The sequence below is a fragment of the Pantherophis guttatus genome, chromosome 5 (assembly GCF_059756535.1).
Source record: "Pantherophis guttatus breed Tessera chromosome 5, ASM5975653v1, whole genome shotgun sequence".
In the NCBI taxonomy this organism is placed as follows: domain Eukaryota; kingdom Metazoa; phylum Chordata; class Lepidosauria; order Squamata; family Colubridae; genus Pantherophis; species Pantherophis guttatus.
In genome coordinates this window covers 17,075,310-17,147,157 of record NC_142067.1, presented here as the reverse complement: position 1 = coordinate 17,147,157, position 71,848 = coordinate 17,075,310, and the positions used below count along the sequence as shown (strand labels likewise).

Below are 71,848 nucleotides of genomic sequence, written 5' to 3'. Positions count from 1 at the left end.
TGAGATCCGGACTATCCCCATCCTATTGGCCTTCCGAAAAGCGATGAAGACATGGCTCTTCCGGCAGGCCTGGGGCCATTGATCTCGCTGCTGCGATTTGGCGAGATCCGGCCATGAATGGCGTGAATGGGTTTTAATTGTTTTTAATGGTTTAACTTTTAATGTTTTATATATGGTTTTTAAATGCATTGTAAGCCACCTTGAGTCTTCGGAGAAAGGCAGCATACAGGTTGAACAAATAAATAAATAAACAGATAAATAAATAGTGTCTCCACTACTGATTGCATTCCTAAATCACCACCAATAATAATAATAAGAAGAAGAATGTTCAAAAGTGGATTGAAGAATGACTGGATGGGCAAAGACACAAAGAGTTTGGTCACCAATACACATGCATTTATATAATTATTTAAAATGTTTATTGGTACAATAAATGTTCTAATCCCCCCCCCCCATTCTTGGTTAAAATGCAGGCTTACCTTGATCGTTTTTTCCCACAAATTGATCAAGTAATAAAGCAATCCTTAGAAGAACGGATCAAAATAATGCAGAGGTTCTTCCATCTGACTGTAAGTGGGAAGATAGATACCGAAACCATTAAAGTAATGGAACAGCCCAGGTGTGGAGTACCAGATGTCTTGGACTATAGAAAATTTCCAAGAGCACCAAAATGGAATAAAAATATATTGACTTACAGGTAAGCTATATTTCCATTTGATTTCTAAGAGAGAGAAGGAAAAAGGAAAAGTCTACTTCCTAATGATATGTATTGTGTTTTCCTCCATTACTCAAAGGATTAACAACTACACCCCTGACATGCCAAAAACCCAGGTGGACAGAGCCATAGCAAATGCTGTGAAAGTATGGAGTGATGTGACTCCCCTACAGTTTAGAAAAACCACTGGACCTGCCGATATTGAAATTCTTTTCGGAAATAGGGGTAAGATCAGCTTGCTTATTCTTATATATTAATCTTTATTTGTAGTTTATATCTCACACATCTGCCAATGCATGGGTGTTGACACATTACATTAGGCTAGTTCAAGAAACAGACCCAATGTTGAGTTATTTATTGTAGGAAGGTAGAATAACCAAATCTTGAAAGCCTATCAAAGTTTCTTTTGGTCGTATTTTATATTAAACAACATCAAGACAGGATTCTTGAGAGTTTCTTTCTCACCATTTCTTCATCTTTGGACTATATCATCTTTTTTCTGAACTTCCTTTCACAATTTGCTCATTCCTTTCCTGTCCCCAAGGTCAGCTCTAAATTCCATTTTAGCAGTACCGCATAGAGAATGTCATCTGATTGTTATTTTACTTGCTACAAAAAATATTCCCAAACTTTCCCATCTTATTCCTGTGGAAAGTTGCCGCCCCTCTGATTCTTTTACTTCTCCATAACTACATCATTGGAATAAGTGGTCTCTACCATGCTGACAATCTGATGATGACTTAATTATTACAATGATGAAACTTGGTGACAACTTCTACACAATCAGATCCATTGGGTTGGTTTAGTTATGAAAGGGGTGAAATCATTAGAAGAGACATTTTAAAAAGTGGAAACAGTTTTAAAGCTGAAGATGATTGTTTACGGAAGGTAAAATGAATTGAACAAGATTGTAACCATTATTTATTTATATATTTATTAATCAAATCTTGATTATTTTTAATCAAATCTACGTAGCCGCTCATTTCATGAGAGATTTAATTCATTTCTTCAGCTTCTCGTGTTTTGAAGGGCACTATATGTTTTAACATAAATAAATAAAACTAGGGGAAAAAAACATTTTTCTTATAAGAGGGATTAATTTGTATACCACCCAGATTTTCTTTATGAGAGAGATGGGCAGTTTCTAAATATGATATGTAAAACAAATAAAATTAATTGACTTTAGCTAAGCTTAACTGTTCAAATAACATGAAAGTGTAGTCCATTGTTTTATTTAATTAAAACTGGGTCCTGCATACACCAATTAAGCATAAACATGTACAAAAGTTGCAAAGCCAAAGACTGCTAAATATTTCAAAATTCATATGTTTTGCTCCAAATGCAAGATAAAACTGGGCCATTTCAAGTAGATTGCTTTGAACATTTCAAGAGTCTTAAATGTATTTGGCTTAGTTTTATTTTATTTTATTTTTTCAAGTTTTTTTTAATCAAGATTGATTGATTGATTGATTGATTGATTGATTGATTGATTGATTGATTGATTGATTTTTCAGTTTTTTTATGAATTAGTTCCATCATGGGTTAGCTCCATTATTGGCCAAGGCAAGATGATGGAGTAAGGATAAAAGTAGATGAGAGTTAGGGAAAAGTGAAAGCACATTTAGAAGCAGATGCTGGTTAAAACAGCAAACCTTAAATCACCAGTCATACAGATACAAATGTTTGTATGTAAATGGTCTATTCATGAGAATTATTCAGAAGTATCTGGACTACTTGCTCAATAAATGTACTTGCATATATATACATCATGGAAATTAAAATTCATGGGTTTTATGCATGTTGTATGTCAACATTAGGCAATTGCAAAGATGTGGATTGTATATTATAGACAATGCTCTTGAGATTTTCAGGCTGTAAAAGACTGATCTATTTTATGAAAAGACTTAATGAACTTAAGTGTATATACTCATCATGCTTACGTTACTATTAAACTTTAAAGCTATTATGTACAAAGACAAGCAGCATTAAGGAAGTAAGCAAATTTTCAGGCCATTAGCCAGGAAAATGTAATTGTGACTACTGTTTGTGGTATATCCATAAAGTGAATCAAGCTGTCTATTTCCTGGGTTTCCATAGCCATTTGTATAGATAATTTGGAAAATATGCTTCAATTGGCTTATCTTTTGGTACCTAACAGAACTTTTAAAATCAAATAAAAACCCAGGAACTAGGCAGAGAATTCTTAGTTCTCCAAGTGGTAATTTGGTCCATTTATGAAAATAATTGAAATTAAGAGATAAACTTGAAATGTGATGAAATAAGACAATTAATTGATGCTATAATAAGAAATCAGGAATTAAGAATGGAAAGCGATATTGCTTAAATTAAAGGCAATGGTGGGATTAACTTTCTGAGCAGTTTGGCAAACTGATTGTTGGAAGAAATCATTAGGGCAGAGAACCGGTTGTTAAATTATTTGAATCCCACCACTGGTTAAAGGGTTTCAATGCAAAAATTGAATAAGATGAAACATTGTTTATAGCTAAAAAAAGGGGGATGAGGATTTTGAGAAATATATTTTATAAATGGAGAAATAAGATAATTAATTGAAGTAAGCTTAAGAAATTAGGATGTGAAGGGCGGATGGTAATATTATTTATATATTATGTATTAAGAAGAAATTAAGATAAAATAAAAAATTAGAGAAAAAGAAGACCATGACAGAAATTGAAATATGCAAATTGTATTTGGAGAAACTAAAAAAAGTAGATTGGAACAGATTATAATATATATATAATATAATCTTTTTTAAAACTTGTTTTTTAAAAAAAGAACTTTTAAAATCAAATAAAAACCCAGGAATTGGGCAGAGAATTCTTAGTTCTCCATATAGGTTTTCATCAGTGGTGGGATTCAAATAATTTAACAACCGGTTCTCTGCTCTAATGATTTCTTCCAACAACCAGTTCACCAAACTGCTCAGAAAGTTAACAACCGGTTCTCCCGAAGTGGTGCGAACTGGCTGAATCCCACTGCTGGTTTTCAGGAAAAGAAAACACCTTTTAGCGTCCTCATAATGCAAGAGGGCCAGTTAATCAGCTGAGATAGGTGGATCCATCCATGTCAGAAACATATTGTGACTTCTCAGCCTGATAAAGGATGAGACATTCCCAAGTGATAGATCTTGCAGTTGTTCCAGCTGTCTTGATTAGGGTGAGCAACCTTTCTTCTGGTGACCCCATACCTTCCGATGTCATTATTGAGAGTAGAGATATCCAACCTACTGGCTGAGGAATTAATTCTGTGAGTTGAAGTCCACAAGTTTTAAAGTTGCCAAGCTTGGACACCCTTGATTTAGGCTAGGGGTGTCACACTCGCCATGTCACGTTGGCGTCACGTGACATTTTGTGATGTTTTTTCCCTTCGCGGAGGTGGGATGGGCATGGTCTGCATGTGACGCATCTGGACTGTGGACTATGAGTTGGACACCCCTGATTTAGGCCAATGGTGAGTGGGTGGGGGCCAGAGTTAAAAGGAGGTAGGAACAATCACAGTGGCGCAGTGGTTAGAGTGCAGTACTGCAGCCTACTTCTGCTGACTGCTGGCTGACTGCAATTTGGCAGTCCGAGTCTCACCAGGTTCAAGGTTGACTCCACCTTCCATCATTCTGAGGTGGGTAAAATGATGACCCAGATTGTTGGGGGCAATATGCTGACTGTAAAACGCTTAGAGAGGGCTGTAAAGTACTGTAAAGTGGTATATAAGTGCTATTGCTATTGCTAGTATTCTCTGATTTCTTTGTATTTGTTTGTCTTTCTGGCAATAGCTTCTCTGTCCTAGGAAGAGAGTTATATATTGGCTTAATTGCTTTTTAATTAATAACAAAAATGAAAAGGAAGAAAAGAGCAAAAGCAAAGGTAATCACGCAGAGTTAACAAGCAGTTCCTACTGGGAATTTGCACATTATTTTAAACAGCTATGAATCCCTGCTATTGCTGATGACACTTCGATTCTTTTCTCATTTAGAACATGGTGACAACATTCCTTTTGATGGAAGAGGTGGAGTCCTGGCACATGCTTTTGCTCCTGGATCAGGACTAGGGGGTGATGCTCATTTTGATGAGGATGAGACCTGGTCAAACATCAATAGAGGTTTGCTATAAAAATATGTGCACCAGATCTCTGCTATGCAATGTATATACGTACCTCACTTTCACTGCCCGCGTCAAGTGTTGCATGGAAACAAAAAAGAATATAAATTTATATAAATCCCAAATTTCAGGTGGTTTTCATTTAATTGGGACTGACAACGCTTTTGCTAAGTGACATGGTTGTTAGGCTGCCAGCATACCAGGGTACTAGTTGCTGTCATTCAGCAAGTCCTGCAAAGTTCTGTTACAACATTACAGCATCCTGCAGTCATGTGGTCAAACATTTATGAATTCCTGCTGGCTTCCCCATTGTCTTTGCATGTCAAAAGCCATTAGTGAGGATGGCAAATGGGACTTATGTATCTGCTAGCATGTGGCAATGTTCTAATTGCAAGCCAGTTGCCAAATGCCTGAATTGCAATTCAATGACCGCAATTTGGAGGAACCGCCATAAGTCTCCTACGTTCAGGACCATAACTTCAAATGGTCACCAAAATGAATAGTCATTCAACAAGGACTACCGGCATTGCATTGTTTTATCAATGACAAATTCATGGAGTTCAATGCTGCCAAATGTCAAAGCAACCAGTTGCTTTAAAAAGATAAAATCTATTCTCTTCATGTAAGGAAACTCAAGGTCTAAATGGAATGTGATTGGTTATTTTCACAACAGAAGGCCACTAGCTTTATACCGTAGTTTTAATCAGTGGTGAAATTCAATTTTTTTTACTACGGTTAGATGGGCATGGTTTGGTGGGCATGGCTTGGTGGCTAAGACGCAGAGCTTGTCAATCGAAAGGTCGGCAGTTCAGCAGTTCAAATCCCTAGTGCGGCAAAATGGGGTGAGCTCCCGTTACTTGTTCCAGCTTCTGCCAACCTAGCAGTTTGAAAGCACGTAAAAAATGCAAGTAGAAAAATATGGACCACCTTTTGTGGGAAGATAACAGCATTCCGTGCGCCTTTGGCATTTAGTCATGCTGGCCACATGACCATGGAGACGTCTTTGGACAGAGCTGGCTCTTCGGATTTGAAACGGAGATGAGTACTTCCCTCTAAAGTCAGGAACAACTAGCACATATGTGCAAGGCGAATCTTTACCTTTTACCATATTTCTTAAAGCACAACTCCTGCAACTTTACGCAGCTTTCTTGACGTATCTGATTGTATATACACATCTCTGAAAAACTAATACTTATAATTAACCTACTCATTTTCTGTGTTTTAGAAATTAATCTCTTCCTTGTTGCTGCCCATGAATTTGGGCATTCCCTGGGACTAGCTCACTCTAATGTGCCTGGAGCCTTGATGTTTCCTACCTACTCCTACATGAATCCAAACACTTTTCGTCTTCCAGACGATGATCGGCGAGGAATTCAGAGTATATATGGTAACTTCACTGAGAAAAATTTTTTTCCTGTTCAGAATTATGCTACAAAGATACATAGCTAACCGGACTCTTCTGCTTAAAAATTCAGTGTCTAGCAAAAAAAAAAAAAAAAAAAATCAAAAATCAAAAATGGTTTTAATCCACAAGCTACAAAACCAGTAATATATTTCAGAACTGGGTCACGGTTAGATTTAGCTCTTTCTTTAGAGGTATTTCCATCGGTTCAGCAATTAATCATGTCAGAAAAACTTATGGACAGGAAGAAAATCATTAGTTATATTAGGTATATTAGTCAATCGACTAATAGGTATATTAGTTATAATGTAAACCTTCATAGCACTAAAGTGGATAATTTAGTGGTGATAGCATAGTATAAATCAGTGATGGCGAACGTTTTAGACACCGAGTGCCCAAACTGCGTGCATGTGCATGCCCAAACTGAAAGGTGTGCGCATGCGTGGACATGCACGAACATGGACATGCACTGACATGCACACTGACATGCATGGACATGTGCGCATGCGCAGCAGAGACCCAAAGACCAGCTGGCTGGCAGGAGGCAGGGTATCCCAACTCCAGCAGCGCAGCACGAGGTAAGATCTTTTTCTTTCGTGAGTTTCTGTTTCGTCACTTGCAGGGAAACAGAAGCTCACGAAAGAAACGCCACAGAGATCTGACCAGCAGAGAGGGCTCTCCATGCCACTTCTGGCACGCGTGCCATAGGTTTGCCATCACGGGTATAAATCATCCTGAGACTATAGAAATACCATTGTACTGGAAATACCAAACTGAATTCTGGATTTCCTGAAAAGATATTGGCCAGAGATGAAAATTGATCTAAAGCAGGGGTGTCAAACTTGATTTCATTGAGGGCCACAATAGGGTTGTGTTTGACCTCGGGGGCAGAGGTTGGTGAGGCAAGGGAGGGTGTGGCCAGCTTGACATCACTCCTGTTGGGGGTGCCTGTGGTGGCCTGAGCACCCTCTGGTGAGTGAGGCCCACCTGAGCTCCATTTTCACTGGCAGAGGGTTGCAAGAGGCCGTAGCAGCCGAAAACAGAATTTGGGAGCCCATTTTATTTTATTTATTTTATTTCCAATTTATATACCGCCCTTCTCCCTAAGGACTCAGGGCGGTGTACAGCCAGAGTTAAAAACATGAAATATAAATATTAAAAAACAATTAAAATATATATAATTTTGGCCCAAAAATTAAAAATCACAAACCAATTTAAAACATTTAAAAATTTCTTCTTAAGCCAGCCCGGCTTGCTGGAAAAAGTGGGTTTTAAGGGCACAGCGGAAGGCACTGAGGTCTTGGATTCTCCTTATCTCTGGGGGCAACTGATTCCAGAGGGTAGGTGCCCCCATAGAGAAGGCCCTCCCCCTGGGGGTCACCAGCCTACATTGATTGGCTGATGGCACCCTGAGGAGGCCCTCTCTGTGGGAGCGCACGGGTTGATGGGAGGTCATCGGTAGCACCGCAAGCCAGTCCTTCGCTGTTTCCAGGGTGGCCCCATGGGCCAGATCTAAGTACCCCATGGACTGGATCTGACCCCCAGGCCTTGAGTTTGACACCCCTGATCTAAAGCATGATCAGTGACTTTGGATTTTATTTCATTTTAAAACTGTTGAGTCCACCAGGTATGGATTTATCTCTGACCTTTGTAGGTTCTCCATTTCTAGAGGTTTTTTAAAAAGGTCTGGTTAGCTATCTCTTACAGATGGTTTAATTGGTTTGCCTGCATATTGCAGATAGATGGATTAGATGATCCTTGTAGTCTTCCAATTCTAATACTCGTTTAATAGGCAAGAATATGTTAAATGGAGATATAGCAGTGGTGAAATGTAAAATTTGTTACTCCTGGTTCTGTGGGTGTGGCTTGGGGGGGGTAATGAGACTAGGTGGGCGTGGCCAACTTTTTTTTTAAACTTTTAAAAACATTTTTTCTACAACCTTAAGAGGTTGCAGAAAAAATGCTTTTAAAAGCCTCTGACGATCAGGCAACTCAGCTGGGATCATCAGAGGCTTTTTGTTTTTTATTTTTAAAAGCATTTTTTCGGCTGAAGAGGTTGTAGAAAAAAATGCTTTAAAAAAAAAGCCTCTGATGATTGCGTGGCTCAACTGGGCATGGGGGGGGGGGCAGGGATCTTTGCTACCAGTTCTCCAAGCCACCCGCCATCGCTACCGGATCGGGCGATCCAGTCCAAACCGGGAGCATTTCACCCCTGAGATATAGACTATTTTAAAAAAAAAAAAACATAATGTCTATTGTAACAAGATATCTTCCCTTGCCAGGCAACCTGTTAAACTGAGATTATATCAATGATAGAAGGAGAAGGGATGAAAAGCAAATAAGGAAGAACATAAGCAATTTTTTTTCAATAAACCCCTAATTTGAAAAAGGTTTACAAGGGACTAATTGAACAACTAGTCAAGGAAAATAGACAACTGATGTCCGCACTCCCACTTTTTTCAAAACCAGTGATGATTCAATTGTTGTATATTTCAAAAGAATATACTTGGAGCTGCAATCCTACACCTGTTTGACTGTAAAAGTAAAGCTCTCCTTGTAGGGGGGAAAATTGTGTAGAAAATTGTGCCCTGGCTACTATAGGATTCTGATGCCTGCCCACAGTCATATAGTTGAAACTTGGATAGCTGTTAGCAAGAGGGTAGTATGACTGGGGTAACATCAGTCTAATTAGGATTTATTTAGAATGTCCTTGTGTTGGGGGGAGCCAATTTTTGTAACACCTTCATTCCCATTTTGTTCCATTTCTGAGGTAATCTGTTTGAGTGTGTTCTTACTTCCTTTTTGTTCCTATTTCATTCATCCAGGAAGGAAGAGGAATTTGGGGAAAAAATAGAACAGCTGTATTTCGCATTGAAACCCATTTAGTTCTCCTTCAGTGGAGGTCTGAGATTGAACAGCTGTCTGTCTGTCTGAGATTCTCTACTGATCCCTGCACTGAACAGGGGGTTGAACTGGATGACCTCGAGGGTACCTTCCAACTCCGTGATTCCATGATTTTACCTATACAAACTCACAAGGATTCATGAAATTTTGAAGCAAGAATTGTGAACAACAATATTGTGAATTGTAATAATAAAGACTGAATGAATGATTCTAATTGTGTTTTCAAACCAACTTACTTTTCCATGTGATTAAAAAGCATTATTTTTTTGAAACAAATAAATACATTCAGAAGGATTGCTGAGCAAGAAAAAGTTCTGAGTTATAGAATTTCCTTCAAATTTATTTAGATACCAGTTTTCTGTGCGTTACATTGAATATTTTCAGTTTTCTGTCATTCCCAAACCTTAGGAATAGGCATATATATACTATAAGCCTATGGTTGCAGTTTATATCTAATCTGAATGTCAAAAATCTTGATTTGGCCTTAGATTTTTTTTCCATAGAAAAGTGATGGAAAGACAACTTTACAGATTTTAGTAGCAATGCCCTTGGTAAATTTTTCTCTCTTTATTTCTTCTAATATTTAGCATCAAGTATTGAAAAGGATTAGTGTTAGATTGACACTGGTAAATAAAAGCAGTGCCAACTTTGCCACTGTTTTGGGGACTTGTTGAAATATTTTGGTTTACAAAAGGATTACCAATTTCCCTGTTTCCTGATGATGAAATCATTATTCACTTTCGAAACTTTTATTGTTTTGTATCCTGACATCCTGTCTTGAAATCTTAAGTTGTCTATATCTTGAATATCGTATGAACTGAAGTTATGAGAATGATCCTGTGACATGCATTTCTATGTCTTCATTAGTGGCTGCAGAATACATACAAAGTAGAATATTTATTTATAGTAATTATTGGCAAATTTTACATAACTACATATCAGTAGAATAATAGCTATGTTTGCATTACTTTTTGCCTAGCTGTGACTGCAGCTACATATAATTTGCCCACTACAAAGAGAGAGGGAGGGAAGGAAGGAGGGAGAGCTAGAGGGAGGAAGGGGGAGAGAGAGAGAAAGGGAGGGAGGGAGGGAGGGAGAGAGAGAGAGAGAGAGAGAGAGGGAGGGATGGAGGGCTAGAGAGCTAGAGGGATGGAGAGCTAGAGGGAGGGAGGGAGGGAGAAAAGGAGGAGGAGGACAAGGGCTGATAAAAGAGTTTTCTTGGCTGCTTTTCTAAAAGCAAAACAGCCCCCAAAGGACTGAAATACCACAATCTGGAAGCCCTAGATTCTTCTCAAATCTCTTTCCTGCCATCTAGTGGGCAAAACAGTTCAGAAATAGATAAGCAGAGATTTTCTCTTGAGTTTTCAGAGGAGGCAACCAATGAGTGAAAAAAGACATTTTACAGCCATGTGCACTTCTGAGGCTACTCACTCTCATCCTACAGACTTTATTTAGTTGTTTGCATTGATTATCTTGCCACAATCCAAATCAAAAAATTTGTTTTTAATGTCTACTTTTGTAGCCAGTGGATTTCAGAAAACATGCCTGCACTTCAAATATATACAATACAAATATATAATGCATACAACAGATTAAAACTGATTCCATCCACCCACCCATCCATCCTTTTCTCCAGATGTTTCCCTTTTATTTGATACATATGAAAACAGCTCTATAAAATAGGTTGTGCTGTGAGTGAACATCACAAAGCCATCCAGTGAGAGTAGAGTAGAATAGAATAGAATAGAATAGAATAGAATAGAATAGAATAGAATAGAATAGAATAGAATAGAATAGAATAGAATAGAATAGAATAGAATAGAATAGAATATTCTTTATTGGCCAAGTGTGATTGGATACACAAGGAATTTGTCTCCAGTGCATAAGCTCCCAGTCAGTGGTGGGATGCTGCCAGTTTAACAACCAGTTCAGTGAGCCCGCGCTTCGTGTGCACACACATGCTTTCCGCATGCGAACTCCTAAGGTGCTTACGTGCAGCACCAAAAATGGAGCCTTTAGAAGCTCAGCTGCTTGCCTTCCAAGTCAGCAACGGTTAAGTAGAACATTGAGGGGGGGGAAATCAGCTGTGCCACGCGATTGAGATGAGCTACAAAGCAGGAAATAAAGGACAGGATAGAGGCGGGGCGGGGGCAGGGCTAACTGATCATCGGAGCTACCGGTTCGCCTGAACTGGTCCGAACTGGCTAAATACCACCTCTGCTCTCAGTGTATAAGCTCTGAGTTTGTTGGTTTGTTTGCTTGTTTGTTGAATGTACACCCTTCTTAATTACATGGCTTGTGGTGGCTAACAATGCTTAAAAACATAATAAAACCAAAATAACAACACTATAAATAACATCAATGGCAACTTAGGGGAAAACAACCCACACTAATTAATATAACCATATAATAGGCTCTTAAGGGCCCCAAGCTAGACAACAACTCAAGTCTTCAAGGCCTTATTGAAGGTCAGTAGGTTCAGAGCAAATCTGATCACCGGGGGACTCATGTTCCAGAGAGTAGATGCCATGACCAAAAAAAGAAAAAGCTCTCTTCTCTTCCTGGATTCAGCTAGATGACACTCCTTGATTGACAGGACTCAGAGCACGCACCTCCTGACAGATATAACAGGACAAGAGATACAACCAGAGAGAGACAGGTTCATACGTACATTTCCATGATTGAGGATGAAGCTGGATCCTCCAATCTTACTCTCAACACCAGTTAAATATGAGCCAGCAGTGTGCAGCGGCAGCCAAAAAAGCCAATGCAATCCTAAATTGCATTAACAGAGGGATACAATCCAGATCAAGTGAGGTACTAGTACCACTCTATAAAGCCTTAGTAAGGCCACACCTAGAGTACTGCATCCAGTTTTGGTCACCACACTATAAAAAAGATGTTGAGACTCTAGAAAGAGCGCAGAGAAGAGCAACCAGGATGATTAGAGGACTGGAGGCTAAAACATACAATGAATGGTTGCAGGAACTGGGCATGTCTAGAGAAGAGAAGGACCAGGGGAGACATGATAGCAGTGTTGCAATATTTGAGGGGCTGCCACAGAGAGGAAGGGGTCAAGCTATTTTCCAAGGAACCTGAAGGCCAGACAAGGAATAATGGATGGAAACTGATCAAGGAGAGATTCAACCTAGAAATAAGGAGAAATTTTCTGACAGTGAGAACAATCAATCAATGGAACAGAAGTTGCCTTCGGACGTTGTGGGAGCTTCATCACTGGAGACTTTCAAGAAGAGATTGGACTGCCATTTGTCAGAAATGGTGTATGGTCTCCTGCTTGGGCGAGGGATTAGACTAGTTGACTACAAGGTCCATTCCAACTTTGTTAATCTGTTAACACCTTCTTTTAATTCCCAACGTTTTTTCTAATAGCATGTTCCCAAGACAATGCTCACCATTTGGGGAAACTATATTTGTCCACACTTAATGATCATATAACTCACTTAATGACTGCAATAGAAATGGTTGTAAAATCGGTCCAGTCATGTGATGACTCACTTAAAATGACTACATCATTAGTGACCAAAATTCTAGGGACCAATTGTGATTGAGAACTGTACATTTTAGTTTATAGAGTATGATGGAAATCCATCCCACGTGATTTGTTTATTCTTCAGGGTATCATAAAAGTAAAACAGATGAGTCATGTCTACCTCTAGGGGGCAGTGCTCATCTTCAAGAAAGCCAGCATTATCCTAAAATACTTCCATGCAGGGGTGAAATCCAGCAGGTTCTGACAGTTCTGGAGAACCGGCAGCGGAAATTTTGGGTAGTTCAGAGAACCAGCAAATACCATCTCTGGCTGGCCCCAGAGTGGGATGGGAATGGAGATTTTGCAATATCCTTCCCCCAGGAGTAGGGAGGGAACGGGGATTTTGCAGTATCCTTCCCCTGGAGTGGGGTGAGAATTGAGATTTTGCAATATCCTTCCCCTGCCACACCCACCAATCCACACCCACAGAACCGGTAGTAAAAAAAAAATTGGATTTCACCACTGCTTCCATGGTCATGTAGCCAGCATGGCTATACACCAAAAGTGCACGGAATGCTGTTACCTTCCCACCAAAGTGGTTTCTATTTATCTACTGGCATTGTTGGCACAGTCGTTAGAGTGCAGTACTGCAGGCTACTTCTGCTGACTGTCGGCTAACTGCAATTTGGCAGTTCGAATCTCACCAGGCTCAAGGTTGACTCAGCCTTCCATCCTTCCGAGGTCGGTAAAATGAGGACCCAGATTGTTGGGAACAATATGCTGACTCTGTAAAACCGCTTAGAGAGGGCTGTAAAGCACTATAAAGTCTAAGTGCTGTTGCTACTGCTGTTTGCATGCTTTTGAACTGCTAGGTTGGCAGGAGTGGGGCAAGTAATGGAAGTCATCCCATCACATGATACTTGGATCTGTAACTGGTTGGAAAGCCCAGCAATTTAACCACTTAGGTGTCAGGCAACTTGTTGGGAATTATCAGGAAGTGTTGTGGAGGGAAGAAAAAAAGAGAGGAGTAGATATCGCAGAAGGGAGAACTTGATAACACTTTTTTCTGGTGGTACCAATGGCAAAAATACAAATTGTCCTTGATTACTTAATAAGAAATCAGACCTTTGTAAATGGATTTTATTGCTTCTCAGAAAAATGCGACTCATCAAAATTGCGCATCGTTACAATTCTGCAACAGAAGTTAAATCTGAATAAATTTGGGCTAGCAAAGTGTGTTCTCTCATACAAGAGAAGGGCACAGCAAATGATGAGAAACATGCACTTGAATGTTTAGAAAAGTCTTGTTAATTGTTCTGTAACCCAAAATTATCTACCTAATTCATAGAGTGGAAAAAAAGGGAAGGAATATTTCTTTATGGTGGAATTATCTGAAGAAGAAGAATTAAAAACTACAGCACTAGGTGGCAGCAGAGATGACATTGTCATCAACCCAGGCTTTAATGGATTTTTTAATTGCATGTGCTTTTAAAACAGATCTATCGGTTAGACGTTTGCAAAGTTGCAACATTGAGCTACTTGATCCCATTAGCTGGATCTAGTAATTAAATTTTTCTAAAATTGGTGTGTGTGTGTGTGTGTGTGTGTGTGTGTGTGTGTGTGTGTGTGTGTGTGTGTATCAGAGGTGGGATTCAGCTGGTTCTGTCCGGTTCGGGCGAACCGGTAGTGGCGACTGCGGGAGGCTCCGCCCACCCACCCAGACATAATGCGTGACCTCTGTGCATGTGCAGCAGACCATGCGCATGTGCAGAGGAGGTGCGTGCTCACATTTGTGAACCGGTAGGGAAGGTAAGTGAATCCCATCTCATACACACACATACACACACACATACATACACACAGAGAGATTGTCTGTCTGTCTGTCTGTCTGTCTGTCTGTCTGTCTATCTATCTATCATCTATGGAACTAAGTATACACATAAATATTCTCTCCCTCTTCCCCAAAAATTTTAAGACGCACTAATAACCAATTAAGTTACCATCTTTTCTTTTCTTTAGCATACAAGGTGTACTAAAAAAGCACAATTTTTACAGTGCATGATTTGTTAGGAAAAACGCCCCATGTTCCAGAATAGGAGCATGAGAAGCTGCCTTTACACTATGTCTCGTCCTAGTCCAATTTTTCTTAACTTTGCTGACTGGGGAATCCTGGGAGTTGAAGTCCGTACATCTTAAAGTTACTAGTAATAGCAATAGTAATTAGACTTATATACCACTTTACAGTGCTTTACAGCCCTCTCTAAGCGGTTTACAGAGTCAGCATCAGTGGTGGGTTCCTCCCGGTTCGGCCCAGTTCTCCTGAGCCAGTAGCGGTGACGATATGATGTCACCGAACCAGTTCTGCCCCTGCACCCCCTCCACCTGGCGTGCCCCCCCTACTCCCCGCATTATTCTTACCTTTTATTTGGCCCCACCCCCAATCTATTGCTGCCTCCTGAGTCCCAGCTGATGGCTAGAGGGGAAAAAACTGTTTAAACTCTTGCTGCAGGGCTTCAAAGCCTGATCGCCCTACAGCTGATCAGTGTTAAAAGAAAACAAATGAGTAGACCCGTGCCTGCAAAAATAAATGGGTAGATCGGAACAGTTAAAAGCCTGGTACCTCTGCTAAATCCTAAATAATTGTCACATGACCATCAAGCCATGCCCACAAAATAAGCCACACCCACAGAACCGGTAGTAAAAAAATTTAGAACCCACCCCTGGTCAGCATATTGCCCCCAACAATCTGGGTCCTCATTTTACCAACCTTGGAAGGATGGAAGGCTGAGTCAACGTTGAGCCTGCTGAGATTTGAACTGCCAAATTGCAGGCAACTGGCAGGGTGGAGTGTTTTTGCCCTCCCCAGGCTCCAGAGGCTTTCTTCGAGCCTCCAGGTGGGCAAAAACGGACTTCCCAGGCTCCGGAGGCCCTCAGGAGGTCTTTCTGAACTTCCAGTAGGCCCATTTTTTGCCCTACCCAAGCCTCCACACGCACCCTGCAATTACCTGCATCCAAAATGGGCCACATGAGGACTCCTGGAAGGGGCGGGGGGGCGGGGAAAGGCCAGCCAGGAGTGGGATTTGGGGGTTCTCCGAACTGCACAGAATCTTATCTAGAGGTTCTCCCAAACCCCTGGAAAATCCTAGCAGCCCACCCCTGCATCTGGCCCACAGGCCACCAGTTTGATACCCCTGTTCTACGCTGTGGTCTGCATACAAGAGACTGGATTTTTAAAAGGTCCCTTGCAAAAGATGAGAAAAGCTCATTTTTATTTTAAAAAAGAAGAGAAGCAAGACCTGGAAAAAAAAATCAGAGAGAGCTTACATATATCTTTCCTGAAATATACATATATTTTCCTGAAACTGCTCCAGTCCATAAATTGCATAAAAACCTTCACTTCTCAAGTATTTTTCTTGCATCAAACTCCACACTCCTTCATAAATTTATTCTACAGCCCGCCCGCGTCCCCCCTCCCCCATAGGAAAATAACAATCTGCATTAATTTGCTGGCCCAGCACAACTCACACAGAGAAGGAAATGTCATTTCCCGGTTTTCTACCAGAGGCTAAAGGAACAAGAGGCTGGTTCTTGGGGACTTTGTGATCATGAGACACAAACCACATAGTTCAACTTAGTGCAAGATTAAGAAATCAAGAGCACCCAGATTTGCGGACCCCAAATCCAGGGGTGAAATCCAGCAGGTTCTGATAGGTTCTGGCGAACCTGTAGCGGAAATTTTGAGTAGTTTGGAGAACTGGCAAATACCACCTCTGGCTAGTCCCAGAGTGGGGAGGGAATGGGGATTTTGCAGTATCCTTCCCCTGCCACGCCCACCAAGCCACGCCCACCAAGCCACACCATGCCCACCAAAGCCTCGCCCACAGAACCGGTAGTAAGAAAAATTGGATTTCACCACTGCCCAAATCCTATAATTTTTCAATGATGGCTATTGAAGGAGAAAATAATTAAGACATTGTTTTACTAATAAATAATTAATTTAGAAAGTTTGGCCTAACAAAATGGCGGCAGAGAGGTATTTTTGGAGGTAGGGCATGTCTTGGGATCATTGTAAACGCCTAATAACTTCCTGGACCAGTCTCTGCAGGGTTTTTTGGCCAGATTTCAGAAGTGGTTTGCCATTGTCTCCTTTATAGGACAGAGAGAGAATGGCTGGCTCAAGGTGACCTGGTGGACTTCATCCTAAAACAGAATTAAGTCTTGCTTGGTACCTTAAATATTAAACCATACTGGCTCTTCAGTCATTTGACATACAAATAGCTTACTAAGAGGTTGAAACTGCAAACTCAGGGTTTATGTTCCGGAGAAGTTTGTCCCTTGTAGGCACATGATTGCTACTCAAGGCTTGCTGAGCACACAAATCAAAGGCTAAACATACTGTGTTGTTTAGGTCATGGGTTTGGATGGCTGTCACTAAGGAGTCACTCTGCCTTTCCTGTAAAGAAGACTAGGTAGTCCTTGACTTACGACCACAACTGAGCCCAACATTTCTGTTGCTAAGTGAAACAGTTGCATGAGTTTTGCCCCATTTCACCACCTTTCTTGCCACAGCTGTTAAGTGAATCGCTGAAGTTGTTAACTTAGTAACACGGTTGTTAAGTGAATCTGGCTTCCCCATTGACTTCGCTCGTCAGAAGGTTGCAAAAGATGATCACATGACCCCAGGCCACTGCAACGGTCGTAAATACGAGTCAGTTGCCAAGCCTCTGAGTTTTGATGCATGGAGATGCTGCAATGGTTGTAAATGTGAAAAAAAAGTCATAAGTTTTTTCAGTGACGTAACTTCAAACAGTCACTAAATGAACTGTTGTAAGTCAAGGACTATCTGTATCAGCTCAATAAACTTGGCTCAAACAGACTATGTTGGTCTCCGTTGTCCATTGAGTCTGGGTTAGTTTTTCCCCTTCACTATGCTGGCTGTGGTGCAGCAAAGTTGTAGCTCATAGTATGGGGGAACCCCACAATTGCTTATCCCTTGGTGGGAATCCAGCCCACCGGAAGTTGGCAAACGGGCCGTTTCTGACCTCTGGAGGCCTCCGGGGGTGGGGGGGAGGCTGTTTTCACCCTCCCCAGACTCTTCGAGAGGTGAGAGAGAAAAACGGGCCTACTGGGTCATCACATGCCAGGAGCGGTGTGTGTGTGTCACATGCGCATGCGCGGGGTGGGGCGCATAGAATAATGTGTGCCCCCTCTGCCCCCACTCCCCCCCCCCGGTTAGCCATCACTGTCCTAGAAGCTTCTTCAGCTCTGACTGGATCCACCATCCAGTCAGAGCTGAAGAAGCTTCTTGGATGAGAAGCAAAATGACTTCAAACAAAAAAAACAAGATAGTCCAGTTGCCTCCTGAAAAAGCACCTTTGGGACAACCGTGATCTGGATGACTGAGAATCTCCACAGAGTTTCAGTGAAGAGAAGAATCTCCACTAGGTGTCTCCTTGCATTCCCTACCATCCAGTCGGAGCTGAAGAAAATCACATCAAATCTTTATTGTCAATGCACAACATGTGTACAATGAGATTGAATGTGCCTCCCTTGGTGCAGCCCAGTGGTGGGTTCCTCGCGGTTCTCCCCCGGTTCGGCCGAGCCGGTAGCGGTGACGATATGACATCACCGAACCGATTCTCTTTATTCGGGAGCTGGGCCCTTCCCCCCCCGCATTATTCTTACATTTTATTTGGCCCCACCCCCAATCTATTCGCTGCCTCCCAGCTGATCGGCTAGAAGGAAAAAAATTGTTTAAACTCTTGCGCGGGGCAAGTCTGGTAGACCAGTACCTCTGCTAAATCCTAAAGAATTGTCACATGACCATCAAACCACACCCACAAAATAAGCCACGCCCACAGAACCGATAGTAAAAGCAGCCCCTCTGAAAACACAGAATACATCTCAATAACTCAATTAAAAAAAGAAAGAAATCCCTAAACCGAAATAAGTATTAACTATTTCCACACATTTCCATATACATATATGTATATAACATTATATTGTTGGAAGAAATATCCTTCTGGGTTGAAGTTCCAAGTGGGGAAAAAGACACTGGATTCAAGGAAGTTGCTTGGAAAGAAGGCTTATTGATGAACAGGATCACATGGCTTGGAGATCTTGGGCGAAAAAAGGGGGAGAGATGCTGAGAGTCCCCTGGGTTTTATACCCTCTCTGGCTTTGAACTTCCTGGGGCACAGGAAGAGTATCGTGATCGGTTGCTGTCAGAGGTCATAGCTAGCTCTTTAGGTTGTCTGTGTGTTAAGTTTGGTTGAATCTTGCTGGGTGATGCAATAAAGGGCAATTAAATGGCTCTGCCTGCAGGAGGTAGATCTTTATTATGTAGAATAGACTGGCCCAGGCCTTAATGGCCCATTGACAAGGGGGGGGGAGCTGAGTTTCTGCCTCCTTTTTAGGGGAAATATTCTGCCCTTTTAATATTTCCTAAAAATTTTCATTTTTCTAGGAGAGGGCTGGGTGCTAACCAGGGGTGAAATGCTCCCAGTTCAGACCGAACCGGTAGCGATGGCAGTGGGTGGTTCGGAGAACCGGCAGCAAAAATCCCCACGCGCCCCTCCCCGTGCCCAGCTGAGCCGCACAATCAACAGAGGCTTTTTTTTTACTTTTAAAAGCATTTTTTCTACAATCTCTTCAACCAAAGAGGTTGTAGGGAAAAAAAATGCCTTTAAAAGCCTCTGACGATCCCAGCTGAGTCGCCTGATCGGCAGAGGCTTCTAAAAGCATTTTTTTTCTGCAACCTCTTAAGGTTGCCTCTTGAAAAAGGCACCTTTGAGACAATCTCGGCTAGGGATTTAAAACGGGATCTTCCTAGATTTGAATCCTTTTGCTTAAACATGTACAAGATAACAAGTATAGGTATTAAATGGTATAGGGCAGAGGTGAAATCCAGCAGGTTCTGACAGGTTCTGGAGAACCGGTAGCGGAAATTTTGAGTAGTTTGGAGAACTGTCAAATACCACCTCTGGTTGGCCCCAGAGTGGGGTGGGAATGGAGATTTTGCAATAACCTTCCCCCAGGAGTGGAATGGGAGTGGAGATTTTGAAGCATCCTTCCCCCAGGAGCGGGGAAGTAATGTGGATTTTGCAGTATCCTTCCCCCAGGAGTAGGGAGTAGGAGTAGGAGTAGGGAGGGAATGGAGATTTTGCAGTATCCTTTCCCCAGGAGTGGTGAGGGAATGGAGATTTTGCAGTATCCTTCCCCCAGGAGTGGAGTGGGAATGGAGATTTTGCAGTATCCTTCCCCTGGAGTGTGGTGGGAATGGAGATTTTGCAGTATCCTTCCCCTGGAGTGTGGTGGGAATGGAGATTTTGCAATATCCTTCCCCCAGGAGTGGAGTGGGAATGGAGGTTTTGCAATGTTCTTCCCCCAGGAGTGGAGTGGGAATGGAGATTTTGAAGCATCCTTCCCCCAGGAGCGGGGAAGTAATGTGGATTTTGCAGTATCCTTCCCCCAGGAGTAGGGAGTAGGAGTAGGAGTAGGGAGGGAATGGAGATTTTGCAGTATCCTTTCCCCAGGAGTGGTGAGGGAATGGAGATTTTGCAGTATCCTTCCCCCAGGAGTGGAGTGGGAATGGAGATTTTGCAGTATCCTTCCCCTGGAGTGTGGTGGGAATGGAGATTTTGCAGTATCCTTCCCCTGGAGTGTGGTGGGAATGGAGATTTTGCAATATCCTTCCCCCAGGAGTGGAGTGGGAATGGAGGTTTTGCAATGTTCTTCCCCCAGGAGTGGAGTGGGAGTGGAGATTTTGAAGCATCCTTCCCCCAGGAGCGGGGAAGTAATGTGGATTTTGCAGTATCCTTCCCCCAGGAGTAGGGAGTAGGAGTAGGAGTAGGGAGGGAATGGAGATTTTGCAGTATCCTTTCCCCAGGAGTGGTGAGGGAATGGAGATTTTGCAGTATCCTTCCCCCAGGAGTGGAGTGGGAATGGAGATTTTGCACTATCCTTCCCCTGGAGTGTGGTGGGAATAGAGATTTTGCAGTATCCTTCCCCTGGAGTGTGATGGGAATGGAGATTTTGCAATATCCTTCCCCCAAGAGTGGGGTGGGAATGGAGGTTTTGCAATGTTCTTCCCCCAGGAGTGGAGTGGGAATGGAGATTTTGCAATATCCTTCCCCCAGGAGTGGAGTGGGAATGGAGATTTTGCAATATCCTTCCCCCAGGAGTGGAGTGGGAATGGAGATTTTGCAGCATCCTTCCCCTGCCACGCCCACCATGCCCACCAAGCCACACCCACCAAACCGGTAGTAACAGAAAAAATGGATTTCACCACTGGTATAGGGTTCTCCTGCTTGAGCTAGCATGGACTAGAACAGGGGTCTCCAACTTGGTAACGTTAAGCCTGGAGGACTTCAACTTCCAGAATTCCCCAGCCAGCTGGCTGCGGAATTCTGGGAGTTGAAGTCCTCCAGGCTTAACGTTGCCAAGGTTGGAGACCTTTGACTAGAAGACCTCCAAGGTCCCTCCCAACTCCGTTACTCTGTCCCCACAGCACACATGCAGGGGTCTGAAATGAAAGGGAATGTTGTAACCAGAATATTATATTAGCTAAAATTTCTGTAACGGATTTGGTGAGTAGGAAGGAAGAGAAGAGAAGAGAAGAGAAGAGAAGAGAAGGGAAGGGAAGAGAAGAGAAGTTTTTTTGGAGATAACACCGAAATGTCCCATGGAAGAAATGAATGATGTGTTCAATGTTGGTTTGTCTCTTTTTTTTTAAAAAAAAAACTTTTTTAAAAGGAAACGAAAGGGAATTTGGGGACTTGTTTTGGACAAGCTAAAACTTCCCAGAGACAGCTGCCATTCCCACACACACACACACACACACACACCAGCCAGGGATCGAGGGCGGCGGAACAGGCTTGTTTGGCACCTGTGGAGGCTTGCCTTGCCTTCGGGAATCGCTCGTGGATTCGGGCGCACCGCTGGCGCGCCCCACTTCCAGCTGCCAATGATCCAGGGCTACGGGGAAGGGGAGGAGGGTCTCCCTTGCAAAAAAAAAAAAAAAAAAAGAGGCACTCCCTCCCCACTCCAGGGGAAGGATACTGCAAATCTCCATTCCCACTCCACTCCGGGGGAAGGATGCTGCAAAATCTCCATTCCCACTCTACTCCTGGGGGAAGGATGCTGCAAAATCTCCATTCCCACTCCACTCCAGGGGAAGGACACTGCAAAATCTCCATTCCCACTCCACTCCGGGGGAAGGATGCTGCAAAATCTCCATTCCCACTCTACTCCTGGGGGAAGGATACTGCAAAATCTCCATTCCCTCCCCACTCCAGGGGAAGGACACTGCAAAATCTCCATTCCCACTCCACTCCGGGGGAAGGATGCTGCAAAATCTCCATTCCCACTCTACTCCTGGGGGAAGGATGCTGCAAAATCTCCATTCCCACTCTACTCCTGGGGGAAGAATACTGCAAAATCTCCATTCCCACTCTACTCCTGGGGGAAGGATACTGCAAAATCTCCATTCCCACCCCACTCCTGGGGGAAGGATATTGCAAAATCTCCATTCCCACTCCACTGGGGGGGGAAGGATACTGCAAAATCTCCATTCCCACTCCACTGGGGGGGAAGGATACTGCAAAATCTCCATTCCCTCCCCATTCCGGGAGGAAGGATACTGCAAAATCTCCATTCCCACTCCACTGGGGGGGGAAGGATACTGCAAAATCTCCATTCCCTCCCCACTCCTGGGGGAAGGATACTGCAAAATCTCCATTCCCACTCCACTCCTGGGGGAAGGATACTGCAAAATCTCCATTCCCTCCCCACTGCAGGGGGAAGGATACTGCAAAATCTCCATTCCCTCCCCACTCCTGGGGGAAGGATATTGCAAGCCCAGCCGGGGGAGGGGGGGAGGAGGCAGGGGGGTGCTTTCTAACCCCGCAAAACCCACGGATCTCCCCCCCCCTCCATCCCCGCCGGTCCCCCCCCCTCTTCTTTGCCCAAAACGGGACCTGCCGTCCCGCCTCCTTTGCCCTGCATCACGTGGGAAGTTCGCCCCGGGGTCCTAAACCGGAGCAGCCGCGCCTTCGAGGGGAAGTTGGTGCGCGGAAGAGTAAAACCGGGTCTTAAGTTCTTTGCTGGCGCTAAACAGCTGGAGGGCATCGCGGCGGCTCCGGATTCCAGCTGTTTGGGAGGAACTTTTTTTTTTTTCTTTTTCCCCGCCCCGCCGAGAGGGCCACCATGAACCCGAGGCTGCTCCCCTGGCTGGTGCTCCTGGCCCCCTTCTGCCTTTCGGGTAGGTGATCCCGGGAAAGAATAAAGCCCCCCCCCTCTCTCTCCCCTGGGAAGTAAGTGACAAGGGGTGCCCCCCCCCCCAAAAATACATCCACTTTATCTCTTCGAGTTTTCCCTCCGTCCACGTTTCCCCCACTCGTGGCTCTCCTAGGACGGTGATTCCCATCGTTCCCCCACCCCCACCCCCTCCAGATTTTAGGGATCCAGAGTGACTCTCCCAGCTGTGGGATCGTCGGCTTCCAAGGGACTTTTGGAAAGGGTTAGAGACCGAGCCATGTGGCTCGCGATCCCTTGGCGACGTGCCACAAAAGCAGTTTCAATTCGGAGTCAAACATGCCTGCGCTGGAAAAAGAAGCCAGCCGTTCCTCTTCTGGTGGATCCGGTCTGGGGGGGTGATCCGAAGTGATCCGAAATCCAGTCCAATCCCTGAACTGTAGAAGAAGCTCAGTAGGCGACTTGAGGTCATCTACTCGCTCTCAAACCCCCAACCCTCTTGTCGGGGTTTTGTTGGGAGGTTAACAACCCCCCCCCCTTGTATGTTGCTTTGAACTCCTGGTTCAAAACTAAATAAAATAAATATTAGAACCGCCATGGATAGGTAGGGCAGGTTATGGACAGCTGGTTCCTTTTTTAAAAAAGGGAAGGCAGAACCCATCAGATGATCTGTCCCTCGTTAAAAAAAAACAAAAACCTATTTCCTTTTCCAACTTTCGATTTACTACTTGTAAAATAATATCAGGGGATAAAAAAGAAACAAAGCGCATCTTTATTCTTAAGTGTTTTTTCAAACTTGGCAACTTGGAAGATGCGGGGACTTCAACTCCCACAATTCCCCAGCCAGCATGCTGAAGTTGCTGGGAGTTGAAATCTTCACCTCTTCCAAGTTGCCAAGCATGAAAAACACTATTCAAAACATCAGGAAGTTTGCAAAAGTTATAAAGGTTTTTTTTTGGGGGGGAGGGGTGGGTGAGGGGTGTCAAAGGTCAACTGATGGAAGAATCCAGGGATGACATGAATATTGACCTAGGAATGCTGGTGGCTTATTTGGAAAGAAACTGGAAAAAACAGGTGGGAATGGGGGATGGAACGGGAGGGACGGAGATACGGTTGATTGATTGGAACAGGAAAAAATGTACCTACCACATTGTAAATGTTTCTTTCAAGCTCCATTTATCAAAAGAGAGTGTTCTGTTTTCTCTAGGGCCTCATTTTTGTACAGATAACTAATTTTGTTCTGGAAGTCTCATTGTCTCTTGTAAATGCTCATAGTTCAGCCACGCTGAACTGTTCGTTATTATTTTTCCAATGCTAGGGTATTTGCATTGTTCATTTGTTAACAGGGTTATATACATCATAATTACTGCAGCATAATTTGAAAGGCGTCAGAATACACGGCAATATTGTGTTTTGCCTTTTCTAAGACGGCACTGTCAGGGGTGGAGAGCACTCTTCCTAAAATCCAAAGCAAGGCATGAACAGAGCTTGCCATATTGAGTCAAAACACAGATAAGGGAGCAAGTCTCATCAATTGCTAGACAACTTGCTTCTTCCAAGTAAGGCTATAAATCTTAAGCTTGGTTGCTAATCCAATCAGCCGTGCTCAAATTTGGACAAACTTTTTTGCACCATGGAAAGCATATCCTGCAAGCTGAGCTGTACATATTCTGTGATAGTATGAAGTGAACATGGCTGCATATATACAAACAAATATAGTCACATGTATTCTGTTCTCTCTGTTACCTAGTGCATTTTCTCCAAATGGACATTAGGCAATAAAAGAGGGGAAGATTGGGGAAGGAAGGGAGGGAGGAAGGGAAGGAGGGAGGGAGGGAGGAAGGAAGGATTCTGATGCTCCTTGCCAGCTGGTGATTTTTTAAAAAGCTTCTGGACACTTGCTGAATTTCAAGAAGGAAGGAAGAGAAAGGAGAGATATAGAGAAAGAAAGAAAGAAAAAGGAAAGAGAGGGAGGGAGAGGGGGAGGGAAAGGAAGGAAGGAAAAAGAAAAGAGAAAGAAAGAGAAAGGAGAGAAAGAACAAAAGAGAGAAAGAGAGAAAGAGGGAAAGAAGGAAGGAAAAAGGAGAGAGAAAAAAAGAAAGAAAGAGAAAGGAGAGAGAGAAAGAAAGAGGGGGAGAGGGAAAGTAAAGAAAGAAAAAGAAAGAAAGGAGAGAAAGAAAAAACAAAAGAGAGAGAGAAAAGGAAAGAAAGAAAGAGGGAAGGAAGGAAGGAAAGAAAGAAAAAGAAAGGATAATAAAGGATCAGAAGCATAAGCCAGGCCTATCAATAGCATAGTCAAGCTGATGTTAATGATGATAAGTTAACAGTTTGGGAAAAGCAGGCGGGAACACACAATTCTTGTAGTATGTGTTGGGCAGACGTATTGGCAAGCATCCTTGTGGTTAACTTGATGAGTTTGCCACAAACGTTTGAAAGGAAATCATTGTCATTTGGAAGGTCTGAATCAGAGAGTGGGAGAGTGGCTTGGGGTTTTTACTGCTCTTGTCTAGAGGTCCCAGTCCATTCTTTAGAGGACCACAAATGGACTGAAAGTCAAAGACCTTTGGCCGAAGACTCCCAAGTGAAAAAGCAAGTCATTCCAACAAAATTTCTGAAGTCGCTCGACAATGAGATGGGGGGGCATATAAATTTAATAAATAAATAAACTCGATGTCCATGGGCTGAATCTCGTCCCAGAATAATCTGACCAATACTTTAAAAGATTGTTATTAACGCACCCTTAAAAGAGCATTCACGACACGCAAGGCAATGGAGAAAGTCACATAGGCAGATTTCTTGTTTTGAAGATTAAAGAAAACAATAACTTTCAAAAGTGAGGTTGGGCTCGAGTGCAATGAGGTGCATAGTAAGTCCTACTGAGCTCAGGCTGGCTTAGGAGATGGTTTTGTATAATGCATCATATGCGCATTGCTCACTCTAATGCAGTGTTTCTCCACCTTGGCAACTTCTGGACTTCCAACTCCCAGAATTCTAGGCTGGCTGGGGAATTCTGGGAGTTGAAGTCCAGACATCTTAAAGTTCCCAAGATTGAGAAACATAGTTCTAGTTGCAGGGGTGTCAAACTCTATTTCATTGAGGGCTGCATCAGGCTTATGGTTCACTTCGAGGGGCAGGTGGGTGTGGCTGGGGTGGCATGGCCAGCTGGACATCGCTTGTGGCTGGGGGTGGCCCGGGGGGGCTGGGGGGGGATCACCAAACCCATGTCCACCAGAGGAGTCTTGCCATCCCTCTCAGGCCATGCGGAGGACCCCTAGATGGTGCCGCAGGCTGCCCGGAGCCTTAGGTAGTAGATGGCAAGTGCCCAGTCTTGCCCAGACTACCCCAAAGGGCTGCCCGGCTGCGCTTACCTCCTCAGCGAGTGCATGAGGGCTGGTGTCCTGGGTGAAAGGAAGCGCTCAGAACGCAGTTCCAAGGGACACTGGGCCCCGCACACACTCCCTGCCTCCTGTGCGCATGTCCAGGCAGCGGGAACGAGTTGGTGCCGCGGATCTAAGGCTGGCTGTGGTCTGGCCCGGATGGACACCACCAGGTTGCAGATCAGCACTCGATTGGCCTGGGCTGGGCTGAGGTAACATCGTATTCAGAGGTGGGTTTCAGCAGGTTCTGACCAGTTCTAGAGAACCGGTAGCAGAATTTTTGAGTAGTTCGGAGAACCAGTAAATACCACCTCTTGACTGGCCCCGTCCCCATCTATTCTCCGCCTCCCAAGTCCCAGCTAATTGGGAAGAAATGGGGATTTTGCAGTAATCTTCCCCTGGAGTGGGGCGGGAATGGAGATTTTACAGTATCCTTCCCCTGCCACGCCCACCAAGCCACACCCACAGAACCGGTAGTAAAAAAATTTGAAACCCACCACTGATCATATTGGTAATATTATAAATATACAGTTCTTGAAGCCAGTAGTTGCATAGGCATTAGGACTAGCATCTTGAGTAGACTTATATAGGATGGCCCAAAATAAACATGAACCAAGCCAGTACTTCTTCAAGAGGCAAGAAGCAACCTCTCTTTTTACTATCTGACAAGGAAGTTTCTCTCTTACTCTTGCAGTTTGATATTTGAATTATATTACTGCCATTGACACAAACTATATGAATGTTGTGTTGCTTGTTCATTGGCTAAGGCTAATGGAAACTAACCCAAATCTGGCAACAGAATGGGCAGAGTGCTTCTGCTTTAGGAAGATATTGTAGGATGCAAACACACAATCTTTTGTGGTCCGAGGACTGCATCTCTCTTTTTGAGTGTCATACTGAAAATCATATGTCAAACATTGGGTGGAAACATCAGGCAGTTAAGATTGTTCTCTTCTGTCATCTTAAATATTGAAATTTTTGATAGTTGATGGCAGATATTAGAGGGGTTGCTGTGTAGAAGAATCCAGAAGCTGCGTTTTTTATTGCCTTTTGCTGTCTCACTTCCATCTTTAATTGGGCAATCTGTTTGCACAATTAATATTTCCAATTGCACAATCGGGCTTGCTAAAATTTATGATAGTCTGAAGTCATAACAACAATTTGCAGACTTCATTTTGGACAGTATCTGAACTAAGAAATAGTAGAGAGCCATCAAGAGTGCCCTTGACGGGAATATTCAAAACTCTTAGAGAAACAATTAAGGCAGAAACATTTTTAAACTCTGGGAAAAGCGATGGTATCAGGTATCAAGCTGGCTCCACCCTGACTTAATTGGAATATAAGAAAGAAGGAAGATAAAACACAAACTAAGTTTCAAGATTCTGTTACTCTAGCCCCGTGATGGCGAGCCTATAGCACACATGCCACAGGTGGTATGCACAGCCATATCAGCGGGCATGCGAGCTTAGCTCCGGCAGGCATGCGCGCACCAGTCAGCTGGTTTTTGGGCCTTCTGGGCCCACCAGAAGTAGGAAAACAGGCTGTTTCCTACATCTGGAGAGCCTCCGGCGGGGGGAGGCCGTTTTCACCCTCCCCAGGCTCCTAGAGAGGCTCTGGAGCCTGGGGAGAGCAAAAAAACAGGCCTACTGGGCCCACTGTGCCATCGCGTGCCAAAAGCGGGGGAACGTGGAGGGGCGCATAGAATTATGGGTGTGGGCACGCGTGCGCAACCCACCCTCTCCCGCATTTCCCCCGCTTTTCGCACGTGATAGTAAAAAGGTTAGCCATCACTGCTCTAGGCTATCTCAATTTAACAGGGATATAGTCTTCCTCTGGAGTGGGTTTCTTTCTAACGTACTTCATAGACCTGAAGGAAATAAATTGTGGTCTGCGAATAATTTCTAGTTCAAGCAACAGCAGAAATCGTGGTTTGAAAACTGGACTGAGACTGGACATAAGGTTGTATTGGGTACAACCAATGCAATAAATTAAGGTTCATCGGGTTGATTGTTGTATCTGAGCCACAAATCTCTTGGTAGATTTCCAAAATTACATTCGTGCTATGCAGACTTTTGTTGAAAATGATTTTAAAGAACAGCCTATGCAGTTCTCACCATCACTAACAATTCTGCCTCGCAGCTTTTAAGAATATGTGTGTGAGAGAGAAGCCTGTGCTTTATCAAGCCATGGGGAAAATGTACTGTAGAGACTCGCCAAGACGAAGAGAGACTTGTCTGCTAGCATTAAAATAAACATTAATCACAACATTTGAACCACTGGGCTTTCTGTAGCTGAAGATTTCTGCAACTATATTGTGTTGCTGACTAGGGAATTCTGGGAGTTGAAGTCCAGATACCTTTAAAGTGGCCAAGGTTGAGGAACACTGAACTAAAGAATATAACAAATATGAAAAGGGACAATATACAAAAAGGAAGGGAATCAGGGATGCAATTTAAGGTAACAAATACACCAACCTTGCTAATATAAGTGGTCCTCAACTTAAGATAAGTCACTTAGCAACCATTTTAACTGCAAGTTATTTTCAGTTTTCAGCAAAACCGTGCCATAGTCAGCAATGGGTTCTTAACAGATTAACAGAGTTGGAAGGGATCTTGTAGGTCATCTAGACCAACCCCACCCCCGCTCAAGCAGGAGACCTTACACCATTTCTGACCAATGGCAGTCCAGTCTCTTCTTGAAAGCTTCCAGTGATGAAGCTCCCACAACTTCCGAAGGCAACTTCTGTTCCATTGGTTGATTGTTCTCACTGTCAGAACATTTATCCTTATTTCCAGGCTGAATCTCTCCTTGTTCAGTTTCCATCCATTGTTCCTTGTCTGGCCTTCAGGTGCTTTGGAAAATAGCTTGACCCCTTCCTCTCTGGGGCAGCCCCACAAATATTGGAACACTGCTATCATGTCTCCCCTGGTCCTTCTCTTCTCTTAACAACCATGGCATTCATTTAATGATCACCGCAAAACAGTTCATAAAATTGGTTTATTCACAACATATGACCATAATGGGCAAGTTCCATTACGGCCGTATGTCGAGGACCACCTGTAAGCAGTCAGAAAGCTCTGCAACAGAATCTTTGTCATTAGCTAAGTTGGATTTGGCTTGCTTTCTGCTCTTCTATAACTTTTTATTCATTGCTTCCAGTGTTTATTGGTTTTTTTAAAAAATTAGATTCTTAAATTCCTCATTCTACATAGACTAAGAAGTTGTTTTTTTTTTTCATCTTGCCTCACATACACATATATCTTAATTTAATTCTGAAACATTCCAGAAACATAGCAACCTATTAATGTCTCAATGCTTTAGGCTACATAGAAATTAAATTTAAATTCTAACCGCCTTTTCTCAGGCGTCTCTGGAAATATATATGGCATTCAAAAAAAATCTCCCTCCACCCTTTCTCTCTTTGGCTTCTCTTCCATTTTTACCCAGGAATCTCTTTAACAGTTAAAAAAAAATAAGTGGGTGGTTTCTGGCTTTATATATTCTATTGTAAAATGAGGATTTTCCCCTTGTACAAATTCTGACTTCAGAATACTCCCGAGAAATTGATGGATGGTGGTGGGAGTTGGTCATGTCATCATCCTAATAACACTGAGTACAAAAATAGTAATGGAAAGGAGTTTGTTGGGAATAATAAAATCTACCATTGTCTGTAAGCTATCACAACTACTATGAATCTATTCTAGCAGACAAATCCCATCATTCAAAGATGCAGAAGACTTAATGCATCCCAGTTCCCTGTCGATGGAACAGTGTAGCTCAGGGTTGACATGAGGGGCCCTTAGCGCTCTCTGCATTTGGTTGTTTTCTTGCAGACTTTTCATTACCAAGCTAGGTAACATCATCAGTTACATGGCTTAAATGCTTAATTAAACTGAATTGAGATAAGCTGCCTGCTGTTATCCCCCATTTTAAAATTCTGCTGTGTATTTTGCACAGCCTGAAATAATTGTCATTTATGCTACTTTCTTACCTCTAGACGGGAGATATGAAAGGCTGCCTCTTGAGGGGTTTGAAAACTTTCAAACATATAGGTAGCATTCAACGGAGTGCAAAATATTTTAGGTCAACCTGCTCTCTCTCTCTTTTTTTTTTTTATTTGAGAGAATTTTCTACATCCTCACGTTTATTTATTATTATTTTTTCACCACAATCATTCCACTCTGTGCAACATAAAACCGTAAAACATTCACAATAGGTACAATATTATTGCATTGTGAATACAATAATAAAATCAATAGAAGTTCAAAAAATTCAACCCAAGAATATAAAATGAACAACCTTATTATCTAAATATTATCAATATCTAAACTAGTTAGATATTCTTTTAACTAGTTTAGAAAGTAGGTTATTCCTATTTTATTTTGTTACCACTTGCTCAACAGGTGTAGGTCAATACTAATTTCCAGGGGAGGGCTATTCCACATGACACAAGAACATCTGCTGACCTCTGATTTCAGAGTAAAAAGTTATTGTTTTCATTATATATGTATCATATAGGTCAATTCTAGTTGAAGTACTGAGTCCTATTTTATAGATCATATTAGCTGATAACCTGGTATTGCCCGGGTATTTATTTATCCCAATCCTGTATTAGACAGGAAGAGCAACTTCACCCTGAGCCCTGATTTTGATGAGAATTAAATTAGTTAAAAATGTTTTCCCTGTGCCCCCAGAATTGTCAAGTAAAATGATACCACCTTGTTGTTTTGCCAGCTGATCCATGATCATTTGGTATGCTTTTTTCTGATCTTGATTTAGAAGTGGCTTCTTGTCCACGATATTTGCACTAAACTGTTCGATGTTGTAGTTCTTTTCTCGTATGTAATCTGTGTGAAGTACGTCGTGTCGGTCTCGTAGTGGTGCAGGCAGGCCAAGTTGCAGTAATGTTTTATTGATCATGGCCATACATTTGTCCTCAAGAATAATCAGAGCCTTGTTGAAAATGTCCGGACCAAACAATTTCTAATGTTGGATTTTCTCCCTTACCAGAGGGAGCCCCCTTATGGAGTACTGTGAAGCCGTTACCATGGCAATTCCACTGTGCTGCACAGTAGAAGCCATTTTAAGGCAGTACAGTAGAAGCCATTTTAAGGCACAGCAGGCCTTAAACAGGTATCTTAACAGAACACACACCCCGAAGGGTGTTAGGGGTGTCTTACCCCCCCCTCCCCAGTATTTTTTTCCAGAGAGTAAGTCATCTGTGTACCAAGTTTGATTGAAATTGCTCGAGGGGTTCCACAGTTATGCTGGAACATACACACACACACACAGAGCCATTATAGAAAACCAATATTTTAATTTCTACCCCAAAACCTATTGGTAATTAATACAGGGCCTCATAGGTGAAATATGTTAATGGAATTTTTCATTGGCCATTGCAATTTGCATGAACTTTAGTTTCCTGTTGATTTTCAAAGTTATGTCCTTGATGCTCTCTGAACTTGGTTGTTTTCTGGCAGGTATTTCATTACCTAAATAGATAACATCAGCAGTGCTAGAAGGAAGTAAAGTTTGTTCTCTGTTTATGTACAAGTGGCATTGCCCTGTCAGTGTTAGTGGGAGTCCTACTTTTCTTCTTGGTAGTTACTTGATTAGGCTGTTTACTATTTGTTTGCATTGGTAGTTCCTTGACTGGAGTATTGTTTAATGCTTGATTGTTGGTCTGGTATTAATCCTGGTGTTAATCTGTTTATCTGGAGGTTGATTACAAGAGATATTTTGGTCTTTTTGTTTCCTTTTTAGTTAGTAATTGTCTCTTTTGAGTGGTATGTATTTTTGTTTATTTTATTTTGTCAAGCATGTATAAGATAACAGATATAAGTATAAACATGATTATGAATACAGGAAATGGATGTGAATAAATGGGGACATTAGGACAGGGACGGTAGGCACCTTGGTGCGCTTATGCACGCCCCTTACAGACCTCTTAGGAATCGGGTGAGGTCAACAGTAGACAGTCTCAGGGTAAAGTTATGGGGGTTTGGGGATGAAACCACAGAGTCAGATAGTGCATTCTGGGCATTGACCACTCTGTTGCTGAAGTCGCATTTTCTGCAACCGAGTTTGGAGATTTTGGAGATGTAGATGTTGTTTATCTCTATGTGCCTGTTGATGGCTGATATGTGTAAGATCCATGCTTCCAGGAATTCTTTAGTGTTGAGAATATTGTTGGATTTAGCTTGGTCTAGATCCGTGATGGCGAACCTATGACACGGGTGCCACAGGTGGCACATGGAGCCATATCGGTGGGCATGCGAGCGTTGCCCTATCTCAGTCCAGCATGCATGTGTGCACTGGCCAGCTGATTTTCAGGCCTTCCGGGCCTACCGGAAGTCGGGAAACGGGCAGTTTCTGGGCCTCCGGAGGGCCTCCGGGGGTTGGGGAAGGCTGTTTTTGCCCTCCCCAGAATCCTAGAAAGCCTCTGGAGCCTGGGGAGGGCAAAAAAATGGGCCTACAGGGCCATCACATGCCAAAAGCGGGGGGAGAGCGGGGGGGTCACGCATGCATGCTTGGGGGGATGGGGCGCATTGAATAATGGGTGTGGGCACCCGCGCATGCAATCCCCCCCACTCTCCCCGCTTTTGGCACGCGACGGCAAAAAGGTTAGCCATCACTGGTCTAGATGCTCAGTTTCCCAGTTACCCCTAATTGGGTAGTGAAATGTCTGCAAGTTACCCCTAGTTACCCCTAGTTGGATAGTGAAACATCTGCAAGAAAGCAAGCAGGCACAGAGAACACCAAGGACACCAAGGACAATGCAACCCTGGACTACAAATGCAGAGCACATTGTAGTTGTCCAGTTATCCCCTTACTAGTTATCCCCTGGCTTCAGGCAGATCTATCATAGTGCACCAGCAAAGGCCTTCCTGACTATGGTTTTCACTTGCCCATCTAATGGTAGTAGTGAGTCCTAGAAGACCTGAAATTTACACACCTGTTCCCTCAAAGGCAGTACCAGCCATTCAGAAGGCAACATCAAAGCTGACAGGGAACCTTAGCGAACAAACAGCAGCTGCTCTGCCTTGCTTGGATTCAACTTCAGTTTGTCTTCTCCTATTGCGACCTTGACAGTCTCAAATACTAGGGCAGGATTTCAATCATATCCCAGTAGGTTTCATTGGGGTATGGACAATACTGCACTCTAAAACAGCGGCCCTCAACCTTTTGGGCACCAGGGATCGGCTCTGTGGAGAGAGGTTTTTCTGTGGACCAAAGGGGGCGTGGTTTCCTGTGCTGCCTGCGGATGGGGCTTTGCTTGTTGGCACTGCCCAGTTTCTGGAATGTTGCGGCCCGGTGCCAGTCCACGGACTGGGTGTTGGGGAACCCCTGCTCTAAACCTACAGTCCAGGGGTGAAATACTCCTGTTTCAGACAGGATCACCCGATCCAGTAGTGATGGCGGCAGGTGGTTCGGAGAACCGGTAGCAAAAATCCCTGCACCCCTCCCCCATGCCCAGCTGAGCCGCGCGATCATCAGAGGCTGTTTATTTTACTTTTAAAAGCATTTTTTCTACAACCTCTTCGGCTGAAGCAGTTTTAGAAAAAATGCCTTTAAAAGCCTCTGACGATCCCAGCTGAATTGCCTGATCATCAGAGGCTTTTAAAAGCATTTTTTCTGCAACCTCTTTTTAAATGCTTTTAAAAGTAAAAAAAAAAAAAAAGTTGGCCACACCCACCCAGTCACATTACCCCACCACCACCAAGCCACGCCCACAGAACCGGTAGTAACAAATTTTAGATTTCACCCTGATATAGTCTCTCCAGTAGCTTCATGTAGACATTAAAAAGGAAGGAGAAAAGAAGTGATTCCTGTTGGGACATCTCATGTAAGATACCACCAGGACGAACCCTCTTGCCTCCAGCTAAAACTGGAACTGTCTGTTAAGGAAGAATTGGAACCACTGAAGCCCAGCACCCGGAATTCCCAAGTTTAAAAGAGGCATAAGAGGATACCATGTTCAATGGGACTAAAAAATCCTGAGAAATCTAATAGAACCCACAAGCAGTACACTCTACACCAGTGCTGGTATTCGGTCGGTTCTATCTGTTTTGGGCAAACCGGCTGCGGCAGGCTCCACCCACCCACCCGGATGTCATCACGTCTTATTTTTGACGCTATGCGCATGCGCGGAAGAATGCATGTGCTCACATTTGCGAACCAGTAGCGAAACTAAGTGAATACTCTACACATCTAGGTCCCAACGTTCGTAATCAGCCAAATACCATGATCTCTGTTCCCTTGAAAAAAGTTCAAATAATCCACATATATGGGGTACTCTGTAGTAATTGCCTACAAGAAGCAAAGATCGGAGACAGGACAATTGTTGTCTAATACTACTGAATCCAGGGAGGTCCTTTTCAGGAAGATGTCAACTACAGCTGAAGTTGTGTAAGAGTGTTGTATAATAATATATTGTTATCTTTTTTCAACAAATGTCGATTTTGGATAGCTAAAATTATTATGAGTGTGGGAAGGGAACCCTACATGTTTGGAAACATTGCAAATATTACATTGATGTGTATCTGTTTTATTTCAGGGTCCATACAGGGAATTGATGTCAATACCTCTGCTGTCCATTTAAACTCATCAACAATAAGTAATTCTTCAACAACAGGTAAACTTCCTTCTTCTTTCACCATTTTGTCCTGCAAACCCCCTTCAAAACACATTTAAATTCTTTTTTTCCACTTTTTCTTTTTTCCAAATCAAATGTGTTATGCAATAATCACACCTGGAAAAGAGATGTTAGACTAGAGCCACCATTCAGGGCGATTTCATTTTTTTCTTCTGTAGGACAGATCTTGTAACAGAATGTCATGTTCTCTGTGTCTTTTTTTTTTTTTTTTTTTTTCAAATTGAAAGATTGAGAGGCAAACTCTATGGCTTTTATCTTGGGCAAACCCCTCTCAACCAAGGGGATTTATTGCACTGGCTTTCAAGAGCTAAGAGAAAGGGAAGTCTGTCGCTGATTATTGTCGTTTCAGAGTGGAGAATAATTCCTGGAAAAGAGTAATGGGAGTTGAGTACCAATTACTAGAACTGCATTTCTCGATCTCAGAAACTTTTAAGATGTGTAGACCAGGGGTGGCTTCTACTCAGTGGTGGGATTCAAATAATTTAACAACCGGTTCTCTGCCCTAATGATTTCTTCCAACAACCAGTTCACCAAACTGCTCAGAAAGTTAACAACTGGTTCTCCCGAAAGGGTGCGAACTGGCTGAATCCCACCATTGGTTCTACTTACCTTTACTACGAGTTCGCAGCGAGAGCGAGCGCTTCTGCGCATATCATCCATGATGACATCGTGGTGGGTGGGCGGAGCCTCCCGCCGGTTTTACTACCAGTTCTATAGAACCGGACAGACCCGGTAACAACCCACCACTGGTGTAGACTCTCAGTGGGGGAAGCTGGGAGTTGAAGTCCACACATCTTAAAGTCATCGAGGTTGAGAAACTCTGTTCTAGGTAGTGCTACAGCTTTAGGGAAGAAGTTACAAAATCCTAATGCTGCCAGGAACCCTGTAATCATGCTTTGAGTATTGTATATTTGCTAAGATTGGTACATGAGGCATAGAACTGGAGGTACAGGTTGCTGTTGTTACCTGCCTTGGGTGGAGGTTTCCTCACAAGCTATCACAGAAAGAGAAAGAGACAAAAACTTAAACCCGTGAGTTAATAGAGGCACTTTCGGATCTTTTTGTTCTTTTCTGGCTTCATTTCCTGGAGCAAAATGACGGCATTTGAGAGAAATAAAGAGCGTTCTTGTTTTCTGTAGGCGTAATTAGACTCATATGTCAACTAACAAGCATGTCCTTCCAAACAAGTGTTTATAAAAGCCATAACGGCGCACAAACTCTCTTAAGGGCAGTGTAGCAAGCATAGACATCTTCCCTGTACAGGGAGTCCTCGACCTACAACCACTCATCTAGTGACTGTTCAAAGCTACGACGACAGTGAAGAAAGCGACTTATGACCGTTTATCACAGTCACGACCGTTGCAGCATCCCCATGGTCATGTGATCAAAATTCAGCAGCTTGGCAACCGGTTCGTATTTATGACAGTTGCAGTGTCCCGGGATCATGTGATCCCCTTTTGCGGCCTTCTGACAAGCAAAGTCGATGGGGGAGCCAGATTCACTTAATATCCATGTTACTAACTTAACAACTGCAGTGATGCACTTAACAACTGTGGGAAGAAATGTTGTAAAATGGACAAAACCTCACTTAACAACTGTCTTGTTTAGCAAATAAATTTTGGGCTCAATTTTGGTCATAAATCAAGGACTACCTCTACTATACTTTCCTCTCTCCAAATCCTGAATTCCCCTACTATGCTCCCTCATTTCGATCCTCCACCCTTCGATGTCTCCTTTGCTGGCTCCAGCTTGGAGATCCTCTAGATCAGTGGTTCTCAGCCTGAGGTCCGTGGTCACCTGGGGAGCCATGATGTTGTCACACGGGGTCCGCAAAGGCTTTAAAAAATGTTAAATATTGAGTTATGTCTTGGGGTCCATGGCCATGGTCTGTGGAACCAAAAGGTATTTAAAGGGGGGTCTGTGGTGAAGAAAAGGTTGAGAACCAGTGCTCTATATCAGGGGTGTCAAATCAGTGGTGAGCTGCAACCAATTTAAAAACTGGCTCTGTGAGCGCGTGCTTTGAGTGCGTACATGGGCTTCACATGCACACATACCTAACACGCTTGCGGGCAGTGTTCAAAATAAAGCAGTTTGAAGCTCAGCTGCTTACCTTCTAAGGCAGCCCTGGTAAGTAGAACAGTGGAGGTGCAGAAATCAGTTGTGCTATGAGAATCAGCTGAGCCAGAAAGAAGGAAATATAGGACAGGATAGACCAAAGGCAGGTGGGCGGGGCCAACTGATCATCAGAACTACCGGTTCGCCCAAACCGGCAACAGCCCACCACTGTGTCAAACTCATGTCGTCACGGCGGTGTCACGTGACATGTGACTTTTTTCCCCTTCGCTAAACTAGGCGTGGCCAGCACATGATGCATTCGACCCACGGATCGGGAGTTTGATAACCCTGCTCTAGATTATGGACTTCCAAAGTTCTCTTTATGGCATAGATACTGCTGAGAATCCGGGGAGTTTGAGAACAGTGACTCAATCATTACGCAAGCCGTTTCTCTCCCAGCCTATTACTAATTAAATCTGCAAAGCTATTTATTGAATCCCAACTTCAGGTGCATTGAAGTAGTGAATATTGTGTAAGCCCAAAGCCACGACTGATTTGATTACTGATGATGAAGAAGATTGAGAAAACTAGGGTACAAGTGTACTGAGAGGTTGGTCACGGTTATTGAGTAGAGCAGTGATGGTTAACCTTTTTGGTGCTGAGTGCCCAAAGCGCATGCGCACATGCATGAATGCACATGCATGTGCCAGAACCCCCCCCCAAATGCAATACAAGTGCTCCCCTGTGCATGCGCCCCAGCCCCATGCGCGGGCATGCACCCCCTGCCTTGGGCCCCCCATGCCCTCGAAAGCCGCCTGCACCAACCTGGAAGCCAAAATGGGGCACAGGGGCCATGTGAGGCCCCCCGCCCCATTTTGGGCCCGGAAAGCCTCCTGTCCCAACCTGCACTCCCCCCATGCATGTGCCCCCCCCGTGCATGCACACACGTCCCCATGCACCCCACCAAAGACCAGCTGGCCATCGGGAGGCACACACGCATGCATTGTGTAGCTGGGCTTGGCTGATAGCTGGCGTGCCCGCAGAGAGGGCTCTGTGTGCCACAGATTTGCCATCACAGGAGTAGTCTAGAGCAGCGGTCACCAACCGGTGGTCCACTGACCACTGGTGGTCCACGAGAAAATTTTGGTGGTCCGCAGAAAAATTATTTGCATTTTTATATTGCACTAAATACTATTTATCTTTTTTTAAAAAATTCATATTGGTGGTCCACGGGATTTAAAATTATGAATTTAGTAGTCCCTGAAGTCTGAAAGGTTGACGACCCCTGGTCTAGGGTATTTCTTGGAAAAAATAGCATGGCACAAAAGAAAAGATTAATTAAAGTGAAACTAGAATGACTGTAGGAAAAGCAAGTCTTATGTCAATCTCTCTATTAGAAAATTAGTGGATGTAAAACAGTGGAAGATGCTTCAAACAGAATGAAAAGACTTACGTTTCAGAGAATCACAGAAGAACTTAATTTCTGTGCTTCTGAGGGTGCTGAGCATTGGAGTTTAGACATTTCTGGAGGTCCTCCTGTTCTCTACCCTGAATTCCAATTTTGTATACATCACAGTGAAGATGAAAGAAATAGGACTTTATTAATAGCTTCCTACAGTGGTGAAATCTAAAATTTGTTACTACAGGTTCTGTGGGCGTGGCTTGGTGGGGGTAATGTGACTGGATGGGCGTGGCCAACTTTTTTTTTTTTTTTACTTTTAAAACCATTTTTTCTACAACCTCTTCAGCGAAGAGGTTGTAAAAAAGTGCTTTCAAAAGCCTCTGACGATCCCAGCTGTGTTGCCTGATCGGCAGAGGCTTTTTTAAAAAGCTTCTGCCGATCAGGCAACTCAACTGGGATCGTCAGAGGCATTTAAAAGAAAAAAACCCTTTTTTTCTTTTAAATGCCTCTGACAATCCCAGCTGAGTTGCCTGATCAGCAGATGTTTTTTAAAAAGCCTCTGCCGATCAGGCAACTCAGCTTGGATCGTCAGAGGCATTTAAAAGAAAAAAAGGGTTTTTTTCTTTTAAAAGCCTTTGACGATCCTCTGATGATCGCGCGGCCCAGCTGAGCCGCGCGATCATCAGAGGCTTTTTTTTTTTACTTTTAAAAGCATTTTTTGGCCGAAGAGGTTGTAGAAAGAATGCTTTTAAAAGTTTAAAAAAAGCCTCTGATGATTGTGCGGCTCAGCTGGGCATGGGGGGGGGCAGGGATTTTTGCTACCAGTTCACCGAACCACCCGCCTCCATTGCTACCGGATCAGGCGATCCAGTCCAAACCGGGAGCATTTCACCCCTAGCTTCCTACCTTTTGCCTACACAAATTCAAAATGTGTGAGAGAGAGAATGTTATGTGTGCTTGGATTAATAGTTAAGGAACTACTAGACTAAGACTAGAGAGACTATGATTTTAGTCCTACATTAGGCATGAAAGCCACCTGGGTGATTTTGGCACACTCACAGTCCTAGAAAGGGGCAAACTGAAAATGTTGCAAGAAAACTGCGCAGTCTTGTCCATAGAGTCATCAGGAGTCAGGATCCACTTGAAGAAAAATTCAAGAATGGAGGTTGCATTTTGCAGAGATTGACCTTATTCACCAAATTTTGGTATCTTCATTCTTTTGTAGCTTATGTTGAAAATGCAAATCAGGGAATAAGATTGATGAGTTATGGGTTCCTTGGTGCTTTCGGAACTTAGTTATTTCTTGCAGAGGTTTCGTTACCTAACTAAGTAAAATAATCAGAACATATTGCCGCTTCTGACTCTTTCTAGACATGCATTGCTTGCAGTACATGAAGTATATATAGACTTTATTTGGGTTTTGGTTAAATGGGGGGTGTCATTAACCATCAGAATGTTTTCTTTCTGTTTCCATTCTGCCTAAGAATTGCTTTTCATTCTCTGTTTCTCTCATGCTTCACCATGGAATATATGTATTATAGGGGAGGGGAGAGGAGGGGAGAGTCTCCAATTTCAAAATAAAACATGTGGAAAGAGAAATGTTAACGCTTCTCCAAATCACTTTCAGTCACCCTAATCAAAAATTGGACCTTATATTTATAGTAAAAGTGGTGAAAATGTTAAATTTAGCTAGTTGTATAATGTAGTAAAAGGGACGCGGTGGCTCAGTGGCTAAGATGCTGAGCTCGTCGATTGAAAGGTTGACTAGTGCCTAGTGCACTAGTGTTCGAATCCCTAGTACTGCATAACGGGGTGAGCCCGCGTTACTTGTCTCAGCTTCTGCCAACCTACAAGTTCAAAAGCACATAAAAAATGCAAGTAGAAAAATAGGGACTACCTTTGGTGGGAAGGTAACAGTGTTCTGTGTGCTTTTGGCATTGAGTCATGCCAACCACATGACCATGGAGATGTCTTCGGACAGTGCTGGCTCTTCGGCTTTGAAACGGAGATGAGCACCGCCCCCTAGAGTTGGGAACGACTAGCACATACATGCGAGGGGAACCTTTACCTTTACTTTATAATGTAGCAGGCAAAAGAATAAGATGATTATCTTATTTTTAAAAATCACATGCTATAAAAGGAAAACATGCCTTGTTTATTAACATTTTGAGAAGTGATCTGCACATTTATTGTATCTGTTTCTATATTTCATACATGCTTCATAAAAAGGTCATGTCATGAGGTAAGTATTTCACCATGCGAATGTCCTGATCCTTTTGCCCATAATTAATGTTGTCTTTAAATGATATTTGAGGCAGGGGGACATTGGGTCTCAAATGACAAGAAAAACAACGAGTTAGGCTCGTTTCAGGAAGTTTCAGTTTAATCTTTGAAACCACAGCCGATTTCTCTGCAATGTGCTAAAGATAAAACCATTCTCCACAACTTCCGTTTATAAAGGCTGCTGCAAAATCCCCAGAGTGGTTCTGCAAATGAGCGATATGTTTTGACCCCCTCTTTTCCCTGATGCAAATAACAATTCTGACCTAAGCATTGGTAGGTGGGGTTTTTTTTTCAAATTTCAAATTAAAATATAACTCATGAAAGAAAACAGTAGTTGGATACTTCATGCATAAAAGGTATTTAGGAAAAGACACTCGGAACAGATTATTTGCATGAAGAAAATTTCTCATTTATTTCCTATCATTTCTGGTTATGGATCAGCTGTTTTGTGAATAGGCAACTCTCCCATGTCCGCCATGCGGTAGATGTACATGCAAAAATGCTTGCAGAATTCTGAGGAGTGTCTACTCTTGAATTGTTGGGGGAAGAGAGATTTTATTTAATGATAATTTAAATTTCTTTGAACAAGGAAAGTTTAATACTAAAGTCGTTAGTTAAAAGAGTGATTGATTTGCCCTTGGAGATCCTGTTTTAGATCAGAGTTCTCCAATCTTTCTGAGTTGGTGGCCCATAGTGGGAGGAGGGGGGAAAGAGGGAATGGTTTTGCAGGAGGGGTAGCTGCATATGTGCAGGGTGCACGTACCTGAAACCAGTTGCTCACACGAGTGGAACTGAGAGGGCACACATGAACGGGGCCACAAGCACCCGCAACAATGCTTGCGTGAATGGGACCACAAGCACCCATGACAATACTTGTGCTAGAGGGTCCACGAGTGCCCATGACACACGAGTGGGGACACTGGTGCCCGTACAAGTGGGGTCATGAGTGCCCACAACTCAAGCATGTGCGCATACACCAACCAGCTACTCACGGTGGCCAATAGGCTGTGGCCCACAGTTCGGAGACTCCTTGGTCTACATTATCTCCAACCCTGTGGTTATAATTAAACATGACAGAGATGAAAAGCTCAGCCTGACACTCTTGGGACACTCTTTTCCAATGTGTTGACTTTCTACACAGAGGCCTTCTGCTTCCTTTTGAAAACACTCCTTGTTGTGGCCTGCCAGCAGCCAGCAGAGCTGGCAGCAGATTCGGACAGTGAGGAGGTTGGGGAGGAATGTGGGCCAGTCCTGGAGTCTGGGGATGGCTCGGAGTCAAAGACAGAGAGAGAGCCAAGGCCATCTGGTAGTTTTTTGCTGCCTCTGGAGTCTGACATCAGCGAGGCAGAAGAACAGCATGAGCCTGTTCCCAATGTGCGCAGAGCTGCCAGGGGACAGGAACAATTCAGGAAACAGGATCGACTTGGGAGTAAGGCTTGGAGATGATTGGCCCCTCCCATAAGACATAAAAGAGAAGTGAACGGGACGTGAGCTTTTGCAGGAAGCAATTAATTCATCTGGCCAATTCAAGATTTGAAAATTCTGTTTGTGACTCTGTGCCAAGTTTGGCCTTGCCCTGGGTCTGGAAATTAGCTCTTTGGCAGCGTTCCACATGAGATAGGTGGGTGTTGATAACCTTCCTCTGAAAGACTGTTTATCAAGCCTTGTGGACTGTAAATGAAAGTAATTTACAGTCATATGAATTAAAGAGGTTTGCCGGGAGTAAATTTTAATTTCTAAGGAAGCCTAGGTCCTCCTCTGGATTTGCAAGCCAAAATGATGGTTTTATCCCGTCTGTTCTATAACAGACATAAATCCAAACATGAACTGCAATGTCCTGGTGACTGCATATAAATATTTGCATTCCTTTTTTTCGTTGGGTTTCTGGATGGCTCACAGACTCTTCTGCAGAAGATGTTACAAACATTTCATAGCTTATCCTGTGCCAGTATGTCAGTGCTCTGTCTCGTTAAGGGATAAGAGCTATATATTTTAAATTGTGACATAACACATGCTGCCTTTCCTGTCCAAGAAGATTCATTCCCTCCTACCACATTTTTATTGTCATAAGATCTCAGTGGGTGCCACTCTAGTCTCAGTGGTAGCAACTACAGCTCAGCATTGTCTAATGAACTCAGATAAACAATAAGCCAGAGGCTGACCAGATTAGTTCATACAAACACCTAGGATTTGCATTTCCTCTTTTGCCTATAGAGCTAGCTATGACCCCTACATGACCCCATAGGAATCTGACAACAGTCTGTAGAATATATGTTCTTGCACAGGAACAGGAAGCTCAAATACAAAGCCCAAAGAAGGTATAACCCCCCCACACACACTCTCAACTCCATTTTGTCAGCTGCCCAGAACCATAAACCCATGTGGTTCTGCTTCATCAATAAACCATCTTTCCAATCAGCCTCTATGTTTCCAGTGGCTTTCTCCCAGCTTGGACCTGAACCAGATGGATATTTCTTCCCACAATAGAAAAGAGCTTTCACATTCTTTCTTCGTAATGAGCAATACAGTAAGTGCTTATCTAGGAAAGTACCTTCAATTTTTTCCCCCTACAATCTGTCCATATTGAGTCAAAAGTATCCATAAACATGTGAAGAACTGCATATAACCCTACTGTGGGTTTATTTTTATATTCCTTCACCAGATATCATAGACTAGCGGTCACCAACTGGTGGTCTGTGGACCACTGGTGGTCCGCAAGAAAATTTTGGTGGTCCGCAGAAAAATTATTTCCATTTTTTAAATATTGCACTAAATCAGGGTCCTCAAACTATGGCCGGATATGTCCAATGAACATTTGTGTTGCTGTAGAGAGTCTCCCCCTTCAGGGTCTTTTTGTGCGGGTTGGAGGGGGGCAGAAATTCTGACTTGGGGTCTGCTTCAGCCTCCTGGTGTGGGGCTTTGGGCAAAGGCTGGAGGGAAGTGCTGCTGGTGGCAAGGAGCCGGAGGGCCTTGTTCCAGTGGGACTGCATCATGGCCTGGAACTGGCTGACCACCTCAGCCTGCTGAGCCTCCAGGCACCGGTACCTGGCCTTGCACTCCTGCAGGTCTTCCCTCTGCTTGGAAAGCCTATGCTCGTAGTCCTGGGTGAGATACTTCTGCTGAGCCTCTTTCTGGTCAGATCCAATTTGAACTGAGCCAGCTGTTTTGCCAACTCTTTCTCGTGATGGCTGCTTAGCTTCAACAACTGCTAAGGAGCCCAGGAGGGCAGGCGAGGAGTGGCTGGCAGGAGAGGGGTGAGTAGAGGCCAGCGAGGCGCCCCTCAAAGTGAGTGACGTCGAGTTGGCCACGCCCACCCAGTCACATGACCACCTAGCCATGCCCAGCCAGCCAGTCATTAGGCAGATCATATTAGTGGTCCGTGGGATTTAAAATTATGAATTTAGTGGTCCCTGAGGTCCAAAAGGTTGTGGACCCCTGTCATAGAATGTAAGTTCTACCTGTAGGACATCCTGGCTTAAAACCTGCCTGTTCACATCCCGTAATATTGGAGCTAGATACCTTCCAATGTAGGCGCTTTGCTTATTTATTAAATTTATATGTTGCCCATTTCGTCTGGAGATGTTATACTTTTACGATGTGCATTCCTAATAACACTCAGCAAACTATTTGGTCTATAGTTAGAGAGATCTTAATTATTCTCTGTAATAAATTATAATATGCAGGATGATAGTTGGTTTCCAGTCTTTGGGTGTTTGATCTATTTATATGAACATACATAGCTCCTAGGTCAGGTATATTACCTGTCAGGTAGCTTTGATGAAATCTGTAGGAATGTCACCAGAGACTGTCTTGCTTTCATGTGGCCATCTAACGTTGGAAGAAATATCTTCTGGGTTCAGTTCCAAGTGGGGAGAAAGACACTAGAAACATGGTGGCTGATTGGAATTATGGTTTTTAATGGTGGACAGGACCACATGGTTTGAGGTCCTGGACAAAAAGCATATGGTTGAGAGAGAGCATATGGTATATACGAGACCGCCTTCTGCCACCAACAACCTCCCACCGACCAATACGCTCCCACAGAGAGGGGCTCCTCAGGGTGCCGTCGGCCAAACAATGCTGACTGGCGACACCCAGGGGGAGAGCCTTCTCTGTGGGGGCACTAGCTCTCTAGAATGAGCTGCCCCTAGAGCTCCGTCTTAGCCCCGACCTACGTACTTTTCACCGCGCCCTTAAGACCCTCCTGTTCCAGCAAGCCGGACTGGCCTAATATGAATTTTATTGTGGGTGTATGTGTGTTTTAGATTTGCGGGCCAATTTTATATATTGATTTTAATTTGGTTTTAAATTTTATAAATTTTTGTGTTTTAATATGGCTGTACACCACCCTGAGTCCTTCGGGAGAAGGGCGGTATAGAAATCTAATAAACTTGAAACTTGAGAGAGAGAGAGAGATTTATATCCCCTGTTTGGCTTTGAATTTGAGCTTGTATTCTGATTGGTTGTCAGACTCCCATGGGGCCATGCAGGGGTAACTTTGTAGGCTGTCTGTGTACCAGGCTTGGTTGACTCTTGCTGGGTGGTGATGTAACAAAAGGGCTTTGGGCAATTCCTACTGTGGCTCTGCCTGAAGGAGGTAGATCTTTATTATGTAGAATAGACTGTCCCAGGCCTTAATGGCCCATTGACAAAGTGGGAGGGGGGGCTGAGTTTCTGCCTCCCTTTTAGGGGAAATATTCTGTCCGTTTAATGTTTCCTAAAATATCTCATTTTCCTAGGAGAGGGGTGGGTGCTAACTTCCTACACTCCTAAGAAATAATTGGAAGCATGAGCTTAAGATCAGGGGTGGGTTCTACTTATCTTTACTACCAGTTTGCAACGGGGCTGCGCGCGTCCTAACCACTCCACCACCACAGCTAATAATAAATAAAAGATTTATTGTGTTGTTCTGCTGTGCCTGTTAGATCAGGTGACAGAAATCCAGTTTATAAATCAGTTTATAAATGAAATACCGTATTTTTCGGACTATAAGATGCACCGGAGTATAAGACGCACCTTAGTTTTTGGGGAGGAAAATAAGAAAAAAGCTGATTGGATCGGTCTCCCAGAATACCCCCAATCAGCTGTTCTCAGAGGTGAACTTTAGCAACAGGTTCATTGGTTGTGAGCTCTGTGCCTTGCTTTTTTTCAAGCCTCTGAAACGGAGGTTTCAGAGGCTTTTTTCTCAGCCTCTCAAATGGGGATTTCAGAGGCTTTTTTTCCAGCCTCTCAAACAGAGATTTCAGAGACTTTTTTTCCAGCCTCTCAAACGGAGATTTCAGAGGCTTTTTTTCCAGCCTCTCAAATGGGGATTTCAGAGGCTTTTTTTCCAGCCTCTCAAACAGAGATTTCAGAGACTTTTTTCCAGCCTCTCAAATTGAGGTTTCAGGGGCTTTTTTTCCAGCCTCTCAAACAGAGATTTCAGAGACTTTTTTCCAGCCTCTCAAACGGAGATTTCAGAGGCTTTTTTTCCAGCCTCTCAAATTGAGGTTTCAGAGGCTTTTTTCAGCCTCTCAAACCTCCATTTCAGAGGCTGGGCAGGGCTACATTCGGACTATAAGATGCACCCAGATTTTCACCCTCTTTTTGGGGATAAAAAGGTGCATCTTATACTCCAAAAAATACAGTACGTGACACAGGTTTCCATTCAGAATGTAGCAGTAGCTCATATTTCCTTTCCATTCTCCAAAATATGTGGTTCAGGACTGGCGTATTTTTGGTCACACCCACGTGAAAGCTATCAGTCCCCTCAATGGTGAAAATGTAACTGCAGCAAAAATTGAATAGGAAGGAACTTGCTTAGTTCTCATCTCCATAGCATGCTTGGTTTGCCAAGATGAAAACGAACAATGGAATGTAGTTTCGCAAGTTTTGGAAGAAAGGGTATTTTCTCATGACTGGTAAACTACAAACTGGCCTGTTGATTTGTATCAGAAAGAATTTAGCTATTGATTGCTAGGGAGGTAAAAGTATAGAATAAACCAGCCACATCAAGGAATGAGTAGCATCTCATCTTTGTAACAAAGTAATTTGTTTTGTGTAAGGGAAGGTGTATTTAAGCTACATTATCCTTATTAGTGCTGTTGCTATTCAATTAAAGTTGTATTTTTATGGGGATTTTGTCCCTCTTCTGTTCAGACATGTTCAATTAGAAGCTGCCCGGACAAGTCCATGTGGTTTTGTTGGCAAGGTTTTTCAGAAGCGGTTTGCCATTGCCTCTTTTCTAGGCTGGGAAAAAGTGACTGGTTTAAGGTCATCCATCTGGTTTTGTGTACAAGGTGGGACTAGAATTCCCAGTGTCCTGGTTTTTAGCCTGGTGTCTTAACCCACTGCACCAAATTAGCTCTCATTTTCTGGTTTAGAGAAGTTCAAAATCTATTCTTCTAATCATAATGAGAAAACATTCTGTATTTCTTTGGGACCGTAAAGATCTGGCCATTCAAGGGGTGGTCCATTACTTCTCCTGAATACTGCATACCATTCCTGGTTCCAACATTTTTACTTCTGGAAAACTCTAGGACAGGGGTGTCAAACTCGATTTCATTGAAGTTGTATTTAACCTTGGGGGGCTAGGGTGGGCGTAGTCGGGGTGGGTGTGGCCAGCTCAACATCACTCGTTTCGGGGGCACCTGTGGTGGCCAAATGCTAAGGCAGGACTTCCCTCAGACCCTCCCTCACTCTCATTATAAACTACCTACATTCCTTCCTTCCTTGTTCTTTCCTTCCTTCCTTCCTTCCTTTTCCTTCCCTCTTCCTTCTCCTTTCTTCTTCCTTCCCCTCTTTCCTTATTTTTCCTTCCTTGCTCTCTTCCCTTCTTTTTCTTTGTCTTTCCTCTTTTCCTTTCTGCTTTCCTGTCCCTTCTTGCATGCTCAAATGAAAATATTTGAGGAAATATTTCTCCTTTTGTTCTGTTTTTAGTTTGTTTTGCTATCCCTCTGCCAGCGAAAACAGAGCTCGTGGGGACACGCGCGGCTTGCCTGGGCCCTCTTTTTGGTTGTGACGGCCTCCTGCAGCCTTCTGAGTTTAGGGGGGCCATGCATGGGGCCTCCCGAGCTCCATTTTCTCTGGCAGAGGCACCGCGGGACGGTCCATTGCTGTTTCCAGGGGGGGCCCACGCACCAGATCTAAGCACCCCGTGGGCCAGTTTGGGTTTGACACCCCTGCTCCAGGAACATCCACAAAATGGCTGGATTGGCAGCTTCTTATGATATTTCTGTTCCAAAAATAATAAGAATCACGCATCTTTGTTACAATACTTTTTGATATATTGATAAATCTATGCTGTAATACAAGCATTATTCTAAAAAGCTTACATATCTTTCTAAACCAGCAAAGACTATGACTGTTACCAATGCTACCCAAAAATCAGTGAAAACCACGGCTCATCCTGAAGTGACTTCTAAGGTCCAAACAATCACCAACAAGACCATCCCTGCTGCACAATCTACCGTTGCCTCCCAAACAGATAAACCCACATTACCTGGCAGTACAAAGCATTCGCCAACTGAATCTGGGACACAGAAGACTGCTGCAGTTCCTGTAACTAAGCCATCGTCTGCTTTGGTGACGGGTATGTACCAACATTTCACTTCCTACTTGATTGTTGTCTAGATAGCATCTGCAGCTCACCTCATTCAATTCATCATGATTGTCTTTGTCTTTAAAAGAAACTTTGCCAGAACTTATAGAAATGAGGCACATCTCTTCTTAGGTTACTCTAAAAAAATCAGAATATTATGGGGAATTGATTACATTCATGAGCATTTGGTTTGTTTCTGACATACGACCTTAATACCAATTCAAGAGAAACTATGTAGTGAACTAACAAAATGCTATAACTTTTCCAACCAGATGTATTTCAGAAGTATTGGGATGACAAGTCCCAGAATTCTAAGCCAGCATCCAATGGAGGGCAGTCCAGCTGCTTCCCAGGAACAAAACTGTTCTTTAACAATGACAGTTCTGAAATACAGCAAAGACTATAAAAGTTTGCCTAACTAAGAAAGTGTGTCACCTAAACATCAGAAAGGAACAAACTTATCCGGTCCCTCCTAAAAGCAGATTCTACAAAGGACATCGTTAATAAAAAGGAAACCCCTTCCTAATAACTCTTGAATGCAAATTTGTGTTTTTCATATGCCTGTTGGAGTATGACAGCCATCAACTCTTGCCTTTGGCTGTGCTGTCATGGCTTAATGGCAGTTGAAGTCTAAAATTACTGGAAGCTGCAAAATTCCTTTTTCCTATGTCAGGCATGTGGGATGGAAAAACTGTCAATATATGTCCAAAAGGGGACAATAAAGATGGAGTGAAGCCCAGAGATTAAATTTCTTTGAGGGAACATTTAAGGTGGACTCATGTAGAATGGAGAGAACAAGAATAAGAGGTACTGTGATATCCTTCTCAAAATATTTAAAGCCAACCAGCTCCAATGACAAGGAAGAGATTTTTGCTTCAAATTAGGAAGAATTTCCCAATGATTCTATCGACATGTGAGATGATAGGAATTATCCTCCAAAACATGTTGACATTAATTTAATATCTCCAAGTGGTGTGCAGGACGGGATGAACAAAAGAGCAACATAGGCAAGACCAAGCAAGCATTTGCTTTCCTGTTTCTGTTTGGAGATGGCCAATTTTTACTGAATATTCTAGAGCTGGGGTGTCGAACTCAAGGCCAGGGGGGCGGATCCAGCCCGCGGGGTGCTTAGATCTGGCCCACGGGCCCACCCTGGAAACAGTGAAGGACTGGCCCACGGTGCCTCTGCCAGCAAAAACAGAACTCAGGGAAGCTGTGCACCGCCCACCCAGACTCTGTTTTCAGCCGTGATGGCCTCCTGCAACCCTCTGCCAGTGAAAACAGAGCTTGGGGAAGCTGCGCAGTTCACCGGGGCTCTATTTTCGGCTGTCACGGTCAAAAATGGAGCCTCAATGAGTGACAATGAGCTGGCCATACCGCCCCCCCAACCCCCCGAGGTCAAACACAACCCTGATGCGGCCCTCAATGAAATCAAGTTTGACACCCGTTCTAGAGCATTCACAAAATTGTTATTCCCATTTTAACATCATTAGAAACAATGACTCCCAAATCTTTAGCAGTGGGGTGAAGGTGCTCTAGGGGTATTGAAAAGAGGTTCTCAATTGTCCACTCCTGCTCTAAAAGTCAGCCAAGAGAAACCCAACTTGGTCTGAGCTATGGTAAAGAATAGACTCTTGAGATAGGTTCCTACAACCCAACAGAATTCATGTTATTTGCCTGTTAAAACAGTGGTCTCCAAACTTGGTAACTTTAAGACTTGTGAACTTCAACTCCCAGAATTCAAGTCCACAAGTCTTAAAATTGCCAAGTTTGGAGAGCCCTGTGTTAAAGGATTAAATCACCACTTTTAAAGTAGAATAAAGATTCTTCTGAGTTCATCTGGTTCTTCCATAGATACGGTTTTCTTTAAAACATTTCAGAAACATTTGTTAGTAGTTTCTTCCAGAAAGTTGGTTGGGTTTTTTTTTTTTTCTTGTTCAACTTCCTACTCTCTTCTACAGAACGTATTTCCTGGTAAATTCCTGACCAATTACTAACCATAACCAACCTACTTAGTTTCTCAAGATCAGCCAACATAAGCTACATATCCTTAAAAAGAAATACGGTAACACATAATCAGACTTAAAAGAACAAGAACCGGCAAGCAAGAGCTATACAATATACACACTTATAAAAAATGAAAAATTAATACTTCAGCAAAAGTGTATGAACGTTTTTGTCTTTTTTTCTTTCTTTAAACCATTACAGAAGCTTCACCAATTCAAGGCAAGTCATCGGGGTTCAGTGCCAGCAGCTTCATTGGTGGCATTGTGTTGACTCTGGGACTTCTCGCCTTTGGCTATATTGGATGCAGATTCTATCACACAAAAAGAGGTGTTCAGTATCGAACCATGTACGTTGGATGGAATATTTTTTATCTTTCTCTAAGTGTAATACTGATCTTTCTCTAAGTGTAATACTGGCCAAGGTTTGAGGAAGAATGTAATCTGCTCAAGCACCAGAGCAGGGGTCGGCAACCTTAAAAACTCAAAGAGCCACAAAGGTCTTAACTGGAAGCCCCCCGTTCAATTCTGGAGCTGACCGGAAGTCCGATTCCCCGCACCATAGAGTCTCCTCCTTGCACGGCATCCTTTTTCCTCTACCTGTCCTAACTGAAAGCCCTGTCAATTGTGACTGGAAAACCTGCCCCTTGCCATAAAATCTCTTCCTGGTGCGCCTTCCATAACTGGAAGCTCCTCTCAAAATTGTGGCGGCGATAGGGAGCCGCAGCAGAGGGATGAAAGAGCCACAGGCAGCTCCAGAGCCGCGGGTTGCTGACCCCTGCACTAGAGAATATGACACGATACAGAGTTGGCAGGGCTGACATAATTGTATTTTTCTAATACAATAATGAAACTAATGGTAGGATGATGGAACCTGTAACTTCAGACGTGTTAGCCCAGCAAGGTAGAGCAGACCAAGAAACCAGAAACTTAACTCAAAACCAGGCTGTCAACATCATTCAACCTTAAAACTCACTGATTGAACTGCTTGAAGTCAGCAGATAAATAATGCCCAAGACTGAGCCAAAGCAAATCTTAAACTAAATTGATCAATGGTCTCACGTGATAGAAGGAGTTTTTCTATTCTTTTGCAGGTCGGGTGGACACCAAAACATTAATGTATATTCTGCCGTTCTCATCCAGGCATACTTCTCCAACATTTTAACGCAAACTCAGGCACAATATTATACCCTTCTGCTAACTGTGTGGAATCTTGATTTTCCCTCTAATAATAATAGAGTAGAATAAATAGGAATAGGAATAGAACAGAACAGAACAGAACAGAATAGAAGAGTTGGAAGGGACCTTCAAGGTCTTCTAGTCCAACCCCCTGCTTAGGCAGAAAACCATACATTACTTCAGACAAATGGTTATCCAACCTCTTCTTAAAAACTTCCAGTGTTGGAGCATTTACAGCTTCTGGAGGCAAATTATTCCATTGATTAATTGTTCTAGCTGTCAGGAAGTTTCTCCTACCCAGTTCCTGCAACCGTTCTTCATATGTTTTTGCCTCCAGTCCCCTAATCATCTTTGTTGTTCTTCTCTGCACTCTTTCTAGAATCTCCACATCTTTTTTACATCGTGAGTGAACCCTAAGATTGGACTTGTCATCCTAATGAAATAGCAATACTTAAGAACGAGGTGTTAGTAATTTGTCTGGTTGCTTTCATCTTAGCTCTTTTAAGTTTTTATTCCTCTGAAAGGCGACACTAGCACCCTCTTACACAAGAGGAAATGTCATAGTACTAAACCCTTTGTAACCCTTCCTAACAACGAGAGTTCTTTTGTTTACTCTGTGATTACTTCCTTTCGTTGGCTCAACATGAGTAGAGGCCAGGAGCTCTGCAACATCCCGTCTTATGAACTATTTCAGCCCCTGGTTGGACCCTACTTTTTTCTGTTACAGCGGAAAGCAAACTCTTTGTCTCCTGCTGTTGTTCACAAAAGTATAGGCCATATACTGGAGCACGTAGCTGATCCTAAAATAGAATAACTTTTTCTTCCGCCTTTGAAGGAAACCGTACTCTTTCATTTTGTGCTTCCTTGCCACCCGACTCTAATTCCAGAATTTTGCTCAACCAAGCTTCTTTGAATTATTTTTAAGCATCCAGTAAAAAAAGGAGGCATTTTCTTTCCTTCCAGTAAGACCAGACACTATTTTTGCTTTGTGGTGATTGTGGTTCCCAGATAGTGCTGGCTCTTTGTGGTTGTCCAGACAAGAAGCACAAGCAAAATCTTTTTATTGTAAGGTTCCATTAACAAAATCTCCGTAAGACTGAAAGTAACTCTCACCTCCTTTCCTTTTACTCTCCGGAAAGCTAAGGCTGGCTCCCTTCTGAAATGCTTATCACTTCACTTTACTTTATTGATTAGCCCTTGGGCCATATCAAAGTGCAGCGTTCCAGACACAAATTATTACTAAAATCTAATAAAAAACAATTTAAAATGGAATTGGATAAAATACAATTTAAAATGAAATTGGAATAAAATACAATAATTTAATATAAAGGTAAAGGTTCCCCTCAAACATACCTGCTAGTTGTTCCTGACTCTAGAGGGCGGTGCTCATGTCTGTTTCTAAGCCGAAGAGCCAGCACTGTCTGATGACAATTCCATGGTCATGTGGCCGGCATGACTAAACACCGAAGGCGCATGAAACACTGTTACCTTCCCACCAAAGTGGTCCCTATTTTTCTACTTGCATTTTTGCATGCTTTCAAACTGCTAGGTTGGCAGAAGCTGGAGCAAGTAACAGGAGCTCACTCCGTTCTGCGGTGCTAGGGATTTGAACTGCCGACTTTCTGATCGACAAGCTCAGCATCTTAGCCACTGAGCCACCCCGTCCCCTTACTTATATTAATTTAATATATTATTAAATGATATATTACTTATAATGATATATTATTAGATTAGATTAGATTCATTATATTATATTTATATTATATTATTATATATGCCGATCTCAGCCGAACCATTTTGCTTAAGTCCTGTGCTGTGTTAAATGTTATTTTCAGATTCTGGCTGCACATAAAGTAAGTTGTTTTGATATGGATATCCCAATGGTTCACTCATCATAGACCAAAATACCTATCTCTCACCCTCTTGTAGGCAACAATCAAATAGGATGTGAGCCAGGTTTTCTACCTCTGGCGCTCTGCAAATGCAGAGATGTCCATTGTAGGGTATAGAATGGAATCTCCCATATCTGACCATTGTGTCAAGCTGTTCGAATCTCGCTCGCGTAAATATCTCCCTAAGATGTTTTGGCAATTGTAACTTCAAATAGCTGTCTGTTTGAAAAGTACGTTTGTACTTGCTCAGCCATTTGCTCTGCTTATCACACACACATGGACTTCCCTTCTATAGGTTGAGATAACCTTTACATAGCAGTTATCGAATCCGTGGCTTTTCTTCCTGTTTCCCAAGGCCATTCCCACACACCATCAGACATAGTTGTAGATTCCTATTCATGGGAGGAATGTTCTACCAAATGCAGGACAACTTTACAGTTCAATTATTTTTAACTTCAGGAGATTCTATTTTTTCAGTTACAGTAGGAATTTTACCAAGCTGTATTGGTAAAGAAACCACAAGGTGCTTGTTCCTTGCCCAGATACCCTGTTCTCCACCTTCATTGTTTTTACTATTGAAATAATTTCACCCACCTCAACTTCTATTTGTATATTTAATTGCATCCCATTGGAATGAATGGACAAAGGATACATGCATAATAGGGAGCATATATTACAGGTACACCTCATTTACCAATCACAATTGGGATTGACATATCTTGGTTGTTGAGTGAGGCAGTCACTAAGTAAAATCATGACTGCTTAGGAACTTCCTTCAGCTTTTCTTTGCTTTAAAAGGACTATAAAACTCATAAATGCGAGGATTGATTGCAGAGTTATTTTTTTCATCACCTTTCATCATCAGTTGGCTCTAGTGATTAAGACACCAGGCTAGAAAATGGAAATTATGAGTTCAGGTCAGTGGTGAAATCCAACTTTTTTTTACCACCAGTTCTATGGGCGTGGCAGGGGAAGGATACTGCAAAATCTCCATTCCCACCCCACTCCTGGGGGAAGGATATTACAAAATCTCCATTCTCACCCCACTCTGGGGCCAGCCAAAGGTGGTATTTGCCAGTTCTCCGAACTACTCAAAATTTCCGCTACCAGTTCTCCAAACTGCTCAAAATTTCTGCTACCGGTTCTTCAGAACCTGTCAGAACCTGCTGGATTTCACCCCTGCTTCAAGTCCTGTCTTAGGCATGGAAGCCAGCTGTGTTCTGACCCAGCCTTAGCAGAACCAAGAAACAGAACCCCTTGTCCCAAAAAAAACCCCTCTTTATTTAGCATTCCCACACCGAAAAGTCCAGGCAATAATCCTTCCAAGGGTTAACTGAAGTACAGAATTTATCAGCCCTTGGATAATTGCAAGGCCAGGAACTTCCAGCCACGAAGCTGTAAATCAAACTCTCAAGCAGGCTCTGAGACACAATCACAATGAAAAAATCCTCCCCTTTAGCTTCTATTTATTCCCCAGCCAGGGAGGGGCCATTCAGCATCCCCATGTGCCTTTCTGAGTTGGCTCCTGGTACTCAATTGTTCTCCTCTCCTGACAGCTCTGTGCATAGGCGCATCTGTAACAGGCCCCAGCTGTTCTTCTTCCCCACTTATCTCCGACTGTGAAGGCAGCTGGGAAATGTCGGACTGCCCTGGCTCTCTCTCTGCTTCCAACGCAGAGCATCCATCATCAGAGCCTTCCCCAGACTCCAGGACTGGCCCAAGTTCCTCCCCAACCTCCTCATCGTCCGAGTCTGGCAAGCCACAACAAGCTGGATGATTTGGGGCTAGTCATTCTCTCTCAGTCCAGCCCACTTACAGGTGGTGGTTGTGGGGAAAATAGGAGGAAGGTGTGTTGGATATTTCACTGCCTTGAGTAAAAATAATAAAGGCGGGACATAAATAAACAAATATAAGTGTGAAGTTGCTAAGCAATGTAGTTGCTAAACAAGAACTACCATATTTATCGGCGTATAACGCGCACTGGCGTATAACACGCACCTTAATTTTTTAAGAGGGAAGTTTCAGGAAAAAAAGTAAATTTTAAATAAAGAACTTTGAAGCATAACATAACTTTAAATGTCTAAGTCTAAAAAAAGAACAACTAAAAAAAACCCCAATTAACTATTTTTTTTAAAGCTCCCAAAGGGGAAAAAAAACTTACCCAACAGAACAGGGGTCTCCAATCTTGGCAACTTTAAGACTTGTGGACTTCAACTCCCAGAATTCCTAAGTCAAGGCAGGCAGGCAGAAAGAGCTGCTCACCGATGAGCTTGATTGCAGCCAGGGATATTCAGTTGATTGCTGATGCATGGATTGCGATTGTCATGCAATCAGCAACTAAGGTAAGGAAGGCGGAGGCTGGGAGTGGGGGGGGGGAAGAAAAAAAGAAACTTTTTTCCTTTTACATGGCTCTGGCGATCCTGATCCTGAGTTGCCTGATTAGCAGGCAATTCAGCTGGGATGTCAGAGCTTGGCTGCTCAGAGCCATTTAAAAGGGAAAAAAGCCTCTGATGATCCCGGGGCTCAGCTGGGCATGGGGGCGGGGGCAGGGATTTTTGCTGGCGTATAACACGCACATGCGATTTCCACATTATTTTCAAGATGAAAAAGTGCGCGTTATACGCTGATAAATACGGTATCTGTGTTCTTTCCTATCACCAAGTTCATTCCTCGTCGTATTTCACTGACATTTTTGTGCTCAAATGTAGTAACAAGCATCGTCAAATACAAGAGCTTGCACAGCCCAATATTCAGTCCCATTGGTCACGTTTTTGGGGAACGTCAAAGAATGAAATCCTCAGCAACAGATTTGTTATGAGGAATTACAGTGGCTCTGTTCTCATGCTATGATCAACATCTCCAGTCACTATATCATGCTGTCTATATAGTTTGTATGAAGATTCAACAGTGCTCTTGTTAATTTATATACAATCATAATAACCTTAAACACTGGAGTGGTATGATGGCCTAGAGGTGGAGCTCTCGCCTCACACTCAGGAGGCTGTGAGTTCGATCCTATATAGAGGCAGATATTTCTCTCTCTGGGCACAATGAGAATATTGCTGAACAAAGCTCTGCATTGGCGACATTTTAATCTGGTCATTAAAACGCTCTACTAGCTCCATTCAGTTGCCTAAACTCCAAGGGATTATGGGGCCGTTAAATGATGATGATGATGTTGATAATAACCTTAAACACTGTGTTGATCAGTAGAACCTGGCTTGTTTGCAAAGGTCTAAAGTTTTTTTCCTAGCACAAACAATGGTCCAGAAAGTTTTGTATATTTGTTAATTTCATTTAATCATTCTGTGGCTCCCAGTGAAGTGTATAACATAGTTCCTTTTCTTTTCTTTTTTCTCCAGTGATGAACATGATGCCATTATTTAAAGTCCATGCTGAAAAGACAGAAGGCCACGCCCGTTACTCCTGCTTTTAGGGACACTTTCTCTCTGGGAAAATATTATCTGATCTGATATTGATTGTTTTGTCTCTTTTGACATACATTGATCTTCAAATCTGGAGAACTACACAAGGGCTTTCTTTGCATATTCAGAGTATCTTCAATGAAGCGTTTCAAGGAATTGAAATTATACCTGGTTTTAATCGCTCTATTTTGAAAACCTTTAAAGTAAGCATTGTTGCTTCTTAGCTCTTTTTCTACAGAAGATTGGAGATGACAAGTCCATAACAGAACACAACTTCAAGTATTGGATCCTGAACCTTTTTGTTTTACTCTCCAGTTTTTGTTTTTGTTTTTCATTCAGGAAAACAAATCAGACATTTGCTGGACAAATAAGAGTAACCCTTTCCACAGAAGTCACAAAAAACAGTATTTCCAGATCACCTGTGTAAGATTTGTGGAATATCATTGGAATATTGTTTCGTTAACAATCTGGGGAAGCTCAAATATTCTACAGGTAGCCCTCGGCTTACAACGATTCATTCAGTAACTGTTCGAAGTTACAACCGCACTGAAAAAAGTGACTTATGACCGTTTTTCATACTCAGACGTGTGAAAAACAAATTCAGATGTTTGGCAACTGACTCATACATATGACGGTTACGCTATCCTGACATCCTGTGATCATCTTTTGCAATCTTCTGGCAAGCAAAGTCAATGGGAAAATCAGATTCATGTAAAACCATGTTACTAACTTAACAGCTGTAATGATTCCCTTAACAGCTGTGGCAAGAAAGGTTGCAAAATGGGGCAAAATTCACTTAACAAACGTCTCACTTAGCAACAGAAATGTTGGGCTCAATCGTAAGTCGAGGACTACCTGTATTTGCCTAGTTGACTATTTAAGATTTTTTTTTTTTTACTTTGTGGTTCCCAACAAACAAATAGAACAGATAGGAATACAAAAATGAATTTGATGCTTTTGAGGTGGAGAGATCATGTTTTTTAAAAACATGATAAACGTTTAAAAACATGATAGATGAATAGGACTGTCCTGAAAGAAGATTCATATAAAATTGGTGTCTTCAGATTTTTTTTCCTGGAAAGGAGGGCCAATTTCTTCCAATTTGAAGGCATTCTGAAATCATTCATTTGAGGCCCATCTAATGCAGGGCTATCAAACTTCTGGCCGGTGGGCAGGATGTGTCACACGTTGGCTACGCCCACGCCCGGTTTAGCAAAGGGGGAAAAAGTCCCAATACATCACGTGACACCACCCTGACATGCGGGTTTGACACCCCTAATCTCGTGAGATCCATTCTTTTTGAAGTCACCATGTCAGAAATTCACCAGGTCGTATGAGTTAGCTCTTAGACAAGAAGCTGTGTGACTTAGCTGTTAAATGCAGACAATTGTGTAATTAATTATTCATTGTCTGTGTTTACACTTTTCACAGAGAAACTGATTAAGGAATAAACATCCAGAACATTTACGCCAATAATTATTTAATAACTTAGGCAATTTTGTGTGCTATGTAGTAATCATCAATGATAACTCATTTATTCCATGCTGCCCAACATCCAGAGTGTATTTCTGAAATGAAACGAATTTGACATTGGTCAGGCATGGGGCACTTAAAGCATAAATGTGCTCTGCACAATTCCCCATCTGATTGATTAAATTTTCAAAGCAGCTCTCAATGGCTTCCCTCAAGGAACCCAACATTCAGAGGACAAATATCATCACTGCTCTCCAACCGTCTTGGAGATGAGACCTTTTTTCCCTTTCTTCAGAAGGCATAAAAGCAGTCTCTGTTGCTGCCAATGGAAAGTATTATTCACACAAGTTGTTGCACGGAAGAGATTTGAATAGGAATTTCTGTAAATTTCTGAAAGGTCTTAACTCTTTCCAATGGTGTGAATCCCCCAGTACAACATTTTGCCTTATATCTTTCATTAATGACAGTAGATAATTGCTAATTATAGAGTTGCTTATGGAAATACAGTAGTAGAGTTACTTAATAGAAAGTAAAGGGATAAAACTCGCCTCACCACAGAACTACATTTCCATCCGTCAGTCAAGTCTTAAGGTAGCCTCTACCATGATAGTTTAAATGGAGTTTGATAAAAGTACTGTAGACGTTGTAATCTTCTTTATTTGATCTTTGCTGAGTTTCAACCACTGTTACAAGAAAGAGAAAGTTTACATTGTATTATATAATTAACTCTCACTGGGGCGGGGAGTATCTGTCTTGATGGACTACTACGGTCTTAATTCTACCTCTTCGTAGTATGATCTTTGCTTCCACACTTCCTTTCAAAGCCCCATAATAATCAGATTCCTCTGGCCCGCTACACACATGACTTAAATAGGAGCAGCACGCAACAGCCTTTTTTGTAGTTTTCTTCACTGCTGTTTAACTTTACAAGTGCATTGGGGTGCGTATTTCACAGCTGCAGAAGATTGATGCGATCAATGGGTCTTTTCCTCTCTCTTTTGATTCTCTCTGTATATACCAGAGTAATTAATGGCCGTGGTACTTGCTTTGCTCACTGTAAGATGACTACTAATTGCATGTCCCCCCTTAGGACTTCAGTGATATACCGAAGATGCAGCAGAGAGCGGAGCTGTGGTTGAATGTGTCCCTAACACACAACAACTCGCAACTTGCAATTTTTAACATACGCCTTTGGTACTGGTAGTCTCTAAAGGCCATTGCTTATTCTGTAATACAATTTTAAAATGCAGGTGGTCCTTGACGTACGAGCACTACTGAGATTGGAACTTTTATCAACTAACCGATGCAGTTGTGTGTCATCACATCTCCATTCCCAATTTTTATGATTTCCTTTGCTAAGGAAAAGAAATAAATCTGGCATCCCCCTTTGATTCGACAGCCGGCAAGGCAATCACATGATCTCAGGACATTGAAACTATCATAAACAGATGCTGGCTGCTAAGTGCCCGATTCACAATCCCATCCAAAGATTGTAAGTGTGATGATTGGCTGCAAGTCACTTTTTTCAGCACTGTCGTAACTTCAAGCAGACGTTAAGTGAACGGTCATATGTTGAGGACTTCCTGTACTTTTTTTTTTATATATAAAGCAGAATCAAGACCACAGCAGTATGCTTGTGTCCCCCTCTCTCCAGAATAAGCAAACGATAATACAATCTCCCTAGGGAATTTGAGAGATGAACTCTGATTTTTACCCCATCTTGAAGTCCAGTAATTTTTTTTTTACTTGGCTTCATATGAATCTGCTACGCCAATGATCCATGCAGGAATGTTACCACTTTCAAACTCTCTTGAACTTGCCACTTCAGATAGAAGGCTAATTATTACGATAGAAATAAATTTCTGATTCTGTTCACATGACACGTCGGGCTAAATGGTCATTGACTATCTCATGAATCAACGGATGGTGCAAGTGTGCGAATGACGGTTTGGTGTGTGGACGAATTAAGCTAATTCTGTATGTTCTATATACTATTAATATAAGTTTAGAGTTGCCCTCCTTTAAGAAAAGGAAAAATAAAGTCTAAAAATGTCGCTTTTGTTCAATTAGTATTTCTGGGGCCTGTAAATGGGATACTGGGGCAGCTGCAGGCAGCCTGTATTTGAAGTGAATAGTTCACCCATTCCGTTGCATTTTTTGTTAAACTGGTAGTCCTTGATTTACAACTCTTTGTTTGGTGACTGTTCAAAGTTACAACGGTACTGAAAAAAGTAATAATTTATGAGTGTTTTTCACACTTATGACCGTTGCAGCATATCCATGGTCACATGATCAAAATTCAGACACTTGATAATTGACTCACATTTATGACAGTTGGAGTGTCCCAGGGTCATGTAATCCCCTTTTGCAACCTTCTGAACAGCAAAGTCAATGGGGAAAACCAGATTCACTTAACAACCGGGTCACTAACTTATCAACTGCAGTGATTCACTGAACGACTGAGGCAAGAAATATCGTAAAATGGGACAAAACTCACTTCACAAATGTCTCCCTTAACAACAGAAATTTTGGAATCAATCGTGGTCGTTAAGTCGAAGATTCCCTGTACTCCATTCTGAATAAAGATTCTAAGAAAAAAACAACTCTATTCAGGGATGGGTATGTGCCTGGTTACAACTCATGAGAGATTTCTGTGCTGGAACAGTTCTTGTGTAAGACAGAATGTGGAAACTCCAGGTTGACAATGTTTGCAATGCAAAAAGTGATGCTGAGATGTAGCAGAACATTCTCTGCTGTGCACATTGTAAATCCATATGGGCTGAAGCTACACTGAAGGGACACAATTTTATGGGTTTTGAGGGGGGGCAGTTAATTAAAGTAAGCAAGACATCAGATCTGTGCGTTGTGTCATGTCTTATTTGAATACTGCAGTAAGTGTGGCCCGCCAGCGGCCTGCGCAGATTGTTGCTGATCCCGACGAGGAGGCTGGTGTGGTGCTGCGCCAGCAGCCTGTGCAGCCGGCGCTCGAGTTGGACAGCGAGGAGGCTGAAGAAGATGTGGTGCCAGAGGCAGGGGTTCAGTCAGGGCCTTCAGAACCTCCAGAGGCTCCTTTAAATGAAGAGGAGGAGCCTCTTCTCAATGCATAGGCACGCAGAGCTGCCAAAAGGCAGCTTTTGGTTCCTCAGGAGGAGGTCTCCTTGAGAGTAAGGCTTGCGGCTAATTGGCCACTCCCTTAGCCTATTTAAGAAAGAACGCAGCTTGCAACAAGCTTCAGGAAACAACTTTAGTTCGCTAATCATCGAGTTTGGATTTCTCTGCAGCAATGCTTCTGGGCTTTCTGCCAACTCCAGTAAGACTCTGACTATCTATCTGTGGAATTCTGGCAGGCTTATTAACAGCCAGCATTTGCTAAAACTGCGTTATTGAGTAAACTAAGTTTTGTTCAGAGTTTGTGTGTGCTGCATTCTTTGGGATCCGTAGCTGGGGCAGAACAGTAAGAGTGACTGCCTTCGCTAGAAGGAAGTCCTACGTCCTATCCAGCTGAGACTTTAAGACAGTAATTCTGGCAGGCTTATTAACAGCCAGCATTTGCTAAAACTGCGTTATTGAGTAAACTAAGTTTTGTTCAGAGTTTGTGTGTGCTGCATTCTTTGGGATCCGTAGCTGGGGCAGAACAGTAAGAGTGACTGCCTTCGCTAGAAGGAAGTCCTACGTCCTATCCAGCTGAGACTTTAAGACAGTAAAACACTCAATTACATATGAGGTCATTCTACTCCATCTCCTAAGTCATGCATAACAACAAAACCTATTGGTCCTGGAAGATGTAAGCTACCTATTGGGATGTACGTATGTTTACCCCAACTGGAAGGCCATGTATGAACCCACCAGAATTTTTGGCATTCAGAGAACAGGCGCAGAATGTGTGGCCCATCAGTAGTTATATTTCATCTAAATCAAACTGAGTTTCTCTGAGTTTTATCCGTCCTGGCCACAAGATTATTAATAATTTTTTGAAGCATTTGCTTTTCTAGTCTCTTGATAGTGGGGGGAAATATTCTACAGCGCACAATCACAGATTCCATGTCAAACAGTAAGTACCACAATGGCAAGCTGGTAGGGGATTTGCACCCCAATACACTTCCCCCCCCAACCCACATCCCACTCTGCACCACTGCCCATGGTACTAATTCAAAATACCTTGTCCTCCCTCTATCAAACAGTCCTTTAACTTCTTGAAACGTAATTGTTAGATTTATATCCTATCTTACCTCTTAAGAAATCACATCCTACACGGGAATCTCAGTTTATCTATTACTAACAGTCAGGAAGATTCAATGGGAGGGTGACTGGCCCTAAGGAAAGGCCATTTCCTCTAATCCTTTGCCAGTTTATAGGTTCAACTAGATCATCAGCAAGGACCTTCAGCCTTGGACAAGATCAGCAAATATTCCTTGATGCTTCTTTTCAGCTGAGATACAATCCTGTTCACTCAGCCAGTTCATCACAACTATCTAGTGCAGGGATATCAAACTCAAGGCCTGGGGGCTGGAGCTGGCCCACAGGGTGCTTAGATCTGGCCTGCAAGGCCACCCTGGAAACAGCGAAGGACCGGCCTGCGGTGCCTCTGCTAAAGAAAATGGACCTTAGGAGGGCTGCAGGTGACCCTCCCGAGCTCCGTTTTTGCTGGCAGAGGGTTGCAGGAGGCTGTCGCAGTCAAAGACTGAGCTTGGGAACCTGTTTTCACTGGCAGAGCACTCGGGCTGCCACAGGAGCCCCCAACATGAGTGACGTCAAGCTGGCCACACCAACCCTGGCCCCCTGAGGTCAAACACAACCCTGATGTGGCCTTCAATGAAATAAGAGTTTGACACCCCTGATCTAGTAGAATATACATATTGTGTTCGGAGAACACAGAAGCGAATAGTTGAGAAATTCTGCCTTTGCTTTGGTACCTGTTATATTTTTGGCATATTCACTGAAGAGGATTTTTTTAAAAAATCTTTTATTCTGGGCATACGTGAAACCTTTGGAATGTTCTTCGCTTCTTTACCAATCTCAGCTCCTCCTGAGCTTTGACTTTCTAAAGAAAAATCCCATGGCAATTCAATTACGGAAAAATTGGTCATAAACATGTTTATAATGTGCCCATTAGGCTATAAGGGTTTGAAAAGCATTCGGAATGGAATTCTGTACATTATGCTATGAAGGACCAGGACTCCAATATTAATTCTTTATAGTGCCAATAAAGGGAAAATATATGCAGTAAGAGGCATAATCGTTGCGCCCATGTAACACCTCTCCTGCGCGAGCTGCACTGGCTCCCGGTGGTCTCCGGGTGCGATTCAAGGTGTTAGTCATCACCTTTAAAGCGCTCCATGGCTTAGGGCCTGGGTACCTACGAGACCGTCTTTTGCCACCAATAGCCTCCCACCAACCAGACCAGTTCGTTCTCACAGGGAGGGACTACTCAGGGTACCGTCAGTCAAATTATGCCGACTGGCGACTCCCAGGGGGAGGGCCTTCTCTGTGAGGGCTCCAACCCTTTGGAATGAACTGCCCCCGGAAATACAGCATATCCCTGATCTCCGTGCTTTCCGCCGTGCCAAGACCCTGATGTTCCAACAGGTGGGGCTAAACATACGAACATGTGAATGATTTTTTAAAATGTTATCTAATTCTGGGTTTTATTTAATTGGCCAAACTAAGTAATAATTTTAATTAACAATTTTATGATGTTTGTGTAATATGAACCAAGAAATAGGTATGTAGGGGAGGCAGTAGTTCTTGAAATTCAGCTGCTCTAAAGAACAATCTCTTCTTCAGGCATAAATAGTTAAAAAGACTGGCAAGGAACAATTTTTAATTTGCTGATTACATTTGTGTACAGGTAGTCCTTGACTTACAACAGCTAATGTAGTGACCATTCAAAGTTACAATGGCACTGAAAAAAGTGACTTATGACCATTCTTCACATGACCATTGCAGCATCCTTGTGATCATGTGATTAAAATTCAGTTACTTGGCAACTGCCTCATATTTATGACAGTTGCCGTATCCCAGGGTCATGTGATCACCTTTTGCAATCTTTGTCAGCCAAAGTCAATGGAGAAGCCAGATTCACTTAACAAATGTGTTACTAACTTAACAACTACAGTGGTTCACTTTAACCACTGTGGCAATAAAATGCGGCAAAATTCACTTAACAAATGTCTCAATTAGCAACTGAAATGTTCGGCTCAATTGTAGTCATAAATCGAGGACTACCTGTAATCTACTGAACATAATAATTTGCAAATCGAGTTTAAAAAATGTTCTGCATAATACTTGGCAACATTGCTTAATTTCACGAAGGTATTTAACACTATTTCATGAATTATGAAATACTTGAGTAATTACCTCTGTAGTTACTCAAGTATTCTACAATGAATATAGATACGACAGACACAGAATGTTTCTTTTAATCACATCAGTTTTATTTATGGTAAATAAAATATATTTTCAACTAGCCAACAAGTTACACCAAGCAATCTTTCCAGACTTTTCAAATTATAAATAGCAATAGCACTTAGACATATACTGGTTTTTACAGTCTTTTACAGCCCTCTCTAAGTGGTTTTACAGAGTCAGCATATTGCCCCCAACAATCTGGGTCCTCATTTTACCCACCTCGAAAGGATGGAAGGCTGAGTCAACCTTGAGCCTGGTGAGATATGAACTGCCAAATTGCAGGCAGCCGGCAGGCAGCAGAAGTAGCCTGCAGTACTGCACTCTAACCACTGCGGCACCGAGGCTCAACAGCTTCTTTTATTTAATAGCAGCAAACATTAATACATGAATCACCATTCACTCTTTATGTCACTCCAAACCATTATGAAATCATGTCCTAAAAAGGGCCAGCCTATCCAGATCCCCAACTAGAGTCACTTGAGAGATGATTGACCTCACAAGCCATCAACTTTGTGACCTTCATCAGAATATTGAGCTGCAGTTTAGATTGTATTTTGCAGATACTTGAAGCATCAGGATGTTGTGAATTAGCTTAGTGTCGTTCAGGAAGCATGAAAATGTATCCTTGGGGGAGAAAAACAGCACGGTTGTCTTCTTCACGAAAGAAATGTTCGCACGGTACCCTTGATGGTTCCTCTGCATATCGGGCATTTCCTAAGGGAAGGGGCACATTCCTTGCAAACAACCAAATGGCCACAGGGGATGAAGACAATGGACACTTCCTTGTCCATGCAGACTTTGCAAGTTCTCTCCTCTTGCAATCGTCTCAGTTGTTCTTCCATAGGTAAACCTGCAATTAAAGACTCTTTATAATCCATGCAAAAATGACATTTTGAATTATGCTTTATTTTAATGAAGGCATTCCTCACTTCCCTGCCATTCGCAACCCTTCCTCTTCCTAAATCCATGAATTTATGAATGAAAGCAAATATACGTGTCCTGGGATAATGTTGCAGGATCCAGTCTGGGTCGTTCGCTGGGACCCAGAGGTTTTGTGTTCTGAGCTTTTGGACTCGTGCTGGAGCCCATCCTCAGAGAACTTCTCTCTCACCAGAATGTATCACTGACACAGATTGGATCCTATCACCAATTTATATTGAGACATTTTACTGAAGAAAGGAAGACTATTCTATTTCAGGCCCAAAGACTTCCCTGTCCATGTGCATCCATCTTATCAAATTAAATTTTGAAATACTCAAAATATTAACCCGGCTCAGTTTTATAAACATTCGTAACTCCTATTATGAGCTATTTCACTGTAACCTGTTTTCTTAAAAACATTGCAATCCTTATATTCCAAATGTCACTTGTGTCTGTTTAGTAAATTGTTTACCTGAAACATCTTCCGTTGGAATGTATGTCATCTTCTTCTCCACTAAAGAAAGCAAGTTAAATATTGTTAGATCAAGTAACAAATTACCTCAGATTCATTAGAATGCAGATAAACACTAACACCCCACCCCCTGCTTAACACTTATGAGAATAACAGTGAACTGCTTTTGGGAAGTCTAATCAACAGAATTTCCTCTGCATTATCTATTACATATAAGAGGAAGAAAACTGTTTGCAACTCTTACCTATGAAAAACTCATAAATCCATTACAGTTGGGATTTACAGTAGACTAGGGTTACCTCTTCTCAAGAAAATGACAATTCAAAGCATTTCTCTAAGAAACTCACCAAACAAATCCTTGTATAATGCAGGATCACACTCCTGTAAACAATTTCTGAATATGTCTGCTGCAGAATTTCCTTTCACCAAGATGGTATCAATCAGTTCTCTAGCTTGCAAAGATGTCTGGGTTTTTTGTTTAATAACTTGGTGTTCCTGGTCACTTATTATTTTGGAACTTAATAAACTTTCCAGGATAGGAAGCGTACATGTCAAGCACTGAAACAATGCCATTCGATTCTTTCTGATTAAAGCCAGATCTGAAATATAAGAAATGAAATGATGACACAGGGCAAATTAGCAGTTTTAGCAGAAAATGTGAGTAAAAATGGACATTTCTCCAGGTTCTGAACTTATCCAGGGGAAGTACACAATGGGGGCATCATAAATATAATACAGTATTTCTTTTTTTCCCTCATAAAAACATACAGTTTTCCAGATTCACAAAATCCAACAGATCTACCTTTGTTGAAAGAAACTTAACACCGTTTTTAAATTCAAACTCCAATTTACTTTAAAAAGATGACTCTTACAATAGCACATAAATTAGCATAATAGCATAGCATTTAGCTGGTGAAACCGACGGATAGGAGTGGCATGATCAATATATTAAATAAATATACCCAACTACTGGACGGCACTAATAATTTCCCATTTTTTATACAAATTAATTACTGCAGGTTTTGTCAGCTGCAGAGTTTCACCACCCTCCCCCAAAATAGCTAATAACCCTATTTTGGCTCCAGTGCACATAAACAATACAGCCATTCTTGTAAAGTCCTAAGTTGGCTTGAGAAGTTATTTTGCCCTTTGTTATATGAGAAACTGCCTTGTATTCAGTCATCACAAAACTATAGCAACTGTGTTATCAAGAGGTTCTATTATATGCATACGTGTTAGAAAACTGACAGCATCTATATTAATCAGGCTAAGCCCTTTAAAAGCTCTGTGGGGTTTTTTTTTCTTCCTCGCCCTAACATCTTGGAAAAGGAACAGATAGAATATAGGCAGAAAGTTTCACAAATGCTACTTCGTTTGGTGTCACAATGGTAACAAACATGTCCAGGCAGCTATCAAGATTTACAGGATAAAGTCTTGAGATACCTTAGTTATGGCATACAGCTTTGTAAATACAGTAACAGGATCCCTTTGAAAATTATGCAAACAAAATTCTTAAGAGGACTTGTTAAGTTTGCTCCAGGGTGCCTGCACACTGCTAAGCTTGGAATCTGATCTGATCTCCATTGAGACTCATCTAAATATTTAGAATAGAATAAGAGTTGGAAGGGACCTTGGAGGTCTTCTATCCAATCCCCTGCTTAGGCAAGAAACCCTACACCACTTCAGACAAATGGTTATCCAATCTCTTCTTAAAAACTTTCAGTGTTGGAGCATTCACAACTTCTGCAGGCAAGTTGTTCCATTAATTGATTGCTCTGTCAAAAAATTTCTCTAGTTCTAAGCTGCTTCTCTCCTTGATTGGTTTCCACCCCGTTGCTTGTTGTCCTGCCCTCAGGTGCTTTGGAAAATAGCTTGACTCCCTCTTCTTTGTGGCAACTCCTGAAATATTGGAACACTGCTATCATGTCACCCCCAGTCCTTCTTTTCATCAAACTAGACATACCCAATTCCAGCAACCATTCTTTATGTTTTAGCCTCCAGTCCCTTAATCATCTTCGTTGCTCTTCTCTGCACTCTTTCTAGATCTAACAGATTGGTTTAATCTATTTTGAGGGTCTTCTATCTACTCTGGCTCTCCAATATTCATGGCTAATGTGAATAACTTTGAATGAAAATGCTGTGGTCTCTCTAGGTATCGGAGTTCATTAGACTCTGAAAATGCTCTGAAAAAAATGGGGGGTCTTTGACTCAAGCAGCAGAATTCATCAAACTGAAGCTGTGAAACTTTTTATATACCTGATGTTATTTTTTCTGATGGATCCTCCTTCTCCTCTTCCTTCTTCTCATCTTCTGCACTAATGAGGTCAGAGACAAGATCGTTTACTGTTTTGTAATTCTCCCCTGTTGTTAAGATTTTACTCTGAACTGTTTGCTTGACCAGTCTTCTGCTGAATCCCATCTCCAAAACAGCTTCAACCATGGGTGTTTTCATGATGACGGCATCTTCTGAGGTATTTTCACCAGGTTCAAAATGGATAACTATTCAGAGAAAAACAGTCTAGCATTATTTCTCGAAATACCAGTATCTTACCAGGTTCAAAATAATTAAAAACAAGACAAATGAAAAAGAATCACTTCTGTACTGGATCCCACATCTAGTATACCTTGTTTCCCCCAAAATAAGACATCCCCTGATAATAAGCCCAATTGGGCTTTTGAGTGCATAGCAATAAGGCCAAGCGCTTATTTCAAGGTTCAAAAAAAATATAAAACAGGATTTTATTTTCAGGGAAACACGGTACTGGAAATCCAAGTTCTTTTTCCTAAAAAAGAGGCATACATATTCCAGCTACATTCTTCAAACACAGAATGTGAGTATATGAAGATGTCACATCCTGAATCAAGCCTTCAGTCAATTTAGTTTGCTATTCCCTATTCTCTCTCAGATTCATGTCAGCTTCATTAGTCCCACTGCTTGAAAAAGTCATAATTAGACAATAAGGCCTCAAATTCAGGCCTTGTATACACTACTGAATTATGCCACTTGATTTAAGGTTTAAACTTAGCCTCCCCAACAGATCTTTTATTCTGTTTTATTCTGTTATTGTGATCTTGTGTAGACATGGTAATTTAGAAAATATATATATAACCATATTCACCACCAGAGGGCTTTGGTGATTTAAAAAGGTATATATTTGGATATCTATGGAGATTTTAAGCAAGCAGCTAAAAAAGGTTAATTTTCACTTACGTTTTATAGCGCAAGTTGATTTTATTGCAAAATTGAATGTTTCTGGTTTAAGTTTAAATTTGAATGGTCAGCGTCAGAAATGTTTGACTTAAAAACCATGACAAAGTATCTTACTAACTTAGTAAGAATAACAAAACCAAATTGCTACAGACCATGTGTTAACATCTGAGTGCTAGATTCCCATATCAATTTTATAAATGCTATCAAAATTCTGAGAAGAGCCAGTCTGGCATAGTTGTTACAAGGAGTGGGCTAGAAAATCAGGAGATCTGACATTAGAGTCCTGCCTTGGCCACAAAATCAGCTGCATAACCCTGGGTCAGTCCTTCTCTCTTAGCCTTAGGAAAGAGGCAACGGAAAACTGTCTGAAAAACTCTAGGGACCTATCCAGGTAATCACCAAGAGTCAACTCTAACGCAAAGGCACAAAATAAACAAATCAAAATACTTACTTGGTACTTCTGTATTTTCATCTACAGGTGTATCTGCAGTGGATAACAACTGCAACACAGATAAGAAAAATTTTTAGATTTTTAGAAGGAAATGTTTGCTTTTTGAAAGGATACATTGCTCACAAAGAGTTTGCTAACAGTTAATACTTTTAACCAATCTTTCTCAATACAATTCCACGGGATAGATTGAAGCTGCAACATTTGAGAACTGTCCACATGTTGTAGTCCCAAATTATCTGGGTGCCACTAATTTGGGGGAACTGGTGAATCTTCAGCCTAAATATCTGCATGTGCTTTGATTAAAATGCCATGCTACACTGCACTTGATCCTAGTTCATTATATAAATGTTGCCATGTTTCTGTAATCATGTGCAAAATCAATCAGATACAGATAGTTCTCGACTTATGATCATAATTGAACTCTGAATTATGGTCATAAGTCATGCTAGTCATTAAACAGGTCACCATGGGACTACACCCGATTTTAAGATCTTTTCAGCTGCAGTTGTTAAGTAAATCACAGAGGTCTTTACATGAATCATTGTCCATCATGGGCCTTTTTATTTTGCTGAAATCAGAAACAAACACCAGTTTCCAAGGGAAAAAAACCCGTAAATCAGTCATGAGATCACAGGATGATCCAAACAGCTGTATATGCAGAGCAGTTGCCAAGCACCCAAATGCAATCATGTGACTGTGGGTGGGTGAGTGGGAGGAGTCCATCAGAATTTTGAATTCGGGTTGTAATAACCCTGGGGAGGTCCATCGTAACTTCAAATAGTTGCTAAGCAACCAGTCTCAAGTCAAATACTACTTTTACTACTTGTCCACAACAGCCAACAGAGCCCATGCCTGTTATTTATCCAATTTTATGTAAGTTTTTTTACAGGCAGCATATTTATAGTCTTTAATCGCTCAATCTTTTAGCTCTATCATCAATCTTTTACCTCTTAACAAAACAGTCTAGGAGCAGACTGTTTTCACATTATAATGCTTTATTTCACAGCCTCTGTGGTCTTGGTTAAAGCCTGAAACAAATGGATTGCACTGTTCTTTTACAAAACCACAGTGTGGTGTCCTTGCTAGAGACAATATTAGTAAGGGGGCTCTAAACCTTCCCTCCTACTTCAAAGTACTGCCTGCCAGAGCTTACCCTATTCTTGTAAACACAGTCTGATCAGATAAAGTTCAAGGTAGCATACAATTTTGAAAACAGGTTAATTCTCTCAACAAATATATGCACTATGCTGCAAAAGAAAAAGCACATCAGGCTATTATGGAAAATGCAACAGTACTTGCATACCTGTTGAAGAAGATGAGGATACCTTGCTTGAACTTGGCGGACAAACTCTTGACCTTTCCTATAAATCAGGTATTCACAACTAGAAGAAAAAGTATACCAAGCTTAAGTTTTAATATGCAGGATATCAGCTCTTTTAAGAATATTTATTAGCCACAATGCTCTGCTTAATAAGCCAAAGATATATTTATTAAAACCTACCTAGGACAATACACTGAAGCATTAAATATAGTCAAGCTGTCAAAAATGGAATTTAGATGTGAAAAACATTATTACCCAATCAACACTGAGAGCACCAAAACCAATTAATCCCCTCTATGAGGCAGATACTAAGTATATAGTAGTCTTTATTTTATATTCAATTTATATCCCGTTTATTACATCTCAAAATAATCCCAAATTAGTGCCAAACATCTTCACTACCAATGGAATCTTTATTATATGCAATTGTATTAGAAAATCAAGAACTTAATTTTTGAATAAATCCTATCTTAAGAGCTGTTTGACCCGGAGCCTTAGAATGGTGAGCCAAAACTTTATTCATTCCTAAAGTTTTGCTTAACCCCATGGCCAAAAGGAGTTATTTATTCCATTTTCTGGATTAAAATCACTTTTAAAAAAATCTAACTTCAGTTATTCAGAATGCAACCTAATCAGTACAGTACTTGATTAGAACTTAGGTAGAACAGCTTTGTTAAACACTTTAGTATCTAGTGTTCTTTAAAAAGGTAAGTATTGTTTAACCCAGCAGAACTTTTGAAAATAACTTTTGAAATAGCTAGAGTAAGAATGCTTTTATTCTTGAATCAATATTCAATATCTTGCTTTCCACAGCAGTTAAGAATATGCTCCAGGAAAGCAAACAAGATTTCTCCCTCAGCATG

General features: G+C 42.2%; 3 protein-coding genes across 6 annotated transcripts in view; 2 read left to right on the top strand and 1 right to left on the bottom strand.

The window, feature by feature from the left end:
• LOC117660859 (collagenase 3-like) overlaps positions 1 to 9,444 on the top strand; it is a 10,643-nt gene extending 1,199 nt beyond the window's left edge. The window contains exons 2-6 of the mRNA XM_034409179.3: positions 474 to 697; positions 795 to 940; positions 4,703 to 4,828; positions 6,053 to 6,214; positions 9,055 to 9,444. Coding sequence (XP_034265070.2) covers positions 474 to 697; positions 795 to 940; positions 4,703 to 4,828; positions 6,053 to 6,214; positions 9,055 to 9,083 — 687 coding nt within the window. The 3' untranslated portion in view covers positions 9,084 to 9,444. The remainder of the gene's footprint in view (positions 1 to 473; positions 698 to 794; positions 941 to 4,702; positions 4,829 to 6,052; positions 6,215 to 9,054) is intronic.
• Positions 9,445 to 22,595: 13,151 nt separating this feature from the next.
• TMEM123 (transmembrane protein 123) lies at positions 22,596 to 61,056 on the top strand. The gene is made up of 5 exons (XM_034409127.3): positions 22,596 to 22,884; positions 34,812 to 34,889; positions 47,981 to 48,220; positions 50,438 to 50,582; positions 56,666 to 61,056. Exons 1-5 carry the CDS (start codon positions 22,830 to 22,832, stop codon positions 56,688 to 56,690), a joined length of 543 nt encoding a protein of 180 aa, XP_034265018.2. The 5' UTR covers positions 22,596 to 22,829; the 3' UTR covers positions 56,691 to 61,056.
• A 3,557-nt stretch (positions 61,057 to 64,613) lies between these two features.
• The window catches only part of BIRC2 (baculoviral IAP repeat containing 2), a 13,159-nt gene continuing 5,924 nt past the window's right edge, over positions 64,614 to 71,848 (bottom strand). For all 4 annotated transcript variants that reach the window (XM_034409117.3, XM_034409108.3, XM_087894629.1 and 1 more), the window contains exons 4-9: positions 70,968 to 71,046; positions 69,665 to 69,713; positions 68,259 to 68,501; positions 66,350 to 66,601; positions 66,003 to 66,044; positions 64,614 to 65,459 (exon numbers count right to left, since the gene is read on the bottom strand). In XM_034409117.3, coding sequence (XP_034265008.2) covers positions 65,266 to 65,459; positions 66,003 to 66,044; positions 66,350 to 66,601; positions 68,259 to 68,501; positions 69,665 to 69,713; positions 70,968 to 71,046 — 859 coding nt within the window. In that variant the 3' untranslated portion in view covers positions 64,614 to 65,265. The remainder of the gene's footprint in view (positions 65,460 to 66,002; positions 66,045 to 66,349; positions 66,602 to 68,258; positions 68,502 to 69,664; positions 69,714 to 70,967; positions 71,047 to 71,848) is intronic.

Coding starts and splice junctions, on each gene's coding strand:
- TMEM123 (XM_034409127.3), top strand. CDS start 22,830: ATGAACCCGAGGCTGCTCCCCTGGCTGGTGCTCCTGGCCCCCTTCTGC. Junction 22,885..34,811: donor GGCCCCCTTCTGCCTTTCGG/GTAGGTGATCCC, acceptor GTTTTATTTCAG/GGTCCATACAGGGAATTGAT. Junction 48,221..50,437: donor ATCGTCTGCTTTGGTGACGG/GTATGTACCAAC, acceptor AAACCATTACAG/AAGCTTCACCAATTCAAGGC.